Raw genomic sequence first — 72,089 nt, 5'->3', positions numbered from 1 at the left:
CAGGTGGTGGTAGAGCAACTTTGGACTTCATCAGTATAAGATGGTTCGGAGTAAGAGGTTCAGGTGCCTTTGGGTCACAGATACTGCCCACAGTCAAGGGGCGGCTATTTACAATAGCCATGGCCTCATAAAACAAAGTTCTAAGAGAGGCATCGTCTAGTCTTCCTGCACACTGAGCAGTAGTGGCATTTAGCACATTACGAATGGTCCTAATTTGGCGTTCCCAGATGCCACCAGCATGACTTGCAGAAGGAGCATTGAAAACAAACTCACACTGTTTGTCTGCCAGGAAAGCCTCCAGTGCCTGCATGTCACATTGTTTGAGAGCCTCTCTGAACTCATTTCTGGCTCCTACAAAGTTTGTGCCTTGGTCACAGCGGAGTTGGCAAACAGCTCCTCTGAGGCTGATGAAGCATCTAAGGGCATTGATGAATGCATCTGTTGATAGGTCTTCTAGCATCTCGATATGAACAGCACGTGAAGACAGGCATGTAAAGATAAGCCCATACCTTTTGTACTCCTTACGGCCCCGCTTGATGGAAAATGGACCAAAGCAATCCATACCAGAGTACGAGAAAGGAGCGGAGGCTTCAGTCCTTTCTTTCGGGAGCTCTGCCATGCGTTGCTCCTCGGTGGGGCGCCGAAGTTTTCGACATTGCACACATTTATGTATTAACTTGGCAACTGCTTTGCTTCCCCCAAGCACCCAAAACCCATTTGCTCTGAGTTCTGCTAGGGTTTGACTGCGACCCTGATGACAGATGGTGGCATGGTAATGAGACAGTATTAGTCTTGTAATGTGACTTTCCTTTGGAAGGATAACCGGGTGTTTTAGTTCTCGACTGAGCGTTGCCTTTGTCAGTCTTCCACCTACACGAAGAAGTCCTTCATCTAAGATGGGATCAAGACAACTTAGGGGGCTAGAGCATGGAAGAGAGTTGCCCTTCTGAAGTGTCTTTATGTCTTGCAAAAAGGCTTGTCGCTGAACCAGACTGATTACTAGTTCACAAGCTTTTCTCCTTTCCTCTACCGTCACAATGCTACTGACACGATCTGACTTCATGCCTAGTCTCTTAATTCTTGCAACTACTCTGATGAGCGTTGTCCAGCTGGAAAAGCGGCTTAGACGGTTCAGAATGTCATTTTGCTCATTGGCATGGGTGGCAAAGGTTTTCACCGATTTAACTTCAGGGTCACAGACTAGCAAATCTGGTGAAAAATGTAGTGTTGGGTGTATCTCAGGTTTCCATAGAAATTTAGGACCCGATAACCAGTTCGTTGACAGAATGTCCCCTGCACATAGACCTCTCGAAGCGTGGTCAGCTGGGTTTTCTGCCGTATCCACATAGTGCCACTGAGCAGGGTTTGTGGTTTCTCGGATTAGCTGAACACGATTTGCGACAAACACATGGAATCGCCGTGCCTCATTGCTGATGTAGGCCAATACAAGTTCAAACAAGTAATTCTGAGATATACAGTCACAGATTAAATAAAACAAAAGGGGTTACTTCAAACAGCATCAAGGGATTACACAGTTCAGTTAAATAAAATATAACAACAGATCATCTCTCATCACATACCTCAGTCCGCTTGCCAAGGGTGCAAAACTCCGGTAAACACTTAAACACTTCGGCCCGTTTCTCATGGGGTGCTGCTAGCTTGCATGACACACATGTCTAGCTAAAAAATAGCACATGGATGTAAGTAACGTAAATAAAGAATAAAAGGGTTTTCAGATAGCTCACAATACAAACGCAGCAACATACCTTACATTAGAAACACACTTATCATACTTATCAAAGTATTATCGTAACTTACATGGACTTTGTACAACTTATTCCTGCCGCGACAGACTGCTCTATACGCGTTACGGGGCATGCCTCTGATCACATCTGTCCTTAGTGCGACTGCGCATACAGTTCCGACAACCCCCGCAAGGATGACTTATGGTACAGATCAGCGGTTCATTACACATGTTCTAAGGTCACTTTTTTATTGCAGGTACTTTTTTTTTTTTTTAAGATTTATATATTTTTTTCTCTCAGTATGTTTAAGAAACTTCCTTATGTGCCCCTTTACTTTCTACAAAACGAATAATGGCATCTCGCTACGGCTCCATCTGACGAGCTGTGACAGGCAAGGAGCATACCTGTCCGGACCCTTCTGCTACAGCCTCACTGAAACAGAAGCTTTATGTAACCTCAGTCTGAGCTCATTAGTCACAAAGAGAAGCAAATGACTACTAAATAAAGACTGGATGGGAGCATAGAGTCATGCGGGTAAAAGTATGGACAAGAGAATGAAAGTTTTCTTAATGCTTTTGCAGTATATGTCCCATAAAATTATCTTAGATCTTTTCCAGCTTTTTGTTATCCTAAACAGACCTAAGATCAGAGCTCTGTGAGCAATAACATCTGTTGTAGGACAAATATTTGTCCAAATGTTTGGGCAGTACACAGCAAGAGCAATATGTGGCAACTTTTGAATTCAGTTGAAACAAATAAACAAACAAAAAAAAAATACGTGAAATTCAAATATCAGACTGCATGTCTACGACCAAGAGGAGTCTTAATAAGGTGACACGGTCGGATGGAAGAGAGTTTAAAAATGATTCACCGATGGTTTGGATTTACTTGTGTTGTATTGTTTTTCATTCATTAGGTGTTAGATGAGACTGATACTTTGGGGCACCAGTATAGCTCGCTGGGTTAAGCAGGGGATCCATCCAAAAACGGTAATTAGATTACCGTTACTTTCCCGTAGGAACGCTGCGTTACTGCGTTACTAAAACCGTGATTTTTTGCGAGAATGTCTCACGACAGTGACGTAAGCAAGTGCGACGTTTGTGACAACAGCTGTGTTCAGATCAACAATGGATCATATATCGAGTGCGGGAGAGAGTATGAGTGTGCAGCGTTTAAAACGTGGAAGTACTGACCTTACTTTGAGTTTGATTCCATAAAAAGTGACAAAAACATTAGCGTCCATCGTGCGTGGGGAGAAAACTTCTTTTTACAGCGAAAAAAAACCCTAAACTTCCAAGCAAGCACCGAGTAGCTACGACTCGCGGATTCTTCCACACCGCTGCAACACACCTGCACCAGGGTAAACCTCCGCCTACCCAACTCCTGCTTTACAGGTGAAAATAGAGCAACAGGAGCGCTAGTCTTTGACTTTATTTATTTTCTGCTGTGTTTTACTTGCATCTATTTGAAAGACTGAGTGTAAAAACAAAAAATATTTTATTTTATGTGCTGGAATGTGCAGAAAATAGGTTTAAATGTTAAACTAATTTCTTCCAGTCAGAGAATGTTGCATATAATTAAATTTTTGCTTGATGCATAAAGTTAAAAGATTAAAACTAATAAAACAAGTTTTAAAAAGAGACTTTTCCATTTGATTACATTTTGTATGATGGATCCTTGGATTACTTTTTTGGGGACGTAATCAGTAATTAGTTACTGATTACTTTTTTCAAGTAACTTGACCAACACTGACTATAAGGCTATTGAAACTATAAAGCTAGTTTCTACTGTTCTGTCATAATAAAAGCTTAGAAAAGCACCTACTAAGTACATAGTAATTACCTAGTAATCACAAATTAAACATATGTACTATGTAAATGTACAATACAGATATGTTTCAGTTCAAGTCCACTTTCAAATACCAGTGGTGCTCCACAGGGATCTATTCTTGGACCTCTTTTATTTACAATGTTGTATCTGCCACTCAGAACTGTCAAGCAACGTTCTCTTTTTTATTGATTCATTTTAAAGGGTTATATTTATATTTATTTGTTGGAAAGACAGTAATAATAATATTAATAATAATGATAATAATGATGAATAAATAGTATTACTTAGAAAGATCATGACAAATATTTACATAATGCACAAAGAAATTCTGACACTGTCAGCTGGTAATTACAATTTTTTACAATTATATATATATATATATATATATATATATATATATATATATATATATATATATATATATATATATATATATTAGGGGTGCAACAATACTCGATATTGAACCGTTCGATACAGTGCTTTCGGTTCGGTACGCATATGTATCAAACGATACAAAATTTTTAATTTATTTTATCAACTTTTCTTTTGGCAATGCTGTCTGTGTTGAGCGCTCAGTGGATCTGCGTTCGCTACTCCGCCTAGGCTGCGCTGTCGAGTGCAGATCCACTGAGCGCAGCGCAAGCTAGCAAGACAGAAGCTAAGCTCGTTGCAACATGGCAACTGCCTCAACGCTACCCGAAATTGAACCTCCCCCACCCTCATTCAGATCTGGCGTTTGGAACTATCTTGGTCTTCAAGTGAAGTATGACCCTGAAGGTAAGCGTGTTATGGACAAAAGTAAAACAGTATGTCGGATGCGCCACGCAATGCTCAATTGGTAGGAACGAGTGCGTTAGCACAGTTAGCTCGTTAACGTGTTGACGCCGTCCAGCCCCACGCACGGGGCAATCCGCGGTAACTTGTTAACGGAGATTTGCCGCGTTATGGCGTTAATGTCATTTTAACAAGATTAACGCTGACAGCACTAGCCATGATCCTAGTGCAAAGACAAGTGGAAGCAGACAAAAACAACAAGCACACATGCTACAAACTTTACCCGAGTCATTTAGACAGCCGTTAGCACATGATTCTCCTTATGGGGGCCTGATATGTTTAATATGCTGCTGAGAATATAGCCCAGAAGAAGCATATAGTATAGCTTTTATTTTGGAAAGAACCATTTCTCTGTAATAAACACTCTTTTCCAAAGATGAGTGATTTCTCAATCAGATAATTTATTTATTTTTTATTATTTTGTTGTTTTAGCAACATTAAATTTAAAAACTGTACTTTTGAGTTAAAATATATATTTATAATTTTAATAAATGACAAATTAAAAAGGCATGAACTTTTTTTTGTATCGAAAAAATATCGGACCGTGACACCAAAGTATCGAACCGAACCGTGAATTTTTTGTATCGTTGCACCCCTAATATATATATATATATATATATATATATATATATATATATATATATATATATATATATATATATATATATATATATGAAGTACCTAGTAATTACATAGTATCTGTTAGGCACCATTTTCTACATGGAAGTGCAGTACCTGTAGCACTGTTAATGAGACTCATGTTGCCAACAGTGCCCATACTCATGCACCACTTAAGTACATGATGTTTAAATAGATATGTTGCATTGAATAGTGCAACAAAGTAAGTACATATCAGTTCCGCTCACAGCACCTGGAACTTTTGATGGAACAGCAAGAAGTCAAACACAGGAATGGCAAAGAGTTTGGTAATTTTCAAAATAAAAGACCCTGCACAGGTTAAATGCTTCAGTTCTGCTTCTGTTGTGATTTAAAGCTGAACACCAAAGAGATTCATGCAGTGCATTCCCATGGTAAGATACAGTGCTTGTTTTTCATGTGGTTAATAATCCTTCACTTCACTTCATTCTTCAGGTCACTCTGGATGGATGTTTTTACTTGTTGCTCTGCTCCAAAATGCTAGGTAAATCAGATGCTAATTATGTCTGCCACTGATTAATTTTCTTTACTATTAACAAACTGATCAATTGGCCAAAGATTTCAGCACAAATTTCCTGCTGCTAGAGACAAGACAGAACAGTAAATATGTCTTTATCCCAATGATTTAAAGCAAATAACCAGCAGGATATGTGGAAACGCAGCCTTAAAAGATACTGGAAACCATCACTCCAGCATGGAGGTAAGAGAGTTTGCTGCTCATTATGTTTGAGAACATTAAAGTGTGTGTTCCACTCAGAGTCACATCTACCAATCAGAAGAAGGAAAAGAAGGAGGAGGAAAAACAGTGAGAAAGAGTCAGCTTCTCACTTTACTGACATTTAAATCAGGTACATTCACACACACAGACTCACGGAGTACTTGGCGGTTCGTGGTGACTCAGCGTGTCTGTGGGCGGAGCATCTGAGTCACCCTCAAGCAACTACAGAGCCAATAATACTTTCTTCCATCCATCCCTGCACACCTCCATCATCCCTCCTTTATCTCTCCATCAGGTTCAGGATAACGCTGCTTCTACAAATGATTCTTTCAGATCTTTGCAGGTTTTCACACGTCAGATCTGATGTTTGCTTTCAAAGGAAAAACAATGTTCTTTTCTCGAGTAAACAAACAAACAAACAAACAAACATGGGTTACATAACACATCAGCTGCAGCAGCCACCAGCAGTTTGTTTTCAGTCACAAAATCATCCAATCATCTGCTTAATATTCACTTCATTAATTCATTCATTTTGTTAAATGAAGATTTCCATGTACTCATTATTACCTGTACTAAAAAAGAGAAATGCTTTCCCAGCATGCATCAGTCACAGGAACATAAACATTCATTGTGTGAAGAAAGAAAGTCCTGTTTATGAATGTTTACAGATGTGTTTCACCGTCTCCTGTCATGCTTTGCCTTTAATTTTCTGCCTGTTTTTGTTTCCAGTCAGTGTCACCATAGCAACATCAAACCCAAACACCAAACAAAGAAACAGCTGAAAACTTCACAGTGTGTGTGTGTGTGTGTGTGTGTGTGTGTGTGTGTGTGTGTGTGTGTGTGTGTGGTTATGTAACAGGCAGCAACCCTTTAAGTCAGCCAACAACATCAACAGAAAGTGAAGGGAAAGAGCAACAGGGAGGGAGAGAGGAGAAACAAACCAATCAGATGGTTTTTATCTGCACATCTGCCCAGCTGTGGACTCACATAGAGAAGCTCAACATACAGCTGCGGTTAGAAGTTTACAAACACTTATCTTGGGCATGAATGTTAGGGTGTTTTCTGGCTTTTAATGATTTTGTGGGTCTGCTCTTCTTCCAGGGTGGAATGATTGTACAGCATACATCTTTACTATCACTTTACAAAACAAAAACTGGTTGCACAAGTTTGAGTTTAGGTTTTTCTAATCCACACTGGATGAAAAGTACACATATGTTCTCAAATATATATCCTTAAACCTTTTACCAAGTGGTGCTGAAGATTCTCCAATGTCTTTAAACTTAACAAGGCCAAGGTCTGTGAACTTCTTGTTCGTAATCATGATTGTCTACAGCCAGTAGTTTCTCTTGGCCTCCATAAGAAGGATTTGTTTGACAGCGCCCACTGGATTGACCAATACTCAGAACAATGGGAAAGTTCAAAGAACTCAGTGAAGATCTAAGGAGGGGAATTGTAGATTTACATAAACTGGGAAGGTCTCTTGGAACTATTTACAAATAACTACAAAGTCCAAGATCCGAGATTAAAGAACTGTACATAAGTACAAGTTCAGATGTGTCGCTACTTTGCCATGGAGGACCCAAACCATCAACCCCAGATGAGAGGAAAATGGTTAGGATGTCCAGCATGTCAAACAACAACTGTAACTCACAGCTTTATTCCATCCAAGTATATATATACTCTGTCAGTGCGCCCCAGGGCAGCTGTGGCTACAATGTAGCTTGCCATCACCAGTGTGTGAATGTGTGTGTGAATGTGTGTGTGAATGACTGAATGTAGTGTAAAGCGCTTTGGGGTCCTTAGGGACTGAGTAAAGCGCTATACAAATACAGGCCAGGCCATATTATTGTCTTATGCATGCTGTATAAATATAGATAACCCAATGAAAAATACCACTTAATTATCAAGGTTGGACTTAAGCCCACCAATTCCACTCGTGAAAGAATAACATTGTCTCTCACCTGTATGCACTTCAAGTCTTCCTTTATTGAAGCTTTCAGCATCTCTGATTACTTAATGACAATCCCAAAAAGCTGGAAATACAGAAACCACCAAAATGAGGACATGTCATGAAAACATGTTATTAACTTTATTTATAAAGAACTTTTCTGAACCTGTCACGCAAGGAAAGGACTTCACAATGAGCCGGAATTAGGTTATAATGTTTCCCCATATCATCTGTTAAAGGAGGCAATAAAGGAAGCATTGGTGCACCTTTCCTTAGTATCTGGAGAAATCAAACGGCTCTTAGGGCAGCCACAAGCCCTAAGAGCCGTTAACCTACTTCTAGGTTAAATCATTCAGTTAGAAAACTTCCAAAGCATCTTTTCTGAAGACTAACCTAACTTTTCTGTGGTGAATGTTTTATTATTTCATAAAAGTCTGGGTAACACTGGTGTGTGTGTGGGTAAGTAAACCTACAAATCTCATCTGTGGGTGTTAGAACTGGTGTCACAGACGTGTTCATTTTATCACTGCGCTTTCTGATGAAGACGTCATGATGAGGATGGATGTTCTTCATCCCTGCGGTGGGCTCAGGTGATGACACTGGTGATCAGTTTTGACGGAGGAGATGAAGCAGACTCGGATCTCCTCTCTCCATCAGATCCTCGCTGACATCCACCATGTTATATCGTTTCTCCCTCCTAAGATGCCCTCGCATGATAGCTGCTGTCACCTCGATGTGACACGAGCAATGGGCGGGGCCCAGCAGCGCCTCAGGTGAGTCTCATAAATAGTTAACGAGGCAGAAAGATTGAATTAAAGGAGACGCTTGAGTGGATGGATGCTGACTTTCCTGCAGATGGAGTGAGCGGGGCTTCTAACCGATCCAGCGGTCAGAGCAGGATGCTGAAATGAATCAGATTTACATATCCTACCTCTTCATCGCCATCTGAACACACCCCTGATTCCTGACTTTAAAACTATTATAAATCATTGAAAAAGAAATACCTCTGAAAGACAAAACCTCAGTCGGCCGTTTGAGCCTTTAATAATCCTTTTAATAGCATCATCTTGTAACAGCAATGCCTCCACTGTGATGTCTTCCTCCCATCAGCGAAAGGAAGTGTATCTGTCACTGTCTGTATCTGGCATTTTTGTGCAAATATTTGGATTAAAATTGGCTTTTATTTTAACTTTCATGATAATTAAACCTAGTTAAAAGAGATACTGACTAATTTTTTTGTGGTTTTGTGATTCCGTCTAGCCACCCCAACCTCCTTCTCTGAAACTGCAACTTCTTCACGTGTGTACATTTCAAGTTTTGGAGAGGTCTAGTGTGAAACAGACACAGCGAAACAGCATGTCTATTACACTTTTTGCCCTAAACTGGGTTGGAAAATTTACTTAGGGACTAAGTAAAGCGCTATATAAATACAGGCCATTTATGTTGGATTTTGACCTCTGTTTTGTTGATATTTTGTTCTCATGACGAGACGGAAGGTGCCATGGTATTATGTATATATACCACATTTGTCATCTGTACAAGTTATCCTTAGCACAGAATATTATGATTGCATTCTGTGACTGTGGGGGTTGATAACTTGTTCCTATACATTTTTTCTATGCTTGTTATTATTCTTTGTCAAATACCATACAGACTGCTGCAGTACTTTATGTTGTTCTTGACCCCTACGAAAAATCTCACAAAGACATCTTGTTTGTGTAGATTGATGTATGTCAGATTTATGTAATATTGGTAGTACCTTAATTTCAAAATGAGCTATTAGTCCACTTGATGCACATCTTTATCAGCACACTTTGCTATATGAAATCTAAACACTCACTGTCTAATGCTGTTTGCCTATGGCCCTGGAGTGAAGGCAGATGGTCCTTTCCTTTTACATTGTAGATACGTCTTCTCACTGTCATACAATAACCAATGGTTTCAAGGTTTTCAGATTGTTTTTTTGTTGCTCTCCACATTGAATATTTACCTGCGTGCAGCCAAAGTCTGCTCAAACTCAGACTACAGGTGGAGAAAGATAGCTTCGGGTACTAAAACTATGAATATTTATGCAGATATGTGTTTAGCGTCCATATCTGCCTGTTTAGTAAAGGCGTATATGATGACTGTGTTTCCTCTGGAAGTGGGAAGATCTTGTTTTCTAAAATGTAGTCACCCAAAACTGTTCAGTCATCTTTCTCGCTCTCTCTGGCCTTTTTATTACCACTATTCATGTGCAGCACATCATTAAGATTAATTTTTGAAAACCAATAATGTCCAATAACGTCTTGATGCATGCTCAATCATCCAGGTAAGTAAATCTCCAAAAGTTGATTCTGTTCATCTGGACGTAGCATTTTGTGGGAGAATCATTTCGTCACTCATCCAAGTGACTTCTTTAGTCTCAGCTGACTGCAGGTTTCCCCAATCCTATAAACAGGACATTGCACAGTGACTGAAACTAGCACCACTGAAGGAACAATGGGCTGGGAGGTCATTTCCTTCATTATAATTATACAAATTCTCATGGCCATTGATCAAAGACCACTGATCAATGGCCATGAGTATCATTCACAGAGAGTTGGGGAATGGCTGCAATCACAGCATTGCAAGATGGCGAAAGATGTACCCTTAGGCCCCCTCCTCGATTCAGAGATGGTCTTTCCCTTTTCACATAAATGACTCCGCGCTCAAACCAACGTTCCTCCCTGTCCAGGATGTGCACATCCTCATCATTGAAAGAGTGTCCACTGGCCTGCAGGTGTGAATAGACTGCAAAGTCCTGGTCTGATGAGGTAGCTCTTCTGTGTTGTGCCATCCGCTTCGCCAGAGGTTGTTTGGTTTCCTTGATATATAAATCCTGGCAACCCTCCTGGCACTTCACAGCGTACACTGTGTTACTCTGTTTGTGTCGGGGACCCGATCCTTGGGGTGGACCAGTTTTTGGCGTGTTTTGGGGTTTGAAAATCACAGAGACACACGTTTAGAAAAAATGCGTCTCAACTGTTCTGATACTCCTGACACATATGGGATCACTACGGGTTTTTGCTTAGGCAGCGGTTGTCCTTCTCTCCTGGATCGGCTGGAACTTTCTTTTGGCGCCTTCCCAGCTTTGACATTGACAGCTTTGGATCTCATCTTTAACTTACAGAAGAACTTATAGCCTTCCAAAACACTAAGTAGTGGTTTTAATAGTGCTGTGTTGATACTATATCTTTAAATAAATGTATATTGTGATTATGGCTGTTGGCCTTTGGGGTGGTTTTTTCTGCAGATCATTGTGTAATTAGATCTCTGCTTTCTGATTGGTACTGGGATCTAACCTGGCTTTCTATATTGTGATTGTTGCTTGTCTTAAACTACACTGATGATGGCTTCATTGTTGTGTTTTTGCACTTTAATAAATGCAGTGAAGTATTTTTTTTTCTCAGACTGGGAGCGTTCTCTTTCTTTTCTTGGTTCTCATGTTTAAAGAAAGACGGCGTGAAGCAGCAGAGAGCGCTGGGCCGAGGGCTTGTGAGGCAGAAAACATGTAAAACTACAATAATAGGCGCTGACGTTCACTGTCAACACTCGTTTAATCACAAACGTCTTTATTTTTAACAAACAGAATCATCAGAGAGCAGAAATACAGAGAAACAACATGACTGCGAACACACCGATACAGCTCGCTCTGTGTGTGTGTGTGTGTGTGTGTGTGTGTGTGTGTGTGTGTCGAGGTGTGGGTGGAGGGGGTATTAGTCACCAGAAATGGCACAGAGCCGCTCTCTCCCTCTCCCTCTCTCCCAGTAAGTGGGTCACTCCATCTGGAGCAGAATATGGAAAAACAGCAACACAACATTTTCTACCAAACAGCTTAACACACACACACACACACACACACACACACACACACACACACACACACACACACACACACACATACAGACACGTAGAAGAAAAAACGCTTGTTTCAGTCTGTCTGAAGTCAAAGTACCAACACTGAAGCGTTAGCCAGTCGGCTGCTTAGGTCAGATATCACTCATTTAGATACTGGATTAGATCTAAAGGGGTTCAAGAGTTTATTCTTTAGATCTCTAAAATGCAAACTAACTATGTGTTAGTTACCTTTTTCATGTATTACATGGATTTTTTTAATCAGTACCTGAACCTAGTTAAAAGCGCACCTTCTGACGGACTGTGGACTAACTTTTACAGTGCTGTGGAAAAGTATTTGCCTCTCTCTAGATTTCATATTTGTGTCACTTAAATGCTTCAGATCATCAAACAAATGTTAATATTAGACAAATATAACCTGAGTAAATGCATAATGCAGTTTTTAAATTTATTAAGAGAAACAACGTTATCCAGACCTACCTGACCCTGTGTGAAAGAGTAGTTGCCCGCAAAACCTAATAACTGGTTGTGCCATCCTTGGCTGCATGAACTACAATCAGGCATTTGTGATAACTGGCAATGAGTTTTTCTCACCGCTGTGGAAGAATTTTGGCACGCTGTTCTTTGCAGAATTGTTTTAATTCAGCTACACCGAGGGGTTTCAAGCATGAACAGCCTGTTTCAGGTCATGCCAAAGCATCTCAATCGGATTTAAGTCTGGACTTTGATGCTGACCTTAACTGAGGAAAATAGGCCTGTAGTTCTTTAGATGCTGTTGTGGGTTCTTTTGTGATCTCCTGGATGAGTCATCAATGCACTGTTGAAGTAATTTTGGTATTCCCACCACTCCTGGGAAGGTTCATCACTGTTCCAGTTTTTCTCCATTTGTGGATAATGGCTTTTGCTGTAATTCTCTAGAGTCCCAAAGCTTTAGAAATGACTTAAATTTTTTAAATTAGGTTGAAATTTCTAAAACAAACGAGGACCTCCTGTAGTACTTTAGAAAAGCTGTTGTACCTCTAAATTTCCAATAAGGTGTTTTACTTTCTGAGGGCATTGCCACCGGGTGGTTATCATCTGTAGAGGATTTCTTTTCTCATATATTGAGGTTTCTCACGTGACGTCATCTGTACATATAGAACGAGACACAACCATCAGTTTGGTGCGTGGCTCCTGTAGGTTGCTGGCTGTTGCTGGGTGAAATTGGCTGCAAAGAGCGTGTTTCACCAAAAACCTCATTATGGTCACTGTGGTTGCCTGTAGTTTGCGTAGAAGATACCAGCGTGTCCACAAACACAGGCCAGCCACCACCGGGCAGCAGTACTGTAATGCACTTCAAAGCACTTTAACGGTTTTACTGCCACTTTGAGAGTTGCTGGCAAGTTTGTAGACAAATCAACCACAACAATCACAAGGTTTTTCTTCCAACTGATCAAAGAGCGTTTTTACCTAGCGACCAGATTGTTGTAGACAGGTGTTTAGTCCTGAGTGATTGGGGCCTTTTTTATTCATCATATTTTGTCACCAAGATTGTCACAAGTCCACAATAATATAAACTTGTCCACCACTAGGGGGTCAATGTCTACAAAAGTCCTGTTGTGAAGACAGCAACACCACGTGAGAAACTGGGACTGTTGTAGAGGGCCGTTCAGTTCTAATCAATAATAATTTTCTCGCTTTATGAGCTTTTCACTCCACAACAGTGCCAGTGCGCTGCATTGTCTGCTTTGCTCTAGATGGGAGCACAATTTATGAAATTAACATACTATGAACTTGAAACTACTCATTGAGACCATGACCCCATCAGGAAAATGTTTACTAAGATCATAAATCAAGCGGGAAATTTGCCATTTTAACCAAATTACTTATTTTTACACCAGATGAGTTATCCCACACTGGGCATTAAAAAATAATGCAGGGTTAACGCTGTAAGGGCATCTGTTACATCATTTTTTTAGTCTTTATACCAAAATGGGTGACAACCTTTGATTAGCAGTTGTGTGAATAACTGGTAGAGAAAAACACTCAGCTGTGCAGCCTCTGTGGAGCTCTGTGTGTTCTTATTGAAGGTGTTATTGTTGGGATTTGAGTCTCCATTTGAGAGTCAACTGAAAGCAGCCAGTTTTTCTGACCGGCCTGTGTGTTTTACTAATAACAGTGTGACTGTATTATTAAAGGATTTCCATAAACACTGTCATTAACATGACTGACTCAGTTTGGCTCTGTCAAAAAACAGACTCCAGCCTTTCTTTCACCTGTTTGGTCAAACTGTAAATGCTACCTTTATTCCTAAGGAGTGCCATCTTTTTTCACTAATACGTTATCTGAATAATTTATTATGAAAACTGCATTTATGAATCAACATTTGTATAAAGATGAGTGTCAGTTCATTCTCGACTAAAACTGACACACAAGAGCATCAAGAGTGTGTCAGTGTCTGACCGAGCTGTTTCACCCCCACGGTTACAGCTCATAGCTAATCATCCTGTTTAGAGGAGCATGCTGACTCCAGATAACATTTGAAGCATTATAAGGAAAAAGTCGAGATATAAATCTTAAGTGCTGTTATTGGTTGCAAGACGAGAAGAAAATGATGATGGGGATGATGGGGATGAACAAACGGTCTAAACAAGCCGCTTCAGTCCTGCTGCTCTGATTCACGGGGAGAGAAATCACTTCATCCTGATGACTCACTGATGAGTTCAACAGGCAAAAAACCCTCCGAAGATAAATAGATGGATACACTGTGTGCTCAAAAGTATATGGACATCCTTGTTCACAACCTCTAACGGATTGGCTGCTCTTTGACAAGGATCTTTTCTTAGATCCTTAACAGTGCTGTAGGGGTCCTAAGGGTGGATTTTGGTGACTGTGGACTTTTCCTGTTTGCTGAGACCACAAAACATTTTTTCTAAACTTTGACTGAGTCCTGTGTTTCCTAAAAGCAACCATAGATTATATGAGTTATGATGGAGCCACTAGTAGTAGATAGATTTTGGACTGCAAAAATGTTTATGAAAGATTCACAGATGTTGGTCAACTCAACACATTTACCTCACTGTATTTATATAAAATTGAATCTTGTTACACTTTCTTTTATAACATTTTTGCTTGTTACGAAGGAGTTCTGCAGGTTTGAGGATTTCAGCATGTCTCAGTCTTCTGCTTCTCTTGAATATCTCAATATACAGTAAATCAAAACTGGGAAACGTAATAGGGAACCATCTGATGTGCAAATTTCCCCAAATTTCTCAACATGAAACTGAAAAAATGTCCCTAAAGGCCACAACAGAGACAACACTCCCTTTACATTTCAATGGATTTGGTACTTTCATTATGTGAACAGAACACCCAAGGACACTATTGTAAAATGAGTGTGATGTGCTTTATCTCTGTCATAAGGCAATCTCCAAAATCCCAGCTGCAAGTGTCTAAAAAAAGAGAGAGAGAGAGAGAAGCAGCGGTTGAATGTTTCATCACTGGTATATTGACACAAACATCTGAACACAGCAGAACAAAGTGAAGCGTAATTAACACAAACCAATTTATAATAAATAGACATGAAGAGGTTGAACAAATCAGATTGTACATACACACATTTCAGTATATTAATAACAACAACTTTTATACATTTGTACAAAAATAGAATCATTAGAGACATCAAAAGCCTCTCTCAAGTTCAAAAAAATAAATATCTGCTTGACACTTGCCAACAGTATATTTGAGAGTCTCTGATTTGTCAAACATAAAACACGAACTCTAAAAGAAACATCTGTGAGCAGTAAATATTTCTGTCTGTCTTTGCAGTTACATGTTTTTCTGTCTGACAGCTGCAATCTGCAAACGTGATACAGATGCTGATTGGACAGTAAAGCCAGTGCAAAACAGAGTCTGAAATAGAAAGGGTCAATTAGCCTCATGGCTGCAAATGTGATAAAATATCAACCAGCACACTGCATAAACAACAACAGGATTGTTAGGTGAGTAAACAACTGTACGACTAGATTAAAAGCCCAGTCTGTTAACTTTTCACAATATAAATCTGAGGTGCACCCACATCCAAAACTTAGAAAATCCACAACAACGTATACAGTTATCAATCAACAAGGTACCCTCACATGTAACACAAACTGTGGGCTGTATTCTTTGTATCTTGGAACCAGTTGTGATCTTTTAAATGTCTGTCATAAATCAGCTTTTAAAATCATACAAATTCAGTCAGGCAAAGTTTGGACCTTTGGGCCCACTAATGCCCACTAATCATCCTCAAGACCCCTCCAAACCCCCTAGGGTCCTCTGGAAAGCTATTAAAGACCTCAGGAAGTTTCACAAGGACTGAATTAACCTCTTTATGGACCTCACGGACCCCATCAGAGACCAGAATTTGAATATATACTCAGGGAAACTTGGCAAAATCATCAGTGATTCTCACGTACCTGTGCAATATTCTCAAGAATATTTATACAATTTTAAGGAAATCTGCCTGTCATTAAGAGCCTTCCCTCAAAGTCTACAGTCTAGTACCTTGCAAAATCCCATTAGGGCTCTCAGGATACCTGTTCTAGGAACTTATGAAGGCCCTGGTAGAGGCAAATACCTTGGGGAACTACAACCTATATCTAAGTCCACCAGAATTCATTCTAGTACCTGTACAACCCTTATAATGATCTCACCCCTCCAGCACCTCAGAGTTCTCCCAAAGGCATTATCAGTTTTGTCAAGGCCCTCAGAAATCCCATTAATGACATTGACTTCAGGACCTCAGAGCTGTCTGACCAAGGACAATTATTATCCTCAGACTTCTACCACTACAGACTTTTACAGTGTACTTAAGAAACCTACAAGGTCATTAAGGACATCTCAAAACTTTTCAAGTTCCAGTGTTTGTAGGATTTCTAGGTAAAGCTAAGCTCACCCAAGTATCTCTGGAAGCCCAGAAGGGAGACCAATATGGACCTCGGGATCTGCACCATCTGCAGAGGTTTTCCTATCCCTCCTTAAGGACCTCATTTCTGCAGAAACCTCAATCTTTAGATAAATATACATATGAAGAGCATTATTTTTCATACCTGAATATATCTGAGTGAATTTTCCTCCCTGTATGTTTTAATTACATTTAGAAATGTCCGTTTGACCTTGAATTGAATCTGAAATGTATTCACGAATGCTTTATTCCAGCATCCTCAGATGTATCGTTCTCTTTGTCAAAAAACCTTGGAGGCCCATTACAGCCAGGTGATAAAAGAGATTAAATTCTTTCTATGACAAAAATTTAAGAGTCAACAGAACATGTTTTCAGTCTAATTTTGTGGCACAAATCTATGAATATTTTTTATTTCCATCTATTTTTCCAGCATCAATGGGCTTCTGTATAACCTGCTAACAAATGCACCATATAAACTCACTTACATGAACCATTATTTTTTTTTTATAAGATAAAAAGTAAATCAGTAACAACATCAGAATAATGAATATTAGTCAACACTAATTTTCTTGTTTCACAATAGTATGAATATAAAACAGATATGAAACAATTCCTTTTCCATAATAACAGTTCATCATCTGCAGAAAAGTAAACAAAGAGTCAAATACCTTAACTTTTAAAAAAAATAATTAAATTCTTCCAACACGGGATTGTTTTGCACGCGGTCACACAAAGTTAAATGTGAAAACAAAAAGATTTAAATGATTTGGATTCCCTTTGCAAAGTTATACACATTTAAACTTAAAACAAGTGCAGATCTTACTGTGCACTTCCTTTGTTTGTAACTCAAGAAAAATCCCAGCAGATTACTCTGACAATCTTTCAAAAGTATTCATGAACACCAAAACTTGCATGTTTATGTTTGTCCCTCTGGAGCCATTCATTTGCCTCTGGAACCATTAGCCTCTTGAATTTTCAAAACTGCCACCATTTTCCAAAATTGCTATTAATTCCAGCGTAGAAAAAAGCAATCTTTATGTGTCGAGAGTATAAAAGGTGGACATAGCGTTCATGTCTGAAGAATGAATCCAATGTGGAAAGACGTTCGAGATTCATCCTTTTTAACATCTACCAGGAAGCATCTGCTCTGGATGCAAAAACATATCCAGTCTGGCAGAAGTCTGAGGAAAAAGGATGTTTGAACTTGACCTCTCTAGACCCTAACCCTAACCCTTGCTGAATATATGAGCTCAGTCGCGGGTTTATCATCACTTTGAATAAATCCAAACATAAGTTAATTGTCTAAACTGTCTAAACTGGTCTTAAAGGAGGATTATTGAATAACAATCTGTAAGTCTTTAGCCAGGGTGTGCATGTGCACATACCGGTTTATGTGTGGTTTCATAGTCAGACCCACCCCATCGTCCGTCACATCTAGTTTCAAAACATTGAAGGCGGCAGTGAAATCTAGATGTGAAATCTTCCTCTAGAGGACTGAAAACAGGACCTCACAAACCAGTAGATGGTAAAAGATGAATACATACACCTTTTATCTTTTGAATTCCACATACTTGCCTTTGGGGAAGTCAAATTTACGCCTTTAAAGCTTCTTAAGAGCTACTTTGTTTCACATTTACAAATTTTTTTACAGTTTCAAACATAAAACACAGGTTAAACTGCAATTGAACTTTCATTAGGACAATGTAGCTAACACTGAAGAGACTGCTGAATATGATCCAAAGAAAGAGAGAGTTATATGTGTCAGACCTACAGGCGTCACATAAGCTGCACGTGCTGTGCAGGTTGAGAGATTATCCTTCTATAACCTTGATATGCATACTGCAAATGGTAGGCAGGTAGGGGTCAATCCAAGAAATCTAGTTGAAACAAAAGTACCTCAACAATTTATCCCCTGTTCACAAAAAGTTTTGGAAAACAAAGTTGAGCTATGATACAAACAAAACTGAGGTGTAATTTAAGAGTGTAATTTTAAAGTGGACTTATATTTGGTCAAATGTGTATCTTTTTGTTTTTTTGCCACATTTGGTGGCCATCATGAATTTTCAAAAGGCTAATGATTACCTGTGAACATTTTGGTACTGATGAAGTACTTCTCTGGGAAAAACATAACTTTAATGTAATTTCTTTCTCAAAACACTTTGAAAAACCTCCATCAACAAATGTGACTTTGTAGGCCAGACTGGAGCTTAAAGAGTGATTAACATAATCAGACTACATACCTTTGCTTTAAAAACAGAGCTGTTGAAGTTGAAAGATATTGTTTGTAAAGAAGCCGGTCTTTAGTTGCATTAACACACTGTTATGAAATTAAAGAGATTAAACTGATAATCAGATTACAAAGCAAAAAAAAACTAAATAATGCAGCACAGATCATGTTAAATGAAAATGATTAAAAAAAGTTTCTTCTGACCTTGAAAACAGATGTTTGTAAATTATGACAAGAAACCACAGTTACATTTCCTACTCTGTAAATAAAAGTAATCTGATTACATGAAAGAGTTTTTCATTTCATTTCGGTATTTTGATGCTATGATAAATCTTCTCAGCTCGCACTGTAAAAACAATATTTTTTAGATAATTTACTTCATCTGTAACATCTTAAATATGTTTTTAGTGTGAATAAAAAAAAACAGAGGTGGAAGGTGTGATGTGTGAAAAATGTTGTGAGCGGTTCATAATAAATGTGGAAATCTGACAGTTTGTTCCACTTGTTAAACAAATGCATTGTGTGGAATCTGAACACTTTAAGTCTCAAATGTTGCCAGGTGTTCTTTAAGAAGTTGTCGTCCGTAATCCAAACCTTGCTTGCATTCTTCCATTTGCTTCCTTTCCAGTCTCTTCTGTAAAGCTCCGCCCCCTTTGGCTAGGTGACAGAGAGTTTCCGGGACTCTGAATGCCGTTAACATCCACCTATCCTTCTGGAGGCGTTGATGACACGAGCCGCTTACTCTCTGCTCGCTCCAACTGAAAGCACAAGCAAAATCTTAAAAGTAAATGGCCTCTTGGCATATTCTCGCGATGTCCCGCCTCCTCAGCAGCTGGAGTCCTCGCTGCCGGTGCCTCCTCCTCCGGCCTTGCTGGCAGCTGATGAGCTTACCGAAATCTGGCAGCCATTTGTGACGTGACTCATGACCTTCTGTTTCAGCTGAGCGACCTGTTCCCGTAGCATAGCGGCGGTGGAGGCCAGGTCCGAGTTCTGGCTCTTCAGGACTTTCACCTTCTCCTCCAGCCGTGAGATGCGCTCCAGCTTCCGCTTGCGACATTTAGATGCGGCAATCCGGTTGCGAAGTTTCTTGCGTTCTGCTTTGATTCGCTCCTGTGTCTCCAGGTCGATTGGCGAGAGCGACGGTGGCGAGGTGGGGTCCCCTGCAGGATGAGGGACCTCAGGGACAGTCTGCGGGGCATCCAGGCCTCGAGGGTGTGGCTGAGGTGCTCCACCTCCACCGTGGCCTGAGCCTCCACCATATGCCATCTGCCCTCCAGAGTATGGCATCTGGCCCGGGTTGTAGCTGCTCAGGTTGGTGTAGATGGGCATATCTCCGCCTGACATCAGATTCCTCTGGTAGGACGCCTGCAGGGAGACACTAGAGGATGAAGGCGGAGACATGGGCCCACCTCCAACCAGCTGGTTCTGCTTGTGAAGGTCTGCCAGCGCCTTGACAAAGCCATCAGCAAATCCTTCTTGCTCGTTGGTGGCCTGGTTGCGGTACATGAAGGGATTGGTGGAGTTTGGCACCGGGCTGGTGGTGACCAGCCCCTGGTTGGACTGAATGATCAGGTGCTCCAGATCTGGGGACGCCAGCTTTAGCAGGTTCATGTCTGCTGAGGATGCTGCAGAGGACGCTGCTGATGTCATCAAGGAGCTGTTGCTAGCCAGCCCCAGGATGTTGGGGTTCCCACCCCTCCCTCCTGCTCCACCACCACTGGGGAAGTGGTGACTTCCTGCCATTGACATGGCTTTCTTACTCATCAGCATCTTGTTTCCCGAGTAGCGCTCGTATTCGGCGATCTGGCTGAAGCCGGGCACAGCGGGGGAGTCATCGTGGTAGAAAGGAGTCTCCATCTTGGCCGTCATTGACAGAGAGGCGTCTCAGAAGAAATCTTCATAATCAGATTAACCTGAATATGAGAGCTGATTGAAACGTTCCACTGACGTCTGCGTCTGGAGGATGAAGGCAAGACGAAGAGAAGAAAAAGAGTTCCTGCAGGAGGAAGAAACATGTCTGTGAGAGGAAGAGGAGGACCAAAACAACAGGACAATCACTACCCCTCACCTCTCATTCTCCTGCTCTGTTTGTGGGTTCATTTCACCCTGAGCTAAGGCTGAAGGAACACAGCCACCTCTAATTTGACAATCATGCTCACCATCTTTTCTATTTCAGAAATGTATTTTCATGACATCAAATATGTGTCTGCATTCACGTCTTCATACTGTTTGTATCCTTGTTTGTTCCTGATTTTACAGACAACATGCCTCACTGCATTATGACTCAGTGATGTTCATCAGAAACAAAAACGTTTTAATAGCACTTGCATATCCAGCTCCAAACTTAACTACACCTTGTTCTGAAAATATGCTCAGTTGTATGGCCTCTAAACTTGACAGATTATTGCTTGTAAATATTTCGTTTACAAAAAAATTGGATTAAAGCTTCTTTTCAGTTGTCTGTGCTATCAAAAAACCAAGAGGTTTAATTTACAAGCAAATTAAAGGCACACGGGTTTTCTAATTGTATGAATAATGAGAAATATGTTCTTCTTATTTTAGTCCTGCTGATTATTTCCAACTACACCCTCCTGCACTGTAGCCAGTCGTCCTTGTTCTACTCTGCAGTCTCTGTGAGCTCAGCACATGAACCAGCTCTCCACCTGTTGCAGGTTCTGGTTAGGGTGATGCTTGAAGTCCCAGCAGAGCAGAACAAAGAAGCCATTGCCAGCTGCAGTCCAGGAGGGTGGAGTTGGAGTCCATCTAAACATGGGATGAGAAACTGAAAGAAATGAAAAACTGTCATATCAGCAACCCAACCAGTGTTTCCCACTAATGTGAGTTCTTCATAGTAACATCTCTAACTGATCAGCTAACCCTATAGCAATAATATGAGCTGCTAAAATTCTCTAAAAACCAAGAAAAAGTTCTCCTTTACAAGAGGCTACACTGGTGGATTCTTTATGAAAAGAAAGGAGCCCCACAATTCACAACACACAGTGTTCTACACTTTATACTTACAAGCTGCTGATATGTTTCTGACCTCCAACGACAGGCTGTTACACTTAGACCTAAATTCAATATGCTGCTGTAATAAAATCTGTTTCCTTGCAAGTTGTCGCTTTCTGAGAACAGCAAATATTTGTGAGTCTTAATAAAGGCAGTTGGTGCAGTGGGTCATCTCTCCTGGGAGACGGGGGAATATGAGTGGACAGGATGAGCAACTAATGTAACTATGACAAACATTTCCACTTTTAAAAGGCAACAAACGTCTACACTTGGAGGATGATCCTAAAGCAAATCCACCATGATCCTTGCATGGGTCTTCAGTAAGGCTGTTACGGTGTAAAAACTAGAGCTGGCTAAGTAAACGATACAGGATCCTGTCAAAAAACAGTTATTACAGAGTGTCTTACACATCCCTGATTATGTCGAGATTTCCCTCCAAAGGTGAGATTTACAGCTTGTTTAAACTTGTTCACTGGGCTGCTCCACTAGTGAAACCTTTATATGACGAGCACTGATGGTCTGATAGAAAGGAGCAGATGTACTCCTGAGAAGAAAGCTCAACGTTAACATGACCGTTGCTCACTGCAGGAATCCATCATGCTGTAAACATTACAGAGGAGTCTGTTTCAGGTATTTATTGAAGTCTCATTAAATGGACAAGCTGTCGCCTCGTTCTCTTTCAGCAGATTTGCAGACGTGGGTGAAAAAAATGACCGTACATGCGCTCAAGTTTGAAAATCCTGGGATTTCTTGGGCAATTTTTTCCAAACTATAATGTCTGATTGTGTGAAGTGATTTTAGTGAAACTTCACTTTTGAATTGATTGAATACTTTTGTAGTATGCAGTATTTTTTGTAGATGCTTTGTGTGAGCTATTCTACTTGCTGTTATAGGTTTTGTTTGACATTTTGGCTGCTGCTACAGTATTTTATCAACTTTTGGGAAAAATAAAGCATGTCTCATATCCTATGAGTTACTGACTCAGAGAGTCAATTCAGGTCAGTTCAAACTTTACCAGCATGTGTATGGTTGTGTATTTTTAAAGTTTCTATCTCTGCAGCAAGAGGAGCTGAAGCGACTACACGACAGTGAGCTAATTTACTCAGAATCTGACCGGTCTGAATGCCTGCAACAAGATCAGCTGCACTCACTCCTTGAATCGTCTTTGGATGATACGCCCAGTCATACCAAAGCTTGGAAAATAACCATTTGTGTTCTAGGATATAAATGTCATAGATTTGAAGAAAACATTGCACAACCATTTTTTCCCAAACCACAACATTTTCTAAACCTAACTCATTAGCTTTGATAACAAGTGACTTCTTATCAGTAATTAATGATACATTAACGATCACCTAAACTGAGTGTAAAAATCAGTCATGGAATGACCCGACTTGTGGTCTCTGGTGTGAGCAGTGAAATGATTCATTCGACTGAAATTAGGGCTGTTCCTGACATTTAATTTGTGTTTTGTATCAGGAGGGAAACTAACACTAGGAAAACAATGAAAACTGGGCACATTCCAACAGAATGCGGTTAAACATCGGTCGTACAAATACTGCGTGGGAATTTACGAACCATTTGAAATCATTATTCACCTCCCCCAATAATTACTGTTTTAAATGTCACTGAAGAGTGGGAAACTTTGTCTAATGTGTTACGCTGCTCACACGCAATGCTAAATTAATTTGCCGAGCGTTGCTAATGTCAGTATGGCTAGCACATGTGGCTCTCCGTCCTTGCATGCTTCCACGTGCCTTGTGGTTAATGTGGTTTTCATTTTGCTTCAGTTCTTATGTCAGCTTACTCTGACACCACTGATGTCCTGCAAACCCGATCTGGTTGGTGCGGATGCCAAACTTCGCACACTTACATCCTCTTGTCAGAAAAAGGAGGGCCCTCCGTCTGTCAGCGAAGGTCGGCTTTTATCAAAATAATTCACTTAACCAGCTGGCATTTCTGGCACTGACCAGCAAGAGCAGCAAATTTAAAAGTCAAATTTGTCAAATATGTATGTGGACACGATGAAACTGGACAGATAAGATTTAATTTCATTAGATTAGAGTTTGAGGCTATTTCATGAACTGTGTTTAGGGTTGCCAGGTTGGGTTGACAGATGGGTTAGATATATAGATTTCTTGGAGATGGTTTTGAAATAGGAGAGAAAGCTGGGGAATATGAGAGTGCTGGTGGGCATGGATAAACCCTCCAGAGATAATATCAAAGCACGTGTAAGCAGAGGACCATGGATTTATTTATTTATTTTGTTGACAGCAGTTTGAGAGCGTTTTTAGAATATTTTATATTAAATATTAGAGATAAGTGTTGCACCTGTCTGAATGGATTGAAGTCTCTGTATTTTAATGCTTCATTTCTTCTCTCTGTTTATCTGGCTTTACTGTGTGGGTAAAACAACAGTGTGTATTCTATATATAACAAGTGTTGTTGGAGCTTTACCCCTTTCAGTTCTTAACCTCTTCTCCGAGTCCAGAAAGACAGAAACCTCTAGTCTGTTTCCACAAAAGGGCAACACATGAGTCTGAAAATATTTTTTGCTGAAAAGGAAACACAGTGGTCGAGTTTGAGTTACACGGAGAGACAAATAACCAACACAGTGACAAGCGTCACTGTAATTCCTGAATCCTTTTCATGAATAAAAAAAAAGAAATTACAAAAACATCCCCTCTATCCTTTAACCTCAACAGTTCAGATGCAGTGTGTGTCATGTGGTGACGAAACTGACCACGAGGCGAGACGCTTGAGGAACTGATTCAGCTCAGGTCCACCGTCACCTCGACTCTTTGCTTCCTTATAATTTAATCAGAGCAGCATATTGAGAAATAAGAGAAAAAACCCTCAGAGTAAGAAACAGCAGTCAAGGTCATGCGTGAGGAAGATCTCCCCACAGGAGAGGAGTGAAAACGTCAGATAGAAGTTAGTGTGATAATCACGGGCTGCACACAGGTGATTATCTGAGCTCAGGTGACTAACAGCAGCCCAGCACGATGAGTCTGAAGCTTACAAAGACAAACAGGCTAATGTGACATTGATGCAACTCTTAAAGTTAAAACAAGGGACAACAGGCGTCACTTGATGCTTAAGCTAATGCAAAAACAGCTTAAACATCATGGCTCTGAACATACTGGAACTTCTAAGACTTTGAATTTTTATATTCTATTCTATCAGCTTTTAAAGTATGTCTGGTCTGAGATGTTGAACCAGTAAGAGCGATCTGGTAGGCTCACATGGATGCATATTGTTATGATTATTTAGTGTCTGTAGCATCATTGCCTCCAGACTTTTCAGTCTGGAGGCAACACCTAAAACAAAGTTTTAAAATAAGTGGTAACTGTTTTATTTAACCCAGCCTATAATCTATTTCTCAATCTTGCTGAATAATGATCATATAAAACAACTTTTACGTTCATTATTAATACTGGTAGAAAACATGTGAAGATTATGTGTATGATTTGAACTTGGGTTTGCTCATTTCAGTTTAGTTTTTACTGTAAAAGTTTACTTTTTAAAATTTATTTTATTTATTTTAATTTATTTAATCAGACTCAGTTTTAGTCTTTTTAATTCTTAATTTGTCTTAAATTATTTATTTTATGCAGGGTTTCTCTTGCAAAGTCAGAATAGACATTACAGCCCGATCTCACGGCAACAAAACATGAAATGGTGACAAAAAAGCAACCTGTTTATTTGTGTTCATGGACACAAACGGTCACGTGTTTTCATGTCAGTCAGTCCACGTGATGAGAACTGGTGTTCAGGGAAAAACAAAGCAAACAGAAAGACGAGAAAATTCATGACCAGAAACAAATCAGTAGATTCGAGACTTTGATTATTTCACAAGCTGTTGGGTAATTACAGTAAAACAGCTTTGTGATGGCAGTTGAGAGTCAAATCTTTAAAAAAAAAATGCTTGAAAGCATCATCGGGCAGCTTGTGAATCCACATTTTACCAAATTCACAAAAGCGAGAACTACAGATATGTTTTATTTTATTTCAGTTATCCAAAATCATCTCAGCAAAAATATTTTTCCAAATCTCCTTTTTATCTTTATTTCCATCAACAAGAGTGAAATTAGTTAGTTTTTAGATCAGTTTTAGCTTCCTTTACCTTCAACCTGCATAGGTGGAGTTTTTGTCCTTTATTAAAAAGGAACTTGCAAATGACCACAACAGTAGCCTGAAGGTGCTTTATATCATAAGGTAAAGACTACGTTAACTCACAGAATTAAAATAAAAATTAGAATAAAAATAAAAAAATGATTAAAAAGTAAAAAGCAAGCAGTTGGCGACAGTGGGAAAGATAAACTAATTTTTAACAGGAAGAAACCTCTGGGAGACCCAGGCTCAGGGAGGAACAGCCAACTGCTGTGATTGGTTGTGGATGAGGGGAAGACATATGAGACCAGACAGATGAAAAACCATATTCAGGAACACAAAAAACCACAGAGGAGCCAGAAAACTACAGATTATAAGATGTGACAGTTTTCACAAACTCATTTTGGTTTTCATTGCACAGCACGTAGTTTGAAACGATGACAGCCTAGTCCTGTCACATGTCATGTAACATTTGAGTGCTACGCCCACAAATACTTTTTCCTTTTTTAAACATTTTCAATCCACACAAAAACACTAAAACATTGTCAAGAGCTCACCAAAGCAACACATGCCATTGTAACCCTACCCAGATAGAAATGTTAGCTAGTCATAAGCCTTTTGTTTTTCAAAAGCTCTATTTTCAGTTCCTTTAAATCCTGTTTACATTTGGACAAAAGGAAAAAATACACAAGAAAGGTTATACAAAATGCCCATATATGTGTGGACAGGGCTTGAGAGGTCATGCTAGATTAGTCTGAAACTGTCTAAACATGAAGAGGTGGCACGAGAGTGCGACGGCCATCTTCTACATTTATGCCCCAAACTGTTAAGATTGCACTGCCCTTCACATCTAGCTCTGGGCTTCAAAGAGAGTCTGGCAACCATTCACAGCATAAATGGGTGGGGATGGATCTGACTGATAACATTATAAATCCCACCCTGAGAAAATATGTTCACAGCTCGTATGCCATGTGAACTTATTTTGTTTCACTTTTGAGCAAGTGGGCATCGTTTTTCGAGTTTTGCATCTCCAGCTCCAGTATGAACCCACCACTTATTCCACTGTACGAGCTGGGAAAGCACTGGAATACATCAGCATTTCCATGCTTCCTCCCACCTACAGACATTTAACTCCTTCTTCCAGCCCTCGCCTCAATGCTCCTAAACAAAGCAAGGCGCCTTCCCCACTGTCATTGTTAGTTAGTGAGCAGCGTTTAGAAATCTGGACATCCCACTTTCTTTTACAGACAAAGCAGATGTTTCTAGAGCAACGTCACCTACTTCCAAGGTGCATAAAGAAGAGCATTATTCTAAAAAGGTATAGAAAACAGCCAACCTTACACATTCATGTGCATATCCACCAGTAATCCTCGATGTGATTAGTTGTTTTCTGTACATGTCCTATTTAAAATGTTGGCTGTAATCTGTTTTATAGCTGACTGATGAGGTCAGAAATGTGTTGGTCAAACGGTAAAGTTCTTTCTACTGCAAGTTAACTTCCTCCACAGAACTCCAGCTAACATTCGAATGTTTCTCAAAACTGGCAGGGAAGCTTTCAACAACACAACACAAACACAACTCTGACTGTCTTTAGTCCAAAAACAACACAACACTTGAGCTGGAAGTGAACGTCAGCTCGAAAACATTAGTTGCGCCACTTTAGCTGCAGAAACCAGCAGAAACAGTAGACCTGCTTAATGTCACAATTTAATGAACCACACTGAGAATAAGTAAGTCCAGCTTTAACAATGTGTCTTATTACATGTGATTAACCAACACAGTGGCACAAAGAGGTACAAGACCCAATATGTTTTCACTTTACAGACATTTCCATGCATGTGTAGTCATGCTGTTAAGACAAGATACAGGTCATTATTCCCAAAGGTCAGAAGATCCCTGTGTTACAGCAGCCGAAACATTAAACACAGCCTGCAGCAAGTAGAGTAGTTAAAAAACAAAACAAAACAAAACAAAACAAAAACACTATGACAAAACAAAATAGCTCCATGAGGTAAAAACAAAACAAAACAGAGGAGCTGTAAAACAGCAAAAAAAAGAAAAGAAAAAAAAAGGAGCTCAAAAGATAAAAAATAAAAAACTTTGCAAATTAAAAAAAAAAAAGTATAAGAGTATAATAAAATAAAATGGGTCTATACCGTAAATTTGCTCAAAAAAGGGTGTCTGGACCCCGGACCTCTCTTTGCATCTCAGATCAAAAGCACAGTCACAGCTGGAAACTCCCAATCACACCCAACACAGCAGTTTATTATTATTATTATTATTATTATTATTATTATTATTATTATTATTATTATTATTATTAATGTTATTTGTGGCCAATGAAAATCACTGCCCTCTGCTGGACACACGACTTCCTAAACGACCTCCAGTGCAGTGTTCTACCTTATTTATCATCCAACATGTTCACATTTTCCACAAACTCTCCCAAATCCGATGGTAACGTAACTACTCAAACTTCATAACTACTTAACTATTTTAATTTTATACCGCTTGTCACAGCTGCCTCCCCGCTTCTAATCCCAGCACTGTGCGGCGTGTTAGTCAAAAAGCTGATTTTTTTTAAACATAGAATAAAGAAATATGAAGTGCGCAACAGTTCATTAAACCAGCTGCAGCATTCAAACCCTGCTTACATGTTACAGTAGATTTGACAGTGATGAATATAAATCCCAGTAAGCAGTGAAACAGTCGTCATATCACACCGAAGCTCGTTAATAGGAAGGTCAAACACCTTCATCCTCATCAATGCTGTGTAAGCTATAATTTATAATAACAGGTAGTTTTCAGTACCGACACTCTGATCAGTCCTCTCCTCTCAGGACTTCATCAGGTGAAGTTCCGTCAACTTCAGACCGGGTGAAACCAGCGCGAGGCATCATTAACACTACCATCATCATCCTCCCCCTCCTCATCACCGTCCTAACCGACCGCGGCTCGGTGTCTCATCTAAAAAAGTCCAGCATGACGAGGCTGGGAGGCGATGAGAGCGGGAATAATGTCTGATAAAGGCTGATACTCACAGAGAGACAGGGAGAGCTGCTGAACCATCCGAGAGCAGAGAGACTGACTCAGAGAGAGAGCGAGGAAGAGCGGCTGAAGTCTCTCTCCATCACAAAGTGACTCACTCTGACGCTTTCTGCTCCTTATCTCTCCAACGCGCCTCTAATGAGCGCCTTTATTTATACACTGACATACTTCACACGGGGAACATATATATGTGATATATATGAGCCGTGAAAGGTTGAAAGCCGTGCCTCACAGGTTGGTAAATTGATGGACCCCCGAAAAAGAACCCCCCACACCGACTCTTCCTCTAACGTCCGCTTGAGGATGACTCCCCCTGAATCAGTCCCTTACACTCCCTTACAACCTGATTCTGAGAGGGGTTTGGACTCCACTCTGACCTCACGCATGACCTTTCCTGGACGTAATTTAGCTTTTTTTTTTTATCCCCGACATTATCTCACACTTGTCACTTTTAATCTGTCATCTCACATATATAGGTGTACATGTTCACTTATACAAAATTTGATATTTTCTACTTTTGAAATACAAAAGAGGCTCAGCTGTGGAGGCTGGAGGGGTTGGTAGTGGAGTAAATTATTTGACCTTTTTGGTACATAAGAGACCCAAATTGTACAAGTCACAGATGTTTGTGCTTTATTTGATTCATGAATTCAGTTTGATGATTAATGATCCACAGTGTGGTGGCTTACAGGTACGCCTGATCCCGGGAGGAAATCAAACAAACTGAACATGGAAGCAGCTAAAAGTCGCTTTTATTAATAAAAATTACGTCGCTTGGTTAACTTTAGGCATTGAGGACTTGGTTATTCTGATTCAGTAAATTGATGCCTTCTTGCTTTTCCTACACACAATTTGCACGTATGACATAAAACTACACAAATAATACACAACAAATTTGTGCTCACTGTCCTGAAGAATCTGTATAATTAGTTTCTGTGAAAAACAAAACTTTACTTTTTTGTGGACTGTAAGACTGGACTGTAATTACACATCCTTCTAACAACTGTGCAAAGAGTCTTTTTTATCTGTTACTCATAACTCAGGCTTAGATATATCACACCCACTGATCGACCGGACCAGTCCCACAACTAAAAAGCAAATATTCACAAAAAAAGTCATGAAAAGTAAACTATTGGTTTGTGTTTATGGATTTAAATTGTCAGGTTTCAGTGTAAGTCAACGGGACTGACTCATCCAGAAAGTTGTATATTTTAAAGCGTGTCACAAAGTGTCAGAGTGTCGTTGATGGTTAATTTATTTTTCTTACAGTTAAGTGGAAAAGTGAAAAACCTTAAGCTTTATTTTAACAGTTACTGAAAGATGTTTCAATGATCAGTAGTTCATGCAACAGTAAAAAGTGTGACAGCCAACCCCGGTCCATCCTATATTTATATATATCCCTGCAGGGAATGTGTCGTAACGGCAGCCGTGAAAACAGATTCTTAAGGGAACTGGGAACAGTTACATTTTACAGTTACATAAGAAAGTTGTTTTTAGTGTCTACAAAGTAACTGATTTTAAATTAATAACTTAGTAAAGAAGAATTCAAATGATTTGTGAAAATCTGTCAAATTTTAGAACCAAAACTGGGTCTGTGGTGTGAGCAGCAAAATGATTCCAACCTCCAAATAAGCGTTTTTCACCAGTTAAAAGAGGAAAATATTTATTTTGTGTATGTGGCTATAAACAAGTGCATACATGATTGTGGTCAGGTTGAAAAAAATATGCCAAATACAGAGCAATACAAAAGTGGCCCAGACCAATAAAACCAGAGCATAAAGCTTGTAAAAAAACAAAACAAAACAAAAACTATATATGTTTAGACAGCCTATAAAAACATACAAGAATATTCTCATTTTGCGTTTTAAGAAAATCAAGTGCCATTTTACAGTATGTCTCCATGTTTGACAATTTGTTGTTCCACTTTCAGTGAATCTAATAAGTAAAAAAAAACTTATTGTGTTTGGTTTTTCTGTAATTTTCTGACTCTTCGTTGGGCCTGTTGTAGCCTCAGTTTTAGCCAGTTTATGTTACCTCTTCACAGGTGATTCAGTTTCCGTTCTGCAGACTTTGGAGGACGTACATAATTATAACTTTTGTGTATATCAGTTAAGCTATGTGTTTATCTGTGTTTACTTAACTTTTCTTCTTATGCCTCTATAACATCTTTCACCTTTCTGTCATTCAACTAAAAGTTAATTTAACTGAAGAAAGTAAGCAAGTCTGCAAACACCATTTTAAAGAGTGAGAGTGCTTTGAGGTGTTCATATCCTCTTTAATTTATTTTTAATACTTTTATGCTGCTGTATCTTCTTCCATGAAGGTTTAAATATAATTTTAAAGAATTCTCCACACTGCCGGAAACATCAGTCTGATGTAAAAGCACCAAATTACCTTGAAGTCGAGCGAGGTTACAGTACAGTGGATCAGACCTCTCTGACATCAGTGGGAACAGATGCATTAATCAACAGACAGATTTAATTAAAAATACTATTAAATAATAGATGATAGATGAGTAATGATATGAGATCTGATCATGTTGTGATTTGAAACTGTTTCTGTTGATAAGTAAACATGATTGAGCCTCACTGTATTCAGCCAACAGCCTAAAGACAAGCTGACAAATAACCACAGTGTGTGTGTGTGTGTGTGTGTGTGTGTGTGTGTGTGTGTGTGTGTGTGTGTGTGTGTGTGTGTGTGTGTGTGTGTGTGTGTGTGTGAGGACAGATCAGTGTGTTTTACTTGGCAACCAAAGTAATTACTGTTCTTACCGTAGGTGGAGCAGCCAACACACACATACAAAATGTTCAATGCCTGTTCAGAAGATGATGAACTGAGTCTTCCTTCAGCTCAGAGAAGCGTGCTGGAGACCACAACACAAGCATATTTAGATATCTGTAAAAAATAATTGTGAAAAAAGTATTTGCCCCCAGCCTGATTTCTTAGTTTTCTTGTTATTTTAACCAACCTCTTTCAGTGCACCATAGGGCAGCTGTGGCTACAATGTAGCTTACCATCACCAGTGTGTGAATGTGTGTGTGAATGACTGAATGTAGTGTAAAGCGCTTTGGAGTCCTTAGGGACTAAGTAAAGCGCTATACAAATACAGGCCATTTACCATTTAACCTGGCCCTGTGCGAAAGTCTTTACCCTCTTTGTAAAATCACTTTTTAGAAAGCTGAGTTCAAGTTCATTAGCCACACCTATTACTGCGAGACGTGTTGAGCCAAGGAATCACTTAAACAGAACCTGTCTGACAAAGTGAAGCAGGTTAAAAGATATCAAAAAGTAACATGACAGTTTCATTCTACTGTCTAGAAACATCAAAGCCACTCTGGTCAGTCTGGAAAGTGTTACGAAGCAGTTTCTCAGGTTTGGGACTCCATTGAACCATGGTGAGAGCCATCATCTACACATGGAGAAAACCTGGAACAGTGATGAGCCTTCCCTTCTAGGAGCCTACCAACATAATACAAGAGAGCACCAGTGACTCATCCAGGAGGCCACAGGAGAACGCACAACAGCATCGAAAGAACTACTGACCTCACCTGTCTCAGATAAGTTCATGAGTCACCAATAAGACCGGGCAAAAATGGCCTCCATGGGAGAGTTTAAAGAGAAAGCCACTGCACTGCTGTCCAGAAAGAACACAGAGGCTCGTCTCACGTTTGCATCTTGATGATCCCCAAAACTTCTGGGAAAATACTCTGTGGTCTGACGAGACGAAAGCTGAACGACTGAAAGATTGTCAACGACAATCTTTCCTAGCACATTAGAGAGGCCCCTTCACTGTCCACTTTTAAAACACGTCTTAAAACCCATTTTTACTCTTTGGCTTATGACACAGTCTGACCCTGATTTTATTGTTTTAATCTAATGTGCTGATTTTATTGTTTTAAATGTTTTGTTTTTTTGTTTTGTTTTTATATATATATATATATTTTACCTATCTTATATTATTATTATTACTATTTTTCTCATTTTTTTAACATGCTCAATGTATCATGTTTGGCATGTCAAGTGTACAGCACTTTGTGTTCAGCTGGTGGCTGATCTGAAAGCGCTATATAAATAAATTGCTTGCTTGCTTGTCTGCTTGATAGATTTGACTGCAGTGACAGAGACTAAAGCTAAAGACACTCCTTGTTTATTTTTATGCCAACATTATCGTTTTACTTTTTTTAAAAACATCTAGCAAGGCCTCCCAGCTTCAGAGTGATTTAGGAAAATTTTCACAACTTAACAAGCAGAGAAGGGATCTAAACTTTTACCTCCAAGATGAGCTGTGGTTTCTATATATGACAGGCTCTCTAACTCTACACATGGCAGACTGAGGCACGACTGAACGTGCAGTAAATCTAGAAGGATGCAGATCATTTGACTTGCCTATGGGGTATTTAAAAGATGTTGCAGTTACTCCCGGGAGCATCTGCTGGTCACGTAGTGATCAAAACCCTCACCAAAGTCGAGCTGTTACACTAAAAACAGGAAAAATTGTCCGCAGAGTGAAACAGATTTCCCTCAGAGGACAGTTGGCTGTTCAGGTCGAGTTCACTGGAATGCAACGAGGGGGAGAAAAAAAAACTCTGAAACATCTGAAAGCGATCAGCGAACATGACATCATCTGAGCAAACAGGCGTGATGACATCATACAGTGCAGGAGATCAGAGAGGAGACTGTAGGAGACGAGGGGGGAAAAGAGGAGGCTGGAAGGGTTAACTCCTCATATTTGAAATGACGTTGACTGTGAAACATCCAAAACAGAGAGTCCGTTTAATCCGCACATGTTTCAAATACAAAAACATAACAAGTACATAAAAGCTCCAGGCTTCATTACTGTATGGAACAATGAGTGGAAAGATCTGCGTGGGGGACCTTTCAGCACTAACCATGGTGGCCAAAAGTTTATGGGTTCAAAAGTAACTGGACATGATCCAGTGGAGAAAAGAGCTGAGCTCACTGGTGGATTACACATGACTGAGAGACTTGGACTGAGATGGAGGTGACAGCACAAGTGATGATAATGAGCCTCAAACACACAATACAAACAGTAACGTGTGTTAGTGTAAGCTGCAGCCACCAGGAATGACAAATGAAGGCAGTGTGGAAAAAACTGCTGTTCCTCCAACGTCCACTAGAGGCAGGCTCTAAAAGTGAGTCAGTCCCATTTAAAATTCTAATTGACTGTGTGCACGTTAGCATATGCTACTTCCGGTGCGGAAACTCCTGTGGGGAGCTTTGTTTCCGGCGCCTGGTTTATGGTCCAAAACAAGTTAAGCAAATGAATGAATCAAGCGGCAATTTACATTTCTATAGATGTCTTGGGCATTTACCCAATATATCTGTAAATGATGTTCATCGACTTGTCGATATTTTTTCCCCGCGCCTCAGAGCAAAAGAGAAAATGGATTCAAATGTTATATTTCTCAGCTGTCCCTCGTTTATCGCGGGTGTTATGTTTTAAAAATAACCAGCGATGGGTGAAATCAAGTAGCCAATTTTATTTTTTGACGGTGCAAAACGTTTCGTGGACATCGTGGACATACAGTACTGCACTTCAGAGTCACACTGCTAGCGATCGATGCAGCGATTCTGTACTGTACAGGAGAGACGTCACGGAGGAGGTCGTCTGCAGCAATCAGGACGCAGGACACAATGTGACGTAAAAAAAAATAAGCATGCAAACTTGCACTAAAAAATCCGAAACAGCGAGGTGAAAGGTGAACCGCGTTATAGCGAGGGACCGCTGTAATTTTTAAGGTAAGTCACAACATACCCTTCGTACATACTAATGTATAGAAACCCTTACCAGCAATCATTCATTTTTTGTGTGGCTTTTTTCACGGTTTGTTAACATGCTGTGTAGGTGTGTACTTGACTAGCTGATCTCGACATAATGGGGGAAACATCTGGTTTGACTATTCTTCACCTGTAGTTTGAATGCTGAACATTTGCCTGTTTAAATCATAAGACCAGTCACTATACAGAGATGTGCTTCTGAATGTGGACGATGTGTCTTCTGCTGCAGTGATGCAGTTCTGCTTGTGTTGAGTGATGTAAACAACTGATCGATCTAAACTCTTTAAACGTCAAAATTGATCATTAGATTTTTTATGACACAACAGTGGTGAGTGTTCCCACCTTCTGCTCTTTGTAACTTAACGCGATCTTTCCGTTTTCGAGTTTTGGACATGATTTTGGAGTATATGTTCGCAGTAGCGATTGACCGCAAAGTAAAGCTACCGGAAATGTACAACCCCACATCCGGTCTCAAACCAGGAAGTTAGCGTTTTCTCGTGCACAGGGTCAATTTCATAGCCAAAATAAACACGTTTACAGAGAAAGGTTTGGCTATCTACAGACAGTTTGATCCTTCATAACTACATGTGGGGAATTTTTACTTAACATAGTTGTTTGAAAAATTAAAATGTGGACTTAGCTGCTAGCTATTTCGCGTGTTCTAATTCCTGGAGATAAAATACTGCTGTTTTGTCAAATCATAAATAAAATGAATTGCTCTCAATTTAAAAATGTTTCAGTTTTTGTTGTTTTTTTATTTTTGAAAAAACCATAATCTTCATCTAAACCAGGGGTGTGAAAATCATTTTACATCCTGGGCCACATACAGACCTGTTTCCTCTTCATGTGGCAAACCACTAAAACTGCTGCTTAAAGATTTATGAAAAACACACGCCCAGTTAAAGTACATAAAGCAGTTTAAGAACACATCAAACACTGCTGAGTTTTTCTACCATATAAAAAATGTTGCTGCAGTAAATCAAAGAAACCTGTTTGTGAAGCTCACCCTAAGAACAGACTGTGGGGACTGATTCTGTTCTAGAGTCAACCTCATGTGGACGATACAGGAACTGCATGTGTTTCTCCAGTGTTTGATTTCTCATCTTGGTCAGAAATCACATGTATCCTCGCTGACTTGTTTTTGTTAGGTTTTTTTTTCTGTCATTCCAGGAGGGCTGAGGACATGTAGGAGCACAAAAAGAAGGTTGAACTGTTTTTCTGTTTTTATCCATCAAATCCTTTTGTTATGCACAGTAAGTACAGCCAAGCAATTTGAGATTTCAGTGAGTTTTTTTTTTTTTTTTCAACTAACAAGTCATCTGAAATGTGAAAGAGTGCCTGACTAAACTGCTGAACTTAAAGCGATTCATGCCTCTGGCTGTTACTAAAGCATGTAGCTCATTTAAACAAAAGAATCTGTACATGCAGAAAGAGTAGAAGTACCTCAGAAATACAGCTAAGTGCAATTGCTGTGTAAATGTATACATTGCACCAGGGCCGGCCCGTGGCATAGGCCGTATAGGCAAATGCTAAGGGCGCCGTCCATCAGGGGGCGCCACGCCAGTGCCACAAATGTTGAAAAGAAAAAAAAAAAAGTTAGTACTATTATTTCTAAATACAAAAAATAATCCCACGTTAATTAAAATGCAAAGTAAAGCTTATTTAATAGAAATATTATTTGTTACAACATTACACTACACTGCTGATGTAGGGGGCGCCACCTAAAATCTTGCCTAGGGCGCCAGATTGGTTAGGGCCGTTTCTGCATTGCACTCCTAATGTGCGACAGTTCTGGTTGAAACAAACTACAATAAAAATAAAATACATTTAGAGTGTATATGATACATATATTCTGAAATCTCTTGGTAAGTAAGGTACAAAAAAAAGAAGCTTAAGTTTGTTCTCTTGGTCTCATGCAATAGTCTTGATATACTCCCACATTGTCTTGTACCCATAGATTGGTGTATGCTTTTCGTCTGAATGTAATATAATTCCTTCCCTTCATAAACAGTCGGAAATGTAGGTGTCCTGCAGAACTAGTCAAAATGTGCAAAAATACTTCAAACTGTGGAACAAGGAATAAAATGGAACAAAAATGTAGCGCTTTCTCACATGAAGAGGGACACTTAGCCCCCCAAGTGAGAGCGCACCCTCATCACTAATGCTGCACTGGCTCCCTCTAGTGTTCATTACTCATTAAGACAACATCAGTGCAGGAGGTCACATGTTTTTCATGGCGCTTCACTGTCAGTTTGAGCTGTTTCTTTACAACTTTTCAAGTTTCATTGGTTTACAGCATTGAATCAAAGGTTATTTCAGGGTTTTTATGAAAACAAATCAACAGAAGAGACCTCTCAGCAGCTACATGAAAGAAAGATGCTTAGTGGAGAGCAAAGCTCTCAGTCATCACTAGTGATGGGAGTGTTTATGTGTTTGGTCACATGACTGCATCACATGACATGACTTCGCTGTCCACACTGCGATGCGGAAGCACCGTCTTCAAATGTATGCGTTTTCGAGAGCGTTATGAAAATACTGTGTTTTCCTTTGGGGAAAACACCGTGTCAGTGTGGACGGGAGGCCAAAATGGAGAACAAACGATGCATTTTCAAACAAAAACACATTAGTGTGGACGTAGCCTCAGTCAGAGATGGCGAAAGATGGTGATATTCATGGTAAGTGTAAGTGTTAGGTCTGAGCTTGCAGGCCCCGCTGGTTCAGAGACTTATCACCCGTGAACAAAGCAAGACAAACAGAGTTCAACCGGTTTTTAACTTGCACGCAAGGGAAGCCTGGTTGGAATCAGGCCCTTGGAGCTGAAAGTTCCTCCACCTGTTCCCAGCCAACCCCAAAGAACCAGTATTCCCTGCAGCCTTTATTCAGTGAACACACAAGCACCACCCATATGGCCATAAAAGGTTAAAACACTGCGTGTGCGACACGTGCGAGCACGTGTGTCTCTGTGTGTGACTTCCTGGTTACAACCGTTTTAACAACATCCCTGGTCATAAAAAGGGTCATCTCCCGCCACCCCTGTATACGGTTTAACCCCTTTAACGGTCCACCATATACAGGCGAGCTCCTAAACGGCAGGGAGTGAACATCCCTTACTAGATAAGAAAACCAGAACCTTCAGATGGAATGTGCCTGCAGTTAAACTCTTTAGCTATAACCTTCCCCACAACCCTACATGTGGGGGAGGAGAACAGAAGAATATCTAAACATGCAGTTTAAGGCAAGGTGTAAGGAGTGTAAAATCTTTCACAATCAGCTGTTTATCTTGTTGAAATCAGTCTGATAGAAACACAACGAGCAGCAGCACAGCTCAGCTAATCCCACTCTGTAACTCTGTACATAAAATCTATTGGAGCTTGTGATGTAGATTATTTTGGTTCTTTTTTGAGTCTTTGAGTCGATACACCTACTGAATCTCATGTTACCCCTGAATGTGATCACTTCTCTTTTAGGTGTGAGGGAAAGTTACCATTTAAAAAAAAATCATTTGCTTGAGTTTACTACATGCATTAGAATAAGTTTAAATAAAGTTTGCATTTCCTTTTATTAATATGTTTTTATTGTTATACAGTATTAAAATGACACAAGGTTCAGTAAACTTGACAACAAAACCAAACAAAAAAAACCTCCAACTGGTAGAAATGTTCTCTGAAGCGACGTTTTACTTCTGATTTTGCACATAAACAAGTTGAAGAATTGTTGTTAATATGGACCTTTTACCGCTTGGCAACATATATGTGCTGATTTGGCCTTCAAAGAGGTACACATGCTTACCATGAAGTCCACTAATTAACCTTAGGGAGAACTTGTAGGAGTTTTACTGTTCTGCTGTTTCTGAGAACATTCGTTTCTTTCTTTCTTTTGCGTTCTTAAAATATGTGGTAAAGGTGGCTCACAATTACCGGAAAGCATGAAGCCAAACTCACTATTAGAAAGCTTGTTTATGACTATAATTATCACTTCTATAGAGATTCATACATGCATGATATATAGTAATCATACCCAGCATCCACCAGGTTAGGGCTGGGCAGTGAGTCTGAGACTTTATTGAAAGGAAACATCTTTTACACTTAAAATTATGCCTGTTTAGTGTGTGACTAAAGCAAAACCCAACCCTAACCCTAGTTGACTCAATGATGAACTGGTGGATGATGGATGAACTATACAGCAGTTAACGATGCCTGAAGTACTCACATAAGTTTTAAATGTGTTCACACATGCAGCAGCTGCTTGGATGTCTTCTGTGGCAACAAAATGTACGTGAACGAATATGAAAGAGGACTGTCTGGTACGTCCTCAGGATGAGTTGCGGTAAAGGTCTCTTCAGGGCTCTGAGGCTGGTATTCATGAAAGCTATCAATTATACATATGCCCTGCTGGATCTGAAGATGTGATTGTGACTGCTGGTCCTCACCCTGCACTCTCAGGTTATATGAAGGGTTAGGAAATACATCATTTCCTGGAAAAGACAGAACGCCTGGCTGAGATGTGAGGCCTGTAGTGGGTAAAGTAAGGGGTGGCTGGAGTTTCTTCAGAAGCTTATTGTAGTAACCTTTGGGAGTCTGAGAGAAGGAAAAAGAAGGCATGTAGTCCTGGCCAACAACAGGCTGTGGTGCACTAAAATAATCATGCAGCTCCGGAACATCCCAGACCTCCCTGTAGTGTCTCTGATCAAAGTGAAGATGACGAACGGTATGTTCATCCTGAAAAATAAAGAAAATGACCTCACATTCACAGGAAAGACATCTGGATTATGATAGTGAAACCAATAAATAATTGATTAGTACAATAGAAGGATGTATAGATGTAGCATATTAGTCAGCCAAACACTCCTTGAATGGCTCCAGATGTGAGTCAGTACAAAGCATTTTAATTTGCTTGTTTACACGAAAAGAAATGAATTTTGTGGTATTAAAAGGAGAAAAAAAGACATTTTACTGATGCAAACATTTTAACTTGAGTTAAAGTTGTGTTTGGTACCGGAAACGAATTGGTTAGGTATTGTTAAGTGCCCCGTCAAAGTTATCCTTTAATGCAGTGGTTCCCAAACTTTTTTTTGTTTTACAAGAAAAATGTTCGCCCCCCTTCTCGCACGTGCACGTGCACACGCACACATCCTCCAACCACAAACACCCATATTTTGCTCCATTGCGGTTTATTTCACACTTCAAACATTTAGTAAACAATTAAGCAAATGCAAGTAATCTGCAATAAATCACAGGTAGTAATGAAATAAACTACTAACTCTTTTACGTTACGTCTGCACCTACACGGGTATTTTTGAAAACGCAGCTGTTTCGTCCACACGTAAACAGCGTTTCGAATCACCGAAAACGGAGATTTTTTAAAACTCAATTTTTCCGTTTACATGTGGACGAGGAATACAGAGTTCATCACACAGATAGAGACAAAATAGGGGAGACCGGGGATAGTTGTAACATTTCTGACATTTCTGTCTGTAAATTGAAGCTCTTTTAAGGTAGTGGATTCAAAATGTAATGCAAAGTATTTACATGTCTCTTCTATTAAATAGTGCAGCTATTTTCTCTGCAGCACAATTACTCATTGCATGATATGGTCTCAAACACGAAGAGTGAAATGTTACAATTAACCCCATAGTCTGGGTTAGTTGTAACATATCCTGGGGTAAAATGTAACACAATGAAATAAGGGTACTAACAAAACATTAACATGTAATCTTTGTTTATTCAACACATGAATGCACTTACATCCATTTATGTAGCTCTGTGTGTGTGTGTGACAGAATGCAGAAATCTAGCTTTTGAACATATTCCAACCCCCCAAAAAAGACAAATTATGGAATTTTCTGAAACTGAATATTTCATTAATTTTGGTTGGTCTTCCTTGAGTTTGGCCTCATTGGCTCAGTGGGCATTGTAACCTACAACTCTTGCACCAATTTTGAACATAACAATGAAGCTGAAAAAATGTAGTTGTTCACCAGCATCGCAATTCCATTACTTTTTATCATGGCTTACCTTGGTGTGGTTTGCAGAGTGCTTCAGAAAGATGAGGAAATCTGTTTCTTGCACCCATCCTGACTTATTCCCACTATCAATACTTCCTACTGGTCCATCTCTGACACAGTGGTCTGCATAATGTATGTGTGGGAACACAAACAGTGGAGGAATTGTGTTGCCAATGGCATTACCGCATATACAAATGCGACCAGTGAACCTCTCTCTGCTGATGTCGTTGCCCCAACTTGTTTAATATAAGTTAAAGTAATAGTGTGGTAAGTTGTAACATCTGCATTATTGTTACAACTGACCCAGACTCCTATAGCCATAAACTAGCTAACATTACAGCCAACGGCTAAAACATTAGCACTAAAGACCTACACAGAATATATCCCCATAGACATACAAATAACATAATTTAAGTTTGATGAGTTTAACTGCAAAGCAGATAATGCTATTAAACATTGAAATAAAGTAGAAAAACTTACTTTTTGGCATACAAATTACTTTTTTTCATGTTAAATTGTCTGTGTTTGACGAAATGTGCTGATTTTTCACATGTGATAGCAGAACTGAGTTGGGCATGCACAGGATGAGTCACATCATTTGAAACTTAGCCCTGATTGGAGAAACTGGAAGTGTTACAACTGACCCACGTTATAACTATCCCCGGTCTCCCCTGCTGTTACTGTTAATCTGACTATCTGCAGGTTTTACACGCTTACATATAAACACGCAGTTACTGTCCTTCTATTTAGAAAGGCTGAGGCGTCGGGGTGTGATTATTTTACGTGTAGTTGTTTTTTTAATGTGTAATATTCAACATTGCAATCAATACATTTTTCAAAAAATGCCTCTCTGTGCACAATGGGTTTAAAAACATAAACAACTGTGGGATGCTGTTTGTCCGTGATTTGAAGAGCCCAGTGGTGCTCCTGACGAAGGGGAAACCAATTCTGCAGGGGAGACCTACCTCGTGCAGGTGAAACCAAAGAGCAGACATGCTTCACCATATTTTCTAGTCTTTGGCTTAGAATGAAGTTGGTTTGGAAACATATTCAGCTGTGCTTCATCTCCTGCTTTGTGTTTCTGTGGACGCTAGCCACGCATGCTAGCAGTGTCCAAGCGTTTTGTCTCCCCCCCCCCCCCCCAACGCAATGGCTCTGCGCCCCTCCTAGGGGCGGGCCCCACACTTTGGGAAGGTCTGCTTTAATGTGACAACTTACTGTTAGCCACTCAGTCAGCACTGGCTTCGGGATTGGAGGACAGACTTTGTGCTTGATGCTGTTGGGTTAAAAAATGAATATAAATAAATGGGGGGAAAATGAGAATGAGAAAAAGAGAGAGATTACAATGAAAATAAATGTGCATTGCTTACCATGCCCAGTGTCTATAGCAGATAATTGTGCTGACAGACAGAATAAGAAAAACTGCTCCCAGGGATATCAAGATCAGTATTATCAGTTGATCAGCTGGTGAAAACAATAAATCACATCAAGTAATTCAAAGAAAATGACAAATGTTGACAGTCTTACTAAATAAAATAGTCCATATGGGGAAATAATTAACCTACTCGGGGGATTCAAGGTGACATTGATGGATGAATTACCACAAAGTCCAAATGCTGTTGATGCTGTCACCGTGAAGGTGTACATACTGATGTTCAGGTTCTTTGCAGTGAGGCTGGTGGCTTCAGGATCATCTAAATCAACACAGAGTGACCGCCATTATTACAACATAAATACATGTTTACGATCATCGGGCAACACTGGAGACTTACTTTATTTATCTCAGTTACAAGCTAATCTTTGTGTGTGGAGAAACAAAACCAGGACTTTGTTATCAGTAGTGAAACTTAATAGTGTGATTAAGTGTGTCATCGTCCGAGTGACAATCAATTTGTAAACAACTCGTCGGCAACATGTTCAGGTTACTGTAAAGGGTGCAAAAAAAATGGTGTCTAAGAATTTGGACATTTTTGGGGTGATTAGTGTGTGTCTGCAATCAATTCAAAAATTATTTTTAATGAATTATTGCATTCACAATCATGTTTAGCCTAAATCTACAGGCTGAGACCTCAAAAGGAGGCTTGTTTTGTTTTTAGACTACCACAAGGGGGCATTGTGTCCATTTGTTAAAACTTGTGTTATTAGCCATTTCCTGATGCAAATACTGGAAGAGGAAGGTCATCATATGCCAGGAGGTAAATACTAACAATGAATTAAACTTCAGCTAACAGAGCACCTATGAAAAAGTGCTGATCCTGTGCTTAATGTCCAGACTGAAATCATAGCTGGCCTGAGTGAGTATGCCTTCATACTGTACCTGTGCTCACGTTAAAAACGTTCCCGCTCTTGTCCTGGTAGTAGAGAATATATCCATGGATGGAAGCAGTCTGCTTTTCCAGAGGTATGGGCTCCCAGGATACCTCAACAGCCGAGTCTTCCTGTTTGTATTTGAGTTTAAACAGCTCGACTCCTATTTCTGGAAAGATGTGACATGCATAAAATACACTGCTGATTGAACCATCGCATTTTGTGAGAAATCACTGAATCAGTCTTACTGGTCTCTCTGATGTAGCCCTTTCTTCTCTGTAGTAGCACCGCAGCTCCCTCAGTGCAGGCGTATATGGACAGCAGGTATCTCCGACCATCTTCAAAGTTCTCTGGAACAACAAAAGGAGCTGTGCTGAAACAGATGCAAATATGATCTGCAACAGTTTTGTAGGCAAAGATGAGGACGTACTTGAAAAAACTGTGGTATGAGTTCTGTTGGGAGGCACTTTCATCCACTCGAAGGTGCAATTACCGAAGACTGGACACCAGTCCACTATGTAGCCACAGCTGGCGTTAGGACTATCAGGCCAGGACAGGAAGAAGCTACCATTGCTGCCACTGATCCAGGAGGTCTTCACCTCGGATGTATCTGAAAAATGAGCCTCGTTAAAAAACAGTTTTACCCATGACTCTACATGAAAAATGAACATAGCAACTTTGAGATCATCCATTGTTTTTATGACCTGACTGAAGCAGAGTGTCCCACTCCAAGGACTCTTAGACTCTAAAGCAAGGAGGTGCCCCCTTATGGGCATTAGAAAGAATGCAGTGCAATTTTTAGGGGATTTGGCTTCCCTTTTAAGATGAGGCCAGAATTTCTATACTCTTCATGAATCACTATTTGTAAACTTATAATATATTACATTATTTGAGCAGGGAAATTAATTTGTCAAATTCTGCATTTGTTTTGAAAACCATTTGCTTACAGGCAAATGTACTTTTAAGGCATTTAGCTTCCCTTTGCAGACCAATAAAATGTGCAAAAATGTACATACTCATCATGACTTGGATATATAGAATATAAACACAACAATTACAAATTTGTATACTTATAATAGATATAATCTCAATCATGTGATCATGAAAACTGCTATTCCTTTTCTGCATGAGTTTGGAAAACCTTTTGCTTACAGCCTTCTGCACAGATTAGATAAAATCAAACCTCTTCCCCAAATGGAAATCAAAGTGAGCTTATCTGTAATGTGTGGTGCTCTGTTAGCTTCATACCTAGATTGCTGCGGGGGATGATGATGGTCGATGGTGATGAGCTGCCGTTTATGTTTCTAGCCGTGACAGTGACCATGTACTCCTCACTGGGGTCCAGCGTGAGTGTAAGACTGTGATTGCTTCTGGACACGTTGGTTTGGTTTGACTGATTTTTGTCTTTGGTCTTTGCCCAGGACACTTTGTAGTCAAAGATTTCTCCATGGCTCTGATTGGTCAGTGGCACCTGTGGAGATGTAACATCAAGACCTGAAATGGTAACTGTGTCCTCTGAAACATCACTTTCTAACTGTATAAGTTGTTGCACTGATATTTTAAATACGTTTATTAAAATATATTTTTTTCCCACATAAGTTTATTAATATTTAGTATTGCTTTACAGACTAGCTGTAAGTAAAAGTGTATTTTTTAATTCCACTGGTGACCACTTGAAACTGAGTCAGTTTCCAGACTTAGTGACTTTAAAAAAACACTTTGTAAAAGCCAACTTGGACTCACCTTCCAGGAGATTACAGCCTGGTCTGCCTTCACCTTCATCCACACGTCAAGAGCATCTGGAACTGTGGTGCAACCAGACAAACGACATCTGTTACATTCACACATTTTTAAAGTCTTTTCTCTTAAAAAACAAAAAACAAAAACAACTTACCATCACCCTTCGTGCGGATTTTGACACTATTGCTCCAGTCACCCCATTTCCAGAAATGCTGTGATGTTCCACATCGGACCCTCACGTCATAGTCCCAGTGTGGTATCAAGTCCTTGATGACTGCAGCTGTGAGGCCAACTCCAATGTTTTCAGTCTGGTAAACCTACAAGGACAAGAATTATGTTAGCTGACTTCAGTGAAGACTTTTACTTTGAAAAGCCAATATGTAAACTTTCTTTTTTAATCTACTCACTTTGGTATTAGAGTTTCCATCACTGACATCTACTTGGCATGTGATGTTGAGATTACTGTACTTCTTCACAGTCCAGCTCCATTTCAGACTGATGTTTCTGGGGTTCACAGTTGAAGCTGCCACTTTGTCTGGAGCAACCATGTGCACTAAAACAAGAGATCACAACAATCAGCTGATCTTAAAGATTAAGAATAGCCTTTTCCCCCTCGTTTTTTCCAAAGTTTTACCTCTTTTGGTCAGGTCCACCCTGTCATGGAGCTCGAGCTTTCCCAGAGGATTAGTGACTGTTAAGGTCCAGTTCCTCTCAGCAGCATCCAGCTCCACTTTTTGCGAGCATTTACCCAATTGATGCATTGGTCCAATGTTGCATGGGCTAAAATGTAAAAATATACACTGCTTAAATATTAACAACAACACAGAGGCACAAACATACAAAACAATATAAAATCAGGAATGGGGGAAAACAGTTTTTCACAAGTCTACTTAGCTGAAAGCAGTGCTGTTGTAGACCATTGCTATCAAGTTAAAGTGCCAAAAATTGCACTTTGGCCATTTTTAACACATCAAGTTAACACATCAAGTTAAAGCTACTGTCAGCTATTCCCTTTTCACAAGGGGTTACCAGAGCAGGTACCCCTGTGTTTTGATTTGGAAGACTTTTATACTGGATGCCTTTCATACTGCAACTGAAGAGGAAATTTGTATCTCTTCCTGAAATCAAACCAGTGGCCTTTATACTATTTAAAAAAAATTGGCCTAAAGTTTTCAAAAATGACCCGTGGAACTGAATCTTTGGCTTGTCTTTATTTGTTGATGCATAAATTCATTATTGCTGTTTCAGTTTATTATCATTTTTAAATTACAACTCACATTAAAAATGATTTTATCCAGAGAAGAAAATAAAAGCCTTTTGGGTGCATCTGACCATCATGTTGACTAAGCCTGATATCAAGCCATTTCCAAAATAAGTCAAATTATCTGTTTTATTATTGATTCATCTTCAATCTAAACACCAACTGCGTACTGTAAGTTTGGGGACTCTGCTACAACAACATAAAACATTTTAATAGATGAAGTTAAATATTACAGTCATGTAATGACGTTTGTTGCTTAACTGCGTAACAGGCTTGTCAGATAATTTGAAACAAATCATAGAAATTAAACAAAGTCAAACATGAAAAATGAAAAACCACTAAAGGCAGGTAGGTACCATTCAGATCTACAGATAAGATTAACACAAAAGAGGTTGGCACCTCGAGATTTATCATTTTTACTGTTTCTACTCTTCTGTATGTATGTTACTAACAAGCTGCAAAAATGTTTCAGGAGCAAGGTTATAGCAGCGTGCAGTTATTAAATTATTAATTTTTATTTTAAAGAATCCTGATAGATGTTTGATTCTCTTTGTGACTATTAATCACAGTGAGAATAAGGAAGAAATGCTTTAAAACACACACACACACACACACACACACACACACACACACACACACACACACACACACACACACACACACACACAGTGAAGTCTGGTCAGTTTTAGAAAGACCATTCTCCCACACAGTGAACTTTCCCAGTATGAACTACGGGTAGGTTTTTTTCCCCAGTTTATATTTCAGTGCTTTCAAGGTTTAAATTTGGCAGTGAGCCATGATCTTCCGACCTCTGCTACATTTGAACAGGGGTTCCTAATAAAGTGCCGAGTGAATCAGTGAATCCTTTGAAGTTGTCAGATTACATTTTATTTACTTGTTTATAAGTAAACAAGTAAATTGCTTCCATAGTGAACCCTGTGGTTGTATTATACCTTCCATGAAGCTGGTATTTTCTTCTGACTATGGCAAGTTCCTCCATTTTCCTTCCTATATTCCAAAAACAATCGACAGATTCCAGATCCCGGGTTTCACACTGAAGATCACTGTCACCAGGGGGGTCTAAATTTATGGCAAATACCAAGAAAAAACCATAAGAACCAGCAATCTGTATTTAGAAGATAAATTTAAAAAAACAAAACAAAACCATCATCTCAACCTGCTGCTTCATACTTACAGCCAGCGTGAAAACTGGCTCCACTGATGTCTCCTTTGGTTGTTTCACATATTACATCACTCCAGTTTTCTGATTGTTGTTCCAGGTGGACAGTCAGGGCATGCACATGTTCACTGATCTTTTTTTCCATGCCTTTATACCCATTTACATACATTCTCCTGAAACCTTTTCCTTCTGGCACAATGCAGCAGAATGTGGCTCTGCTGCCTACTTCAAGTATTTTATCCTTTGGGAAAACTGATATTTCTGCTGGGCTTTGCATCCCTGCCAAACAACAACAATGAGGCATAATAAGCACAACTGTAAAATGTGTAAGAATTATGAAAATCTAAATGATTTGAATTCAACAATAACCAGGTAGTGTCTTCTGCATCCATGGGCTTGATTGGTTGTTGTATTGGGACCTGAGCCGGACTGAATGGCGAGCACACTGCGATGGTAAATGGGAAGTCCATTTCCAGGAATGAGTAGATCCTATCTGTGCAGGTGCCACAACAACTTCACCCTACAACATTATCATAAACACATTAGAGCAACAGTTCTTTGTTTGGAGGCTACAGAAGTGAGGATTATAGTTACCCATAATAATCTCTTACATTGTGTTCAGGTTTGTCTGCTATGAGAAGCTGCAGCTCGTACACGAGCCCATCTCGTATCACAGAGCAAGAAGGGTCATCTTCCCACTTTAACAGGAGTGTCTGATCGTTGTGGGCAAGAGTTACATTCTGAGGTCCACAACACAACACACCTAAAGGAGAAATTCCATGTTTAAAGTGGAACACTTTAAACATGGCTTAAAAACATAATTGTTGGGCTATTTGAACAGCAGTCAGTAAAGACACAGGATAGTGGTGCCAATAGCGTTACACTTTTCTCAGTACCGATGCTCTGTTAAAGCCTCTGGTTTCTAGTAATGTCACCTTTAGTGCTGTTACCTTTATCAGTGGCAATCCACTTCTTGGATCTGATACTACTAGTCATTTCCAAATCAAAACACTCCTTAAACTCATAAAATAAAACAAACACTGAGCCACCACTGCGAGTTAAAAACCAGAGTGGCTTTTCTCCTGGGTGCTACAATAAAGTTTAACACCCTTAAAAAATTACTGTACTGTATACGGTCCTTATATTCCGTGAAACAATATTTGCTCTTCTGCGAACCTAGAACTGGATCTAATATTTGAATCTGCAGCTACTTTTTTTTTTTTTTTTACACTTTTTCTCTCAGATCAATCTTCTGATTTACAATCTTCTTGACAAGACTGCTCAAAGACATTTTATATCTATTAAAGGATGATACCACAGACCTTTATGGCAGGGTAATTAAACTACTACTTAAAAAGCAGTCACTTGACCCAGCTAATTATTATAGGCCATTTTCTTTTTCAGAAATTCTTGAAAAAGGTTGTTAAACAGCTAATAATTTATCTGCAAAGGAACAATTTATATGAAGAGTTTCAGGTAGGATTTAGAATTCATCACAGTGCAGAAGCTGCTAGGCTACTGCTGACCGTAACATTTTATCACAGGGATTTGAGCACGCTGTAGGTATTACAGGTACTGCACTGCAGTGGTTTGAATTAGTGGTGTGCGGATCGATATTGAAATATCGATTCTTCCGATACCAGTAATTTACAGGGAGTGCAGAATTATTAGGCAAATGAGTATTTTGTCCACATCATCCTCTTCATGCATGTTGTCTTACTCCAAGCTGTATAGGATCGAAAGCCTACTACCAATTAAGCATATTAGGTGATGTGCATCTCTGTAATGAGAAGGGGTGTGGTCTAATGACATCAACACCCTATATCAGGTGTGCATAATTATTAGGCAACGTCCTTTCCTTTGGCAAAATGGGTCAAAAGAAGGACTTGACAGGCTCAGAAAAGTCAAAAATAGTGAGATATCTTGCAGAGGGATGCAGCAGTCTCAAAATTGCAAAGCTTCTGCAGCGTGATCATCGAACAATCAAGCGTTTCATTCAAAATAGTCAACAGGGTCGCAAGAAGCGTGTGGAAAAACCAAGGCACAAAATAACTGCCCATGAACTGAGAAAAGTCAAGCGTGCAGCTGCCAAGATGCCACTTGCCACCAGTTTGGCCATATTTCAGAGCTGCAACATCACTGGAGTGCCCAAAAGCACAAGGTGTGCAATACTCAGAGACATGGCCAAGGTAAGAAAGGCTGAAAGACAACCACCACTGAACAAGACACACAAGCTGAAACGTCAAGACTGGGCCAAGAAATATCTCAAGACTGGTTTTTCTAAGGTTTTATGGACTGATGAAATGAGAGTGAGTCTTGATGGGCCAGATGGATGGGCCCGTGGCTGGATTGGTAAAGGGCAGAGAGCTCCAGTCCGACTCAGACGCCAGCAAGGTGGAGGTGGAGTACTGGTTTGGGCTGGTATCATCAAAGATGAGCTTGTGGGGCCTTTTCGGGTTGAGGATGGAGTCAAGCTCAACTCCCAGTCCTACTGCCAGTTTCTGGAAGACACCTTCTTCAAGCAGTGGTACAGGAAGAAGTCTGCATCCTTCAAGAAAAACATGATTTCCATGCAGGACAATGCTCCATCACACGCGTCCAAGTACTCCACAGCGTGGCTGGCAAGAAAGGGTATAAAAGAAGAAAAACTAATGACATGGCCTCCTTGTTCACCTGATCTGAACCCCATTGAGAACCTGTGGTCCATCATCAAATGTGAGATTTACAAGGAGGGAAAACAGTACACCTCTCTGAACAGTGTCTGGGAGGCTGTGGTTGCTGCTGCACGCAATGTTGATGGTGAACAGATCAAAACACTGACAGAATCCATGGATGGCAGGCTTTTGAGTGTCCTTGCAAAGAAAGGTGGCTATATTGGTCGCTGATTTGTTTTTGTTTTGTTTTTGAATGTCAGAAATGTATATTTGTGAATGTGGAGATGTTATATTGGTTTCACTGGTAAAAATAAATAATTGAAAGGGGTATATATTTGTTTTTTGTTAAGTTGCCTAATAATTATGCACAGTAATAGTCACCTGCACACACAGATATCCCCCTAAAATAGCTAAAACTAAAAACAAACTACAAACTACTTCCAAAAACATTCAGCTTTGATATTAATGAGTTTTTTGGGTTCATTGAGAACATGGTTGTTGTTCAATAATAACATTATTCCTCAAAAATACAACTTGCCTAATAATTCTGCACTCCCTGTATGCTCTAGAATCAATTTTCATATTAAAATATCGATATTTTAGTACTTTGGGGTAAATTTGTAGTTTTTCATTAACAGGAACAAAGTGGAAAGAAACTATATCATTCGGATTGTCTAAATTGGAAGGAACTATTTCCTCTTACGCCTTTCATAGTCATGTGCAAAACACAGCTGTATAAATGTGTCCAGCCCCTGGCGTGCGCACTCACAACAATGGCTGAGCATAAATGGAGTCATGTGTGCACGTATTTTACCTCCACAAACGGCCGAGGCGCGGTTTGCGATACATGTGGCAAGACAGTGACGTGTTGTGGCAACACCACTAACCTCGTCAAACACCTGAGAGTAAATCACATCACAGAATATGACGAGCTTATGTTGAGGCGAACTGAAGAGGAGGAGAGGGACAGGTGCTGCTAGGGCGAGACAGACGTCTCTCAGGACTCCCTGAGAGACGTCTGTCTCTCAACATGTTCAAATAGGGCACAACTTCAGGTTTTTTATTTCTACATGATAATTCTACATTATTAAGCAATAAAAAAAGTAGTCTGATGTCCTGCAATAATTATGAAGTTATATTATTACAATTACATAATACAATTATATATTGTATTATGAAATACAATGAAACATTACGTTTTTGTACAGAGTATCGGTATCGGATCAGTATCGTCGATACCACCCTGACTTTTACTTGGTATCGGATCAAAAAGGAAATCAGTGGTATCTCACATCACTAGTTTGAATCATATCTGTTTAACAGACTGCAGTCTGTTCGCGTAAATGGAGAGTCCTCTTCACACACTAATAATTATGGAGTTCCACAGGGTTCAGTGCTAGGACAAATTCTGTTTACATTATACATGCTTCCCTTATCATCAGAAGGCATAGCATACATTTTCACTGCAACTTTATCTGTCCATGAAGCCAGATAACATACGCAAATTAGTTAAACTGCATGAATGTTTTAAATACATAAAGACCTGGATGGCCTCTAACTTTTTGCTTCTAAATTCAGATAAAGCTGAGGTTATTGTACTTGGCCCTGAAAATATGGTAGCTAACCAGATGCTTGATCAGGATGGCATTACTTTGGCCTCCAGTAACACTGTGAGGAACCTTGGAGTTGTTTTTAACCAGGATACGTATGTTTTGCAATGTGCATATTATAACACAAATATAACTAATTTGTAGGACTGCTTTATTCAATTTAGGCGATATCCCTAAAAATAGAAATATCCTGTCTCAGAGTGACGCTGAAAAACTAGTTTATGCATTAATTACTTCCAGGCTGGACTACTGTAATTCATTATTATCAGGATGTCTGACAGACTGACGGGGACTAGAATGAGAGAGCATATTTCTCCTATACTGACTTCCCTTCATTGGCTTCCTGTTAAATCCAGAATTGAGTTCAAAATCCTGCTCCTCACAAACAAGGTCTTGAATAATCAAACCCCATCTTATCTTAATGAGCTTATAGTACCATATCACCCCTTTGACTACGATGACCTGGATGACTGAGAACCTTCACAGACATCACCCCATTAAAGCACTTCAGGCTTACTTGTGGTTCCTAGAATATAGGATGGGAGGAAGGGCCTTCAGTTTTCAGGCCCCTCTTCTATGGAACCAGCTTCCAGTTTGGATTCAGGAGACAAATATAATCTCTACTTTTAAGATTAGGCTTAAAACTTTATTTTTTACTAAAGCCTATAGTTAGGGCTGGATCAGGTGACCCTGAATTTATCACCCAGTTATGCTGCAAGCTGTGGGACTTCCCATGATGCACTAAGTGTTTCTTCTTTAGACACTATGTGTTTATACACCACGGTACATTAAATGCAGTACTTATTATTGTGTAGCTCTCTTCCATAGAATATGTTTGTCCTGTCTTTCTGCCCTAACCCCCAAAGGTTGGGGTCATTTGCCTTGTTCTGTCAGAGGTTTCGTCCTGACCAAAAGAGTTTTTTCTTTCCAGTGTCACCAAGTGCTTATTCATGAGGGAATTGGATTGGATTGAACTGAATATGAGTCTTTGTGGATCATCCATACACACTGATAACATGGTGATGGCCAAAATGCCGGAGTACAAAACTTGCTCTTATAGATTACATGGTGGCTCCATCAAACTTGTATCTGTGTCAGCTTGTTATGTGCTCACTGAAGTAGATTGATCTTAAGTAAATATAAACATCTCTTAAATCTTAATATGCTAAGCAATCTGACATAGCAATGTAGAGCTTTCTGGTTCTGTGTTAAACATCCATTCCTGTGCATCTTTTTGTTTTTAAATTCTTTGTGGGAGGAACTCAGAGGGCACAGGAAGTGTAAAACTGGGCAATGACAGCTCTGCTCTACTTCTGCACTTAAGATGTTATGCAAGAGAAGATGGGGAATTAGCATGTGATTGCCTGCATTAAGTGTGAGGATAAAAAGCAAGATAAAAAGAAAAGCCATGATGCAATCATGTGATGTTGTACAATCAATACAGCTAACTGATACTCATGATAGCAGCACAGTGTTAGGATGATGTGTAACTGGACACAGAGCAAGTCATATTATTTATAAAACATTTTCATGAATAATTCTCTAAAATCCAGCCACAGCACAAACAAGGTCAACAAGTTCACACAAACTAGTGAAAGTAATTACTAAATGATACCTCGGCTTTGTTCTTCAGCTCAGTGATGCTAGTTCAATGCAAACTGTGCATGATATCGATAACACTATTACTCAAAGCCAACCAATTTTCTTTGGAATTCCTGAGGAAAATGATGATGAGGAAAATAATATAATTTACACACACATATAAAAATAGTTAAAGACAACATTTATAACACCCACTTTTAATCAAATAATCTCAAATCACTCAATCAACGAGATGATGTAGACACACTCCAAAGTCCCTGAAAATGAGTTGCACCTCCACTGTTGCATGCTGATGTAAATTAAGCTTGACCAGTAAAAAAAGACTCCACATAAAAATGATCTTGTATGCACAGGCAGCTGAAACACAGCATCTGAAATCAATATTTCTTGGCTTTATTAAACATATCAGATACCTTTCATACCTGTAGATTATCAAAGGTAAGATGACGACATACTCACCGTTTTCTTGTCCATCTTGTGTATATTTTCCGAAGAGTGAGAGCAATAACAACCATGCAATCATTATCATAATAATCGTGATGATCCTCTTGTGTAGAACTGTTTATTTCTTGACAGAAAAAACTGTCATGAATCAAGTCGAGTTGTTGTGATAGCTATGGCAATTAACATCCGCTCGAAGGTGGTTGAAAAGCAGATTTCTGTTTGATGACTGACACAGACAGCAGGCAAATGTCACTGTCTCTGTCAGGTTACTTCCTGTAGCCTGCCTTCCTCCATAAACACAGTTTGGAAGTGCATTTGAGTTACACTGTTCTAAAAAATAGTAATGTCAAATTATTTTACTGTGTATTTTACAGTTGTGTGTTTTTCTAGAATATCATTACATTTACATAAGTAGACTGTGATCTGACACAGTCTACTTATGTAAATGTAAAATAACATAACATCACTGTAAATGTAATAAAACACAGTTTACTTGTTTTGTAAATATATTTTGTTGTACATATGCATATTTAGATTGTTAAAATACATTCACAAATGTATCATGATTTCACAAATGTATGTCTGTTATTTGAAAGATTGAACTGTTGAATTCAAATTTAATGCTATGGAAAAGTATATAACATGAGCCCTATAAGCTTGTGTTACATCACATAAGTATTATTATCATTGCTAGTTAGGGCGTTCGTGGCTCAAGAGTTGGCAGTTCGCCTTGTGATCAGAAGGTTGCCGGTTTGCGCACCGGCTCGGACGCTCTCCGTCGTTGTGTCCGTGGTCAAGACTCTTCACCTACCGCCTATGGCCAAAGAGGCCGATGGTGCGATATGGCAGCCTCGCCCCTGTCAGTCTGTCCCAGGGCATGCAATCAGTTATTATTTAAACCAACTGTTAACTGTATATTTCTGTACATTTACGTATTATGATTGTTGTTTATAGGTAATTTCATTGTTTGATCACGTAAAAATGTTCCTAATTTAATGTCTAAAAGCACTTGGAAAAGGCAGAATCCCATGTCAAATTAGCGCAACAAACTCTATTTTCATTACTGAAAATAACCGTATTTTTATGGGACAGTTATTTTTTGTTATTTTACGGTCGTATTTTGGCGCCCCAGCTGCTGGAATATTACCGTTTTTTTTAAAGATGTTTTTTCCCCCTATTTATAGATGATTTCATTGTTTAATGACATTAACATGTTCCTAATTCAATGTTTAGCGGCACTTGAAAAAGGCGAGATCCCATGTCAAATTAGCGCAACTAATTGTATTTTCATTACTGGAAATAACCGTATTTTTATGGGACAGTTATTTTTTGTTATTTTACGGTCGTATTTTGGCGCCCCAGCTGCCGGAATATTACCGTTTTTTCAAGATGCTTTTTCTAACAGTGTAGTAATGATTGTGAAATCCATGTGGATCCCACCACAGGAAATGGAGCAGTTGTGTTCTCGTAACTGTGACTCACAGCAGCGAGCTCAGACATGCTCTGAGGCTGTTTACATACCTGGAAGTCAATTACTATAAAAACATCATCCAGAGAGAGAATCAACACATCAAGGAAGGTATCATAAATTCAAGCTTTAAAATTTGGAAGTGTGTTCAATCACCACTAAATACACAATGAAGAATTTGAAGAAGTACTGCAAGTGAAAAACAAACAAACAAAAACACTTCACTGTAAAATGATGATAAAGCCAGTATCTATCTATCTATCTATCTATCTATCTATCTATCTATCTATCTATCTATCTATCTATCTATCTATCTATCTATCTATCTATCTATCTATCTATCTATCTATCTATCTATCTATCTATCTATCTAATTTATTTGAACACTTGTTTATGCACTGTATTGCAAAAAGTCACTCACTCAGTTTCATTTTTTATAGTGCCAAATCACAACAACAGCTGCCTCAGCCTCAACTATCATGTGACCCCCTTTGAGCAAATGCTACGGTGGCAGCGGGAAAGAAATACTCCCTTTTAACAGAAACAGAAACCTCCAGCAGAACAAGGCTCAGTGAGGGGGAGGACAGGAAAAGGACGTGCTGTGGAAGAGAGCCAGAGATTAATAATAACTAATGATTTAATACAGAGAGGTGTACAAACACAGTGAGTAATAAAGGTGACTGAAGAGGAAACACTCAGTGCATCATGAGAATCCCACAGCAGCATAGATCTATTGCAGCGCAATTAATGGAGGGTTCAGGGTCACCTGATCCAGCCCTAAGCCATATAAGCTTTATAAAAAAAAGGGAAGTGTCAAGCCTAATCTTAAAAGTAGAGACGGTCTCTGTTTCCCATCTCTATCCAGTTCAGGGAATTCAGGTGTTCCAGTCACTTCCATACGTACAGGTGTATGAAATCAAGCATGTATACTGCTTCTACAAACATTTGTCAAAGAATGGGTCACTCTCAAGAGTTCAGTGAATTCCAGGGTGGTACCATGATCGGATGCAACCTGTGCAACAAGTCCAGTTGTTAAAATTTCCTCACTATTAAATTTTCCACTGTCTGCTCTTCGTGAGATTATAACAAAGTGGGAGTGATTGGGAACGACACACACAAATGATCCTTGCAAATGATATTTTTAGCTTGGCATGACTTGCAACGAGGGGGGATTCTGTGGAAAAACACCCGAGTCATGTGATTTATTTCACATTATTTCAATAAATTCTTCCTGTGTCAGTCATTTAAACCAGAGCATGGTTGAGGGCTTTGTTGCTTACACAGACCACAAAGAGAAAGTTCAGCCTTTCCTGTTCACACACTCACACACGCTTTCTAGAAATTCCCAATCAGGGAAAAATGCTGTCGGTCAGGATGTGAGATTACAGTTATGGTTGTGGTGGTGAACCCCACACACTTTGAAGATATGTCAGCTGTTGGGAAATGTTTTGCTTTTCTTATTTCCTGAAGAATATCCTGTAGAGTTCTCAGTGATCACAACAGTCTCCTCAGATTTCAGCATTTAAGACCCTTTAAGTTGGTTTTTGGAGTTACTCTTTAGGATTTAGCTCATTTTTTTGACTTTATGAAAACTCAAGTTCAGTTGACTTCAGTTCATATGCAGATTGTGGTCATTTCTGTCACGGTTCTGGGTCATTTTGACCTAGCATTTTCTGTTTCTTATGTTTTGGAGTTTCTCTGTATTATGATTTATGTCTGATTCTTTAGCTTTCCTGTTTTGATGAGTGTTATAAATCGATGTTTCAGTTTGGTTCTGGTCATGAGTTTAGTTTGATGTTAATTCTTCTTTAAGTCTCGGTCATCTCTGGGTTCCATGTGTTATATTCTATAGTCTGCCTCTCAGTGTCAAGTCTGCGTCTTTGTGATTTGTTTCATGTTTTCTGTTTTATTTTGATAGTCCCAGTCTGATGTCAGTGTGTTCAGTTTTACTTCTCCCCTGTCTCGTTAGAATAATTTCTCCCAGCTGTGTCTGCCTCCTGTTTCCCATTCCCTGATTACTCTCCAGTGTATATAAGCCCTGTGTTTTCCTTTGCTCTCTGTTGTTTAGTTAATGTCTGCTCACCCTTATTCTTGCTTTGTGTTCGGTTTGCTTGCTTGCCTGTTAGTTTACTTGTTTTCCCAGTTTAGTTAGTTTTCTGTTCTTATTTTCCTGTAGTAATCCGGGTATCTTCAGTTCACCTCTGCCTCCGCGAGTCCTGCCTTTGGGTTCAATCCTGCCTGCCTGCGCAGCACACAGCCATGACAATTTCTTTACATTCTGATCGCTTCAGTTACACTGGGGAGGTTTTAAACAAGATTATTTATCTAAAGTGCCCATAAAGGGATCATTAGCTGCTCATTCATAACACAAGATTATCTAAATGTTGTTACGCAAAAAAAATTAAAGTTGCCCTGATTTCAAAACCAATGTGACAGACTTGAGGTATTGAGGTATACTTAGGGGCTTAAACAGTGAATATTCAACAAGAAAGTTTTAAGAAAAAAGAACAAAAAGTCTGTGTGCTGAAAACCACCAAAATTCCAGTCAGAAACTGCACATTCACTGACGTGAGTAGAAAATTTGTACCAACAGACACATTTTATTAAATTTACCTTGAATGGTCATGTATAATAATCTGAAAAACAAACATTCTGCTGACAGCTCCCTCTTGTGGTACTGAAGGGTATACAATGCCTTTTTACATGGCAAGACCAAGGTCTATTAAGTTCTCATTAGTGATCATGATAGACTACAGCTAGTAGTTTTGAAAGGGATTTGTTTAAAATTGGGACGATCTCTTAAAGTCCAGACTCATTTTTGGGGCCACTCTCGAGTGAGCACTGTAGGAGCTGTTGGCACTTCAGTGGTGGTTTTCTGCTTGTTTAGGTTGTACATCTTTTACTACCTATGTGGGCTTTGTGGAGACACTAATATGTGTAATTTCAGGAAGGGTAGAAACAAGTTTTTCTTTTTATGATGCACATCAAGTATAGCCAATTAAATTTCGACTTTAGGTTGTTTTTCTTTTTTGCCTTGTTATTTAAGATTTGCCCTCTGAGATCAGCTAATGAGTCATCGAAATGTGAAAAGGTGCCTCAACTACTCAGTTGTAGTTAGAGTAGTTTGTGCTTGCAGCTCCTGATGATAAATCTACTGAAATAAAAGTCAATCAGGAAATGCAGGAGGAGTAGAGGAACTGCAGAAATACACCAAAGTACAACTGCTGTGTAAATGCACTCGTATACTTTGCACCCCAGACATGTAATGTGTGACAGCTCATTATCATCAGTACTGCAGTGCTGGCTCCATCTAGTGTTCACTATTCATGCAAACATCACCACAGCAGATCATCATGGTGCCGTAATGTTTCTCTCTAAACCAAAACTCTTTGAAGGTAACCAGGCAAAATCAAATGACATTAAAACACTTGAAGCTTCTTGTTTTATTGGTTTACAGCATTGAATCAATCGTAATTTCTTGGTTCTTATAAACAAATCAACAGCAAAGACCTCTCAAAGCTACATGGAACTATTCACATTTTTTCAATAAGGTAGGGCACTCATAAATACATAAAATACACATAAATCAGTTTGTCAGTTCTGAGATCCTCTATTGTTCATTTTCTCTTCGCTCCAACATGATCAGCTCAGTTTCTGTGATGATGGCAGTCTGATTCAGACAACAGCACTAAATTGAAAATGCAAACAGCTGACATTTGTACAGAATTCACAGGATTCACATGAAAATAAATCAGGCTTTAGAAAGGCTTTTCTCAAATGTCTGAGTGGAATTTCTAGATACATTTTCTTTATTTACACTGTTGGCTTTTAATTGTCCAACAAACAAAATGAACAAAAAGCAAATTTTAGACTGTTCTAGAGGCCAAGTGGGGACCTCATGGAAATCTCTGGATGACAGGGAGAAATGCGTATTCACTGACAGGTTTCTGTAAAGCCAGTTTTTAGCATCACACTTTTCACAGTGTAACTCGAGCTCAGAGGGTAGTTATTGAGTGTCTGCAGGCAAGCCAGTATCTTCCATGCAAACTGCTGGCAACCTGCAATTGCAAGATTTTCGATGCAGCACTGTATAGCTTATCGTGACCAATTTCACCCTAGTAACCTCCATTAGTCACTCCAACCAGCCTGTAATGCAGAACAGGGATTCCATTACCTGTATTTTTATCAGTGTGTGAGTGATTGCTATTTAGGGGGTTGATGTGTGTTAGCAGTCCTCAACTTTTCCTAGTTGCTTCCTCTGGGGTAAACCAATGTGTCAATGTGGGGAGTTTAGGTTAGGGTGTTTCCAATATACATCACTGAATAAAGCACAAATGTTGTTCAAGCTGTTATTGGAGTTTGTATATGTGTAAATATGTCTTCTTTGTATTATATTTTGGTTTGATATTTGTGTATGTCCTTCGACGCATATATTAAACAAATATGTAAGACTGCTTTCTTCCATTTACGCAACATCTTTAAAATTAGAAATATCCTGTCTCTTAGTGACGCTGAAAAACTAGTTCATGCATTTATTACTTCCATTTATTACTTTATTACTGGACGACTGTAATTCATTATTATCAGGATGTCCTAAAAACTTGCTGAAAAGCCTTCAGCTAATCCAAAATGCTGCAGCAAGAGTACTGACAGGGACTAGAAAGAGAGAGCATATTTCTCCTGTATTGGCTTCCCTTCATTGGCTTCCTGTTAAATCGAGAATTGAATTACAAATCCTGCTTCTCACATACAAGGTCTTAAATAATCAGGCCTCATCTTATCTTAATGACCTTGTAGTACCATATCACCCTATTAGAGCACTTCGCTCTCGCACTGCAGGCCTACTTGTTGTTCCTAGAGTATTTAAAAGTAGAATGGGAGGCAGAGCCTTCAGTTTGCAGGCCCCTCTTCTGTGGAACCAGCTTCCAGACTGGATTCGACTTTTGTTGTGATTTGGTGCTATATAAATAAAATTGAATTGAATGTGGATGTGTATTTTCTTCATTTGTTTCTTACCCCAGATCTGGGTGGTCTCACGTGAAGCGAGTATAAAAGGAAGCCAGCTGCAGTTGTAGGTGTTGGTTAGTGTGTTGGTGTTACGTTTTATTCGAGCCTGCTGTCGTCTCTTTAAATCCACAACTGACCGCTGGCCAAAGTGACACAGCTGTAACCAGTAAGGAATCACATATTTTCCTCTCGTGAGAAATGGTTGACAGGTGATTTGAACGCACAACCTTCCTGCAACAAGGTGACAGTGCTAACTAGCACCACAACACCACCAATGTACAGAACTGAACTAAAATGTATTGCATGCTTTTAATTGAAGCAAAACATGAAAACAGTAGAGCTCCTTTGAACATCTAGCGGGTCACTGTGTGGATGAGGGCAGCTTGTGTTCCATGCAGTAGTTAAGGTCTCTTCAAGTACGTGTGCAAGGCTTAAACGTGTTCACACATGCAGCCGCTATTTGGAAGTTTTCTGTGGTAACAAAATGTATGTGGACGCACAGGAAATGGGACTGTCTGGTTCCTCCTCTAACTCAGTTGTGGTAAAGGTCTCTTCAGGACTCTGTGGCTGGCATTCACTATCAATTATAGGCATCCCCTCCTGGATCTCGGGATGTGATTGTGACTCCTGGTCCTGTACTATCAGGTTATATGAAGGGTTAGGAAACACATCATTAATTGGAAAAGATGGCAAGCCTGGCTGAGATGTGAGGCCTGTAGTGGGTAAAGTAAGGCATGGCTGGAGTTTCTTCAGAGGCTTATTGTAGTAACCTTTGGGAGTCTGAGAGAAGGTAAAAGGCATGTAGTCCTGGCCAACAACAGGCTGTGGTGGTCTGAATTTATCATGTAGTTCAGGAACATCCAAGACCTCACTGTAGTAACTCTGATCAAAGGGAAGATGACGAACTGTATGTTCATCCTGAAAAATAGAGAAAATGACCTCACATTCACAGGAAAGACATCTGGATCCATATCGATTATGATGATGCACTATACAAGGAAACCAATAAATAACAGAGTAGTACAAATGTGTAGTGGAGAGATTTAGCATTAGCTAGCTAATGCTATAATGTCCAAAACACTTCAAATGGCTCTAAAAGTGAATCAGCAAAAAGTGAGTCAGTGTGCAAACATTTGAATACCCTGTTAATGCGCCCAACTCTACATCTGAAATATATCTGAGAGTTAAGTTGAACTTAAGTTTGGCACCAGAAACGAATTGGTTAGATTTAGGAACACAAAAAAAAAAAAACTTACCGGTGATGCCAGCCACTTTTCAGTCAGCACTGGTTTTGGGATTGGAGGATAGACTTTGTGCTTGATGCTGTTGGGAGAAAATGCATTAAAATAAATGTCGGACAATGATTGGAAGCAAAAGTGGACAATATTTCACAGAAAATGTATATGCATTGCTTACCATGCCCATTGTCTGTAGCAGATAATTGTGCTGACAGACAGAATAAGAAAAACTGCTCCCAGGGATATCAAGATCAGCATTATCAGTTGATCAGCTGGTGAAAACAATGAACCGCATCGAGTAAATCAAAGAAAATGACAAATGTTGACAGTCTTACTAAAGAAAATAGTCCATATGGGGAAATAATTAACCTACCCGGGGGATTCAAGGTGACATTGATGGATAAATTACCACAAAGTCCAAATGCTGTTGATGCTGTCACCGTGAAGGTGTACATACTGATGTTCAGGTTCTTTGCAGTGAGGCTGGTGGCTTCAGGATCATCTAAATCAACACAGAGTGACCGCCATTATTACAACATAAATACATGTTTACGATCATCGGGCAACACTGGAGACTTACTTTATTTATCTCAGTCCCAAGCTAATCTTTGTGTGTGGAGAAACAAAACCAGGACTTTGTTATCAGAAGAGAAACTTAATAGTGTGATTAAAGGTCATTACCCAACAAGTGCTTTGCAAGAAAACGGCACAAAATTCTAAATATTTCAGATGTGAATTCGTATTGTGTACATACACACAGAAAGCTTTGTGTTTTTCTGAAAAATATGTCCTTAAAAAAAAAAAAAAAAAAAAAATCACACTTCAATCAAAACATGAAGTGATGACAGCTGGTCCTAAAACTTTGAACCAGAAAAAGAAGAAAAGATTCTGGTTTAAACCAGGAGGTTGTATCACAGCCGCATTTGAACATACTTAAGGATCACAGTGTGATATTTGTTTTGAGCTACAGCGCACTAAATGCAGTGGTCTAATTGGTCAGATCTGTGTCTTTGCATCCATAGAATCAGAAAAATGGTTCATGGTTCAAAAAAAGAAAAGCCATAACTTCATTGAGCAAAATTACATTGTTGGTGTGAACAACTGTATTAACAATAGGTAAACCTGAAAAATATTTCTAACACACAAAATATTTGCACAACCTTTGCGCGTCCAGTGTGTAAAGGCTTTAAGTGTGCTGTCCTACTAGTGCCAGCAATACATTTATAAACAAACTCAGCAAAATATTGCAGTTAAGTGTGCAATAAAGAACAAAAGGATTTGGCTAAGAACATAATTATTAAAACGTTTTTGTGTCAGACACTTCCCCCCCAATCTGATCTTTTCTGCAACCAAGTTAAACTGTTATAATTCTTAGTTAATTTATCCAATTGCAGTCATACTTTGCTTAAATCGACAGACTGACACCACAAAAAAGGGGGAATTGGTTTCTGTTAAACTTGCACCACAAGCGGGCATTATATAAGTCTATGTTCCATCCAAATACGCTTTCATTTCCCAAACTCAAACACATTTTGAGGCACTGCTGACAGTTAAACAGATGCTGGGAAGAATGTTCATGCTGAGGATCCTCGTAGGTGGAGAGAAAGCTCATCGTATGGCAGGACGTAAACAGGAAGCTGATCCTATACTTAATGTCCAGACTGAAATCTTAGCTGGCCTGAGTGAGTATGCCTTCATACTGTACCTGTGCTCACGTTAAAAACATTCCCGCTCTTGTCCTGGTAGTAGAGAATATATCCATGGATGGAAGCAGTCTGCTTTTCCAGAGGTATGGGCTCCCAGGATACCTCAACAGCCGAGTCTTCCTGTTTGTATTTGAGTTTAAACAGCTCGACTCCTATTTCTGGAAAGATGTGACATGCATAAAATACACTGCTGATTGAACCATCGCATTTTGTGAGAAATCACTGAATCAGTCTTACTGGTCTCTCTGATGTAGCCCTTTCTTCTCTGTAGTAGCACCGCAGCTCCCTCAGTGCAGGCGTATATGGACAGCAGGTATCTCCGACCATCTTCAAAGTTCTCTGGAACAACAAAAGGAGCTGTGCTGAAACAGATGCAAATATGATCTGCAACAGTTTTGTAGGCAAAGATGAGGACGTACTTGAAAAAACTGTGGTATGAGTTCTGTTGGGAGGCACTTTCATCCACTCGAAGGTGCAATTACCGAAGACTGGACACCAGTCCACTATGTAGCCACAGCTGGCGTTAGGACTATCAGGCCAGGACAGGAAGAAGCTACCATTGCTGCCACTGATCCAGGAGGTCTTCACCTCGGATGTATCTGAAAAAGACTCTTTAAAATTAGATTTTACAACATACTCCACTTTAAAAAGGAAGAGGTTAAATCAGTATATATAGTTAAACCTTGAGAATTTTTCATGGGTTTTAAAAACAGTTTCATGCACTTTTAAGGCATTTAGCTTCCCTTTGCAGACCAATAAAATGTGCAAAAATGTACATACTCATCATGACTTGGATATATAGAATATAAACACAACAATTACAAATTTGTATACTTATAATAGATATAATCTCAATCATGTGATCATGAAAACTGCTATTCCTTTTCTGCATTAGTTTGGAAAACCTTTTGCTTACAGCCTTCTGCACAGATTAGATAAAATCAAACCTCTTCCCCAAATGGAAATCAAAGTGAGCTTATCTGTAATGTGTGGTGCTCTGTTAGCTTCATACCTAGATTGCAGCGGGGGATGATGATGGTCGATGGTGATGAGCTGCCGTTTATGTTTCTAGCCGTGACAGTGACCATGTACTCCTCACTGGGGTCCAGCGTGAGTGTAAGACTGTGATTGCTTCTGGACACGTTGGTTTGGTTTGACTGATTTTTGTCTTTGGTCTTTGCCCAGGACACTTTGTAGTCAAAGATTTCTCCATGGCTCTGATTGGTCAGTGGCACCTGTGGAGACGTAACATCAAGACCTGAAATGGTAACAGTGTCCTCTGAAACATCACTTTCTAACTGTATAAGATGTTGCACTGATATTTTTTCAAATAGATTTAATAAAGATATTTTTTATTGCATCAAGTTGTGAGGAAAAAAATGAATCCAACATGCAAGTACCAAAAGCTCTAGTTTTTCTAAAGACCACTTGAGGCTGTCTCCAAAAGTAAGTCAGTTTCCAGATTTAGACCTTACCAAGAGGCCTCATAAAAGCCTTGTAAAAGCCAACTTGGACTCACCTTCCAGGAGATTACAGTCTGGTCTGCCTTCACCTTCATCCACACGTCAAGAGCATCTGGAACTGTGGTGCAACCAGACAAACGACATCTGTTACATTCACACATTTTTAAAGTCTTTTCTCTTAAAAAAAACAAAAAACAAAAACAACTTACCATCACCCTTCGTGCGGATTTTGACACTATTGCTCCAGTCACCCCATTTCCAGAAATGCTGTGCTGTTCCACATCGGACCCTCACAACATAGTCCCAGTGTGGTATCAAGTCCTTGATGACTGCAGCTGTGAGGCCAACTCCAATGTTTTCAGTCTACAAGGACAAAAATTATGTTAGCTGACTTCAGTGAAGACTTTTACTTTGAAAAGCCAATACCTTAGCCTCCTTTTTAATCTACTCACTTTGGTATTAGAGTTTCCATCACTGACATCTACTTGGCATGTGATGTTGAGATTACTGTACTTCTTCACAGTCCAGCTCCATTTCAGACTGATGTTTCTGGGGTTCACAGTTGAAGCTGCCACTTTGTCTGGAGCAACCATGTGCACTAAAACAAGAGATCACAACAATCAGCTGATCTTAAAGATTAAGAATAGCCTTTTTCCCCTCGTTTTTTCCAAAGTTTTACCTCTTTTGGTCAGGTCCACCCTGTCATGGAGCTCGAGCTTTCCCAGAGGATTAGTGACTGTTAAGGTCCAGTTCCTCTCAGCAGCATCCAGCTCCACTTTTTGCGAGCATTTACCCAATTGATGCATTGGTCCAATGTTGCATGGGCTAAAATGTAAAAATATACACTGCTTAAATATTAACAACAACAAAAAATCGAAGAACCCAGCAGGACTGCTAATGTTTTATGGAAGCAAATAAAGGCCCTTTCTCTCACCAGCCTCCACCGGCAGATTTTGTGAGCATTTTCCCAATGCTGTAGTGCAAAAGCATAAGTAGCTTAAATCTTTACCACAAAGGCTTCTGTTGGCTTCTCTGTTTACCACAAAGTAAACACAAAGTATGATGCAGTACTCGATACTACTGTGCCTGAGTGTGGTATCCATTTAGCCCATTAGCTTTCATAGTGAGAGAAAAAGAAAAAGACAAACTAACCGATGTTTGTGCATTTTGGACTGTATATAACAAACATATAAACATAAGAGATTTTCAGTGGTCCCAACTGCGGCCATTCACATATTCCCGTCTACCTCACTAATCCAACAGAGTTTGCTTCATCAATTATTCAGAAAGAGAAAATGAAATGAAATCTAGTACAACAAAGACATTTATATGTAAAGCAGGGAGTGACTGTATAATATTTTTCTGAAATCAGTAGTCAGATTACATTTTATTTACTTATTCTGACTAGCCTTTCTTTAGTCCCATACTGGAGCTCATTGTTACAACAGAGGTGTTGTGTATTTCCTTTTACCTTTCCTGGAGCAGGTATTTTCTTCTCACTTCTTCAACATCCTCTATTTTCCTTGTTATATTCCAAAAACAATCGATGGATTCCAGATCCTGGGTTTCACACTGAAGACTACTGTCACTAGGGGGGTCTAAATTTAAGGGAAATGTCAAGAAAACAAAAAAGAAGAACCAGCATTTAATTACAAGGTACATTTGACAAAACCACAAACCGCCCTCAAATGCTACAGTGCAGTGAAAAAGTATTTGGCCTCATTGTGCCAAATTTAAATGTTTCAAATCATCAAACAAATGTTAACAATAGACAAAAAAAAGAGTAAGTACAAAATACAGTTTTTAAGTGATGGTTTTTTTCATTAAGACAAAATGCTATCAAAAGCTCCCTGGCCTGTGTTGTGTGTACAGTAATTCCTTTTTCTCAGTACTTTGTGTCATACTTACATCCAGCATGAAAACTGGCTCCGCTGATGTCTCCTTTGTTTGTTTCACATATTACATCCCTCCAATTTTCTGATTGTTGGTCCAGGTGAACAGTCAGGGAGTGCACATGTTCACTGATCTTTGTAGTTGTTACATTAGTGCCTTTATAGTTGAGTAGAAACATTGTTTTAATACTTTCCCCATCTGGCACCATGCAGCAGAATGTGGCTGTGCTGCCCACCTCCAATATTTGGTCTCTTGGGAGAACCAGTATTTCACCCTGGTCTGAAGAAGCACAGTGATAAGAATAAACGAGACTGTAAAGTGTTTAAGAATCAAAAAAGATCAAATGATTTGAACTTAATATTAACCAGGTAGCGTCTTCTGCATCCATGGGCTTGATTGGTTGTTGTATTGGGACCTGAGCCGGACTGAATGGCGAGCACACTGCGATGGTAAATGGGAAGTCCATTTCCAGGAATGAGTAGATCCTATCTGTGCAGGTGCCACAACAACTTCACCCTACAACATTATCATAAACACATTAGAGGAACAGCTTTTTGTTTGGAGGCTACAGAAGTGAGGATTATAGTTACCCATAATAATCTCTTACATTGTGTTCAGGTTTGTCTGCAATGAGAAGCTGCAGCTCGTACACGAGCCCATCTCGTATCACAGAGCAAGAAGGGTCATCTTCCCACTTTAACAGGAAACTGTCGTAGTCAAGAGTCACATTCTGAGGTCCACAACGCAAAACACCTAAAGGAAGTGACCACAGGACATTTTATGGTTAAAGTGGAACACTGAGCAATTCTTGAGATAAAAAAGACATAGTTAGGCTGTCAGTGAACACACAGACTCTGATATTTTGTTAATGGCCTCTGGTATCTAGCAGACACAAACAGTGTCATGAACAAGTATAGTATTATAGGCACGTCCATTATGTCTGCCAGATGGGGTGACTAGGACACTAAAACACTGAGGCTTAAAAATGCAGAGTCCAAAATCAGTGGTTAAATCGTGCTGCCTGTATCATTTTTTGGGAGGAGCTGAGAGTAAATATAAAAACAACTTACTAAGCAGACATTTGAAAGCTCTGCTCTATTTTTAGACTTGACTGATGAGGAATAGCAAGGGAACACTTTAGTTTCGAGGAATAACAGGTGATTTTCTGTACCGATTATGTTTTAAAAAAAAAAGCAAGATGAAAAAGAAAAGCCACTGTGCAGTCATGTGATGTTGTACAGCTAACTGATGTGTGATTTAAGGGCAAAGATGATGCGCTGCTGGTTTGTAAAGTCTTTTTTCAAACCACTTCATCAAGTCATTGAACATATGTGTCCACACATGGATGTCTGCTATATATTTCTTAATAATACAATAATATTTTTCTCTACAAAGCTGAAACAGAGTTTTTGAGGTTCTGTCAAGAGAATTAACCACACAGGAAGTGATATTATTTGTCAGATATTTGCATTTAAAATGCTCAAAAACTGACAGACAGGAACAAGAAATCCACACAAATTAGTGAAGGTAAAGAAGATAGCTTGCAGACTTGTCTGCACCAGTCTGCCAGTTACAATGACCTTGGTTCTGAAAAATTGCAAACTTTGAACATTTATGTGAAACAAATTTGAATTATCAATTTGATTCAGAATAGGAATTAAGAAAAAAACTATTTCTACACACACAAAATGTTTAAAAAGAAATTATGCACATATTCTTTCACATCCACAAAAATGAGTTCTTGGGCCACCTATGACCACACCTCCACCCTCGCATGCTGTAACTTTATCTTGCTGACACGCACTGTATTTGTTTGTTTTATGACCAGTAAGAATCTGCACATAAAAAAATATCCTGTATACACAATTACAGCCTTTGCTGAAAATGGAGACTTCTTTACTAAAAATATCAGATACTTTCTGTACCTACAGATTGTCACAGAGGTTAGAGGATGACATACTCACCGTCTTCTTGTCCATCTTGTGTGCTTTCTCTGAAGAGTGAGAGCAATAACAACCACGTGATCATGATAATAATAATCCTGATAATCCTCGTTTAGAGCTGTTTGTTTATTTAGATAGAAAAAACCTTCAAGAATTCAGCCGGGTAGTTGCGGTGATAAACATCAGCTCGTCAGAGTGGTTGAAAAGCAGATTCCTGAGGCTTCTTTCATAGAAACAAAAGCATGTTCACGGGGAAGTTTGGGTTTTATTTGAAGAATCCGAGAACAAAGACTCGAACAGGGAAGAGTCACAGTGTTGGTGTCAGGTTACTCCCTGTAGCCTCCCTCCCTTCACATATACAATATGGAAATCCATTTGATTGTGAAATCCATGTGGACCCCACCACAGGAAATGGAGCATTATGTTCTCGTAAATGTGACTCACAGCAGCGAGCTCAGACATGCTCTGATGCTCCAGAAAAACATCGGTCAGGGAGAATCGAGCCTTAGATTCTGAAAAACATGATGATTCCAAACTTGGCATAATGACAGGACCTGCCGGCTCTGATTTTCAGACCAGTTATTGTAAAGCTTTAATTTAAAATTGATTCTTTGCTAAGTTCTCTGTGTAGACACTACACTGGTTCATCCTTCTAGTTAAGTGTTTTTTTTAATGCATGAATGATTCATAGTTCAGTGTTAAGTGGTAAAACATTTCTCTGAAAACAGCCAGGTACGATGACTGGACTGAAAGTGAGAGCAAAAGCAGACAATGTCCAAAGGAAAATGCTAGAAGACCATGAAAAAGTCTGAAGAACTAATGGTTAAGCTCACTTGACCCTTTATACTGGTGCTGCAGTTGTGACATCACTTTTAGGGCACACTGCTTTTTATGAAGTTAATAACTCGGCACTCCAGCATCAAATCCAAATACTTCTCTGAGTTCTTGCACAAAGTAAATAAGCACCAAAAACCACTTAATAATAACAACAACAACAACAACAACAACAAGGCAGACAAAAGTTACTGCTGATGCTTTAAAATGTGGAGTCCAAAATGGTAGCTCTATTGTTTGCATACAGTCAAAATTATGTATGCACATTTTTATGATTAGATAATTAAATGTCTGCACCCTTGCTAACCCTGCAGCCAAAACATTTCATGTATCCATAAATAAGTAGGTGCCTATCAAAGAAAATTCCTGTTATTCCTGTTGAAGCTCAACATGTACAAGTATGAGATTTCCATTAGTTTACTCCAGTAAGTGAAACAAAGAATTATTTATCTGCATAAAAACGGAAGACCGTCAGCAAAGGAAGCTGAGGCCATGAAGACCAGCATTAACATTACAGTTCTAGGGAAAAATAAATCTCATTAACATGTATGTACATGCCTTTTGTCTCTTTTACATTAAATTGCACAGAAATTAGCGACACTAAATCCCTGACCTCCAAACTCATCTTAAAAACAATTTTAATCCCATTTGTCAAAATTTTATGGTAGTGTAGCCAAGTACAGGATAGGGTAGGGGAAATTAAAGTAAGATGGAGAGAATGGGCCAATAGCTAGATTCGTAGGAGGGATAGTGAGTTGCGTGGAGAAGAATGACTGGAGCCACAGGTAAAGTTGCTATGAATTGTATTAAACTACTTAGCAACAATTTAACAGCATTTCATGAACAGGAATGAAAACATAAAATAAAATACAGTGACAGCAATAATAATAACAGTCAGAATCCTATCTGAGCTCAGATATGTCAGTCTTGCCGGCTTAATAGTCAGTGTTCAGTCAAGTCAAATCCAACAGGTCAAAAGTTTGTGATTGGTGCGATTTCGTCCTACCGCACTGTTGCAATTGTTCGTGAGAGAAGAGCAACCTGCCCTTCTGGGCCAACTCAGAATGGCTGTGGTTCGGTTCGGTTCAAAGGGAAAGGCTCGCCATCTTCCTCGTCAGGAAGAGATCCAGGTCTCACGATCCCATAAAAAAAACCTAGCCTGTAAACAACAGGACTATTACTAATTCAGTTCACACTCTAATGATATACATGGCCATATGTAAATAATGTAAGTGCTATAACAAAACAAGCACAAAACATTAATTCTAATTTCTAACTATAGTCTATACAGTGCATCTTAATCATGAATGCAATCTTTAAATCACAATCAGCTTATTCTATCATCAAGGTGCACATTTCTATCAGAAATCAGAAATAAACCATAAACTATGGTAGATTGTTTTTTTTTACAGTATTGCCCTTTAACTGAATTACAGGAGCATTTCTTTACACTGCATAGCAATGAAGCAATATATTATTTACACTCAATGTACAGAATAAAATTATGAAAAGAATATACAAAAACCCACAGGCTGTAGTTTTACAGTATGTGGTAACGTATCAGCACAGTAAGAATACACACGGACATCTATCCATTGCCGCTCGAGCATCAAATGTAACAAAATAAAGTAGATTCATGACCTTTAAGATCAACATTAACTTATTCCATCATCTAATTTTAGTGCATTTAATATTCAACAAGTAATACTAGAACATCATCAGCACACAAGCTGAGTGCTCAAAATGGCTGAACTCCGTGAGAAACCCCGTGTGTTCTCCCACAGTGAAAACGTGGTCAGCTACAGCTGCAGCTATGAGCATTAGGCTAGTTAGCTTTCAATTAGCCTGATTCGCCCAGTCCCAGTTTAACTCACCAGCACACTTCTAATGTTCAACTCTCAGAGAGGATCTTGTTCAACTCTCAGAGAGGATCTTGTTCAACTCTCAGAGAGGATCTTGTTCAACTCTCAGAGAGGATCTTGTTCAACTCTCAGAGAGGATCTTGTCCACTTCATCCGCTCCCGCGCAGATCTACAACATTGAAATTGGGCCATTATATTCCCTGTTAACTTCTTGTTAGCTTTTTAGCTTCAAGGTTAGCTTAACAGCTTCTGACTCACCGCGATGGTTTCAAGGTCCGAAATGTTCACAATAAATCAGGTCCGTTTCTCCAAGGTCCATGCAGATCTCCGGTATGGATATTTGCTCAATTTATCAAGTTAATAGTTATCTTCCAGCGAAAAGCTTGACGGTGAAGATCAGCGATGGTCTCGTGCACCTCCGTCTCTCTCTGTGTCTGAGCACGTGACGGTACAGAGCAGGGGAAGGCGGGGCTTGTTCCTTCCTAACCAGTAGGGGTGTTAAATATACTCTTTGGGTTTTATTCTTATATTTATAGTATTTATCTTTTATTATTGATTTATTTTTGATCAACTCAGTGATTAACAGAGTAATGATAAATCCCAATTAACAATAACATGTTGTAGTGCATTACTGAGTCGTGTAAACTCACTGGGTTACATCCTCCCCTCTTAAATCTCATGCACGTCCCCGTGCATGGCTCTGGTGGAATAGGTAACATCAGGAGCAAGGGAGTCGATGAAAGCTTTGTTCAATCCTTGAAAGAGGGATTTAACCACTGTTACTAGTGGGTTACCTAGCTGAGGATAAGTGAGTCTTTGGGATGGTTGGCGAATTCTTTCAGATCTTCTGATCTGTGTTTCTGTTTGCAAGGTTTCAGGTTCATCATCGTTTTCAACTTGTCTTTCAGGTGAAAGTTGATGAGTTGAGTTCTCTGATAACGGTGAATCTGACAAACTGGTCGACAAAACATTTTTGTCTTTTCGAGTGTCTGTTTCAGACTCACTTGGTGTGTTGTTTTGTAGGCTTGTGTCACTTTCACTTGGTGATACGTTTGCTACACTTTCACGTTCTGTCTGAGGTGGGTCTGTTTCACGGTCCATTTGAGGTAAGTTGGTGTCAGTTGAACTTCCAATTTCGCCTTCAG

The 72,089-nt window shown here is 39.4% G+C and overlaps 3 protein-coding genes across 3 annotated transcripts; all 3 read right to left on the bottom strand.

Moving 5' to 3' along the window:
- Positions 1–17,181: 17,181 nt before the first annotated feature.
- june (JunE proto-oncogene, AP-1 transcription factor subunit) lies at positions 17,182–29,001 on the bottom strand. The gene is made up of 2 exons (XM_085411173.1): positions 28,923–29,001; positions 17,182–20,755 (listed from the first exon to the last, which is right to left on the bottom strand). Exon 2 carries the CDS (start codon positions 20,626–20,628, stop codon positions 19,585–19,587), a length of 1,044 nt encoding a protein of 347 aa, XP_085267299.1. The 5' UTR covers positions 20,629–20,755; positions 28,923–29,001; the 3' UTR covers positions 17,182–19,584.
- A 9,417-nt stretch (positions 29,002–38,418) lies between these two features.
- LOC146665627 (leukemia inhibitory factor receptor-like) lies at positions 38,419–47,444 on the bottom strand. The gene is made up of 14 exons (XM_085413351.1): positions 47,236–47,444; positions 46,994–47,120; positions 45,414–45,559; positions 45,187–45,332; positions 44,934–45,087; positions 44,783–44,844; positions 44,288–44,510; positions 43,470–43,649; positions 43,288–43,389; positions 43,050–43,208; positions 42,298–42,426; positions 42,103–42,196; positions 41,951–42,008; positions 38,419–39,446 (listed from the first exon to the last, which is right to left on the bottom strand). Exons 1-14 carry the CDS (start codon positions 47,387–47,389, stop codon positions 38,955–38,957), a joined length of 2,226 nt encoding a protein of 741 aa, XP_085269477.1. The 5' UTR covers positions 47,390–47,444; the 3' UTR covers positions 38,419–38,954.
- A 10,985-nt stretch (positions 47,445–58,429) lies between these two features.
- Positions 58,430–71,660, bottom strand: LOC146665626 (leukemia inhibitory factor receptor-like). The gene is made up of 19 exons (XM_085413350.1): positions 71,203–71,660; positions 70,957–71,113; positions 68,270–70,241; positions 66,913–67,058; positions 66,671–66,821; positions 66,321–66,584; positions 65,884–66,010; positions 65,092–65,237; positions 64,865–65,010; positions 64,622–64,775; positions 64,469–64,530; positions 63,962–64,184; positions 63,369–63,548; positions 63,187–63,288; positions 62,949–63,107; positions 61,617–61,745; positions 61,422–61,515; positions 61,262–61,328; positions 58,430–60,923 (listed from the first exon to the last, which is right to left on the bottom strand). Exons 3-19 carry the CDS (start codon positions 68,331–68,333, stop codon positions 60,462–60,464), a joined length of 2,676 nt encoding a protein of 891 aa, XP_085269476.1. The 5' UTR covers positions 68,334–70,241; positions 70,957–71,113; positions 71,203–71,660; the 3' UTR covers positions 58,430–60,461.
- Positions 71,661–72,089: the final 429 nt, after the last annotated feature.

Source organism: Rhamphochromis longiceps, linkage group LG7 (assembly GCF_057381845.1).
Source record: "Rhamphochromis longiceps isolate RC_006_pf linkage group LG7, R_longiceps_female_GT1.1, whole genome shotgun sequence".
NCBI classification, from domain to species: domain Eukaryota; kingdom Metazoa; phylum Chordata; class Actinopteri; order Cichliformes; family Cichlidae; genus Rhamphochromis; species Rhamphochromis longiceps.
This window is presented reverse-complemented; position numbering and strand designations above follow the sequence as displayed.

Excerpts from the sequence above, each read along its gene's own strand:
- june (XM_085411173.1), bottom strand. The coding sequence starts at position 20,628 with ATGACGGCCAAGATGGAGACTCCTTTCTACCACGATGACTCCCCCGCT.
- LOC146665627 (XM_085413351.1), bottom strand. The coding sequence starts at position 47,389 with ATGTATGTAAATGGGTATAAAGGCATGGAAAAAAAGATCAGTGAACAT. Across the intron at positions 43,390-43,469 it reads TCATACCACAGTTTTTTCAA|AGAACTTTGAAGATGGTCGG; the intron begins GTACGTCCTCAT and ends TTGTTGTTCCAG. Across the intron at positions 42,427-43,049 it reads CGTTTTTAACGTGAGCACAG|ATGATCCTGAAGCCACCAGC; the intron begins GTACAGTATGAA and ends GTGTTGATTTAG.
- LOC146665626 (XM_085413350.1), bottom strand. The coding sequence starts at position 68,333 with ATGATCACGTGGTTGTTATTGCTCTCACTCTTCAGAGAAAGCACACAA. Across the intron at positions 64,531-64,621 it reads AATCCGCACGAAGGGTGATG|TTCCAGATGCTCTTGACGTG; the intron begins GTAAGTTGTTTT and ends GTTGCACCACAG. Across the intron at positions 63,549-63,961 it reads CATCCCCCGCTGCAATCTAG|ATACATCCGAGGTGAAGACC; the intron begins GTATGAAGCTAA and ends AGTCTTTTTCAG.